The sequence below is a fragment of the Lolium perenne genome, chromosome 2 (assembly GCF_019359855.2).
Source record: "Lolium perenne isolate Kyuss_39 chromosome 2, Kyuss_2.0, whole genome shotgun sequence".
Classification (NCBI taxonomy): domain Eukaryota; kingdom Viridiplantae; phylum Streptophyta; class Magnoliopsida; order Poales; family Poaceae; genus Lolium; species Lolium perenne.
The window spans coordinates 262,077,469-262,148,614 of record NC_067245.2 but is presented as its reverse complement, the minus strand read 5'-3'; the positions used below and the strand labels follow the sequence as shown (position 1 = coordinate 262,148,614).

The 71,146-nt window shown below is 43.5% G+C and overlaps 5 protein-coding genes across 7 annotated transcripts; 3 read left to right on the top strand and 2 right to left on the bottom strand.

The window, feature by feature from the left end:
• The first annotated feature begins 2,628 nt into the window (after positions 1-2,628).
• Positions 2,629-4,878, top strand: LOC127335794 (uncharacterized). The gene is made up of 2 exons (XM_051362530.2): positions 2,629-2,831; positions 3,150-4,878. The coding sequence occupies exons 1-2, from the start codon at positions 2,721-2,723 to the stop codon at positions 4,620-4,622; spliced, it is 1,584 nt and encodes a 527-aa protein (XP_051218490.1). The 5' UTR covers positions 2,629-2,720; the 3' UTR covers positions 4,623-4,878.
• Positions 4,879-4,946: 68 nt separating this feature from the next.
• On the bottom strand, positions 4,947-8,756 carry LOC127335795 (glutamate dehydrogenase 2, mitochondrial). Its single transcript, XM_051362531.2, has 9 exons — positions 8,196-8,756; positions 7,993-8,106; positions 6,856-7,077; positions 6,683-6,757; positions 6,492-6,608; positions 6,055-6,305; positions 5,741-5,816; positions 5,536-5,622; positions 4,947-5,440 (listed from the first exon to the last, which is right to left on the bottom strand). Exons 1-9 carry the CDS (start codon positions 8,301-8,303, stop codon positions 5,255-5,257), a joined length of 1,236 nt encoding a protein of 411 aa, XP_051218491.1. The 5' UTR covers positions 8,304-8,756; the 3' UTR covers positions 4,947-5,254.
• Positions 8,757-39,444: 30,688 nt separating this feature from the next.
• On the top strand, positions 39,445-40,053 carry LOC139835797 (uncharacterized). Its single transcript, XM_071825666.1, has one exon. It carries the CDS (start codon positions 39,445-39,447, stop codon positions 40,051-40,053), a length of 609 nt encoding a protein of 202 aa, XP_071681767.1.
• Positions 40,054-40,331: 278 nt separating this feature from the next.
• On the bottom strand, positions 40,332-44,672 carry LOC127329336 (subtilisin-like protease SBT2.5). The gene is made up of 9 exons (XM_051355864.2): positions 44,584-44,672; positions 44,214-44,429; positions 43,986-44,136; positions 43,015-43,409; positions 42,830-42,925; positions 42,645-42,714; positions 42,281-42,563; positions 41,735-42,060; positions 40,332-41,530 (listed from the first exon to the last, which is right to left on the bottom strand). Exons 1-9 carry the CDS (start codon positions 44,670-44,672, stop codon positions 40,571-40,573), a joined length of 2,586 nt encoding a protein of 861 aa, XP_051211824.2. The 3' UTR covers positions 40,332-40,570.
• A 19,780-nt stretch (positions 44,673-64,452) lies between these two features.
• LOC127335793 (uncharacterized) lies at positions 64,453-69,511 on the top strand. 3 transcript variants are annotated; one of them, XM_051362527.2, is made up of 13 exons: positions 64,453-64,605; positions 64,712-65,008; positions 65,603-66,132; positions 66,214-66,303; positions 66,388-66,627; positions 66,789-67,010; positions 67,133-67,436; positions 67,518-67,840; positions 67,935-68,044; positions 68,159-68,253; positions 68,337-68,413; positions 68,909-69,004; positions 69,224-69,511. In XM_051362527.2, exons 2-12 carry the CDS (start codon positions 64,744-64,746, stop codon positions 69,002-69,004), a joined length of 2,352 nt encoding a protein of 783 aa, XP_051218487.1. In that variant the 5' UTR covers positions 64,453-64,605; positions 64,712-64,743; the 3' UTR covers positions 69,224-69,511. The 3 variants fall into 3 exon arrangements, with proteins under 3 accessions (XP_051218487.1, XP_051218488.1, XP_051218489.1); XM_051362528.2 differs by having other exon boundaries at positions 69,194-69,511; XM_051362529.2 differs by lacking the exon at positions 69,224-69,511 and adding an exon at positions 69,097-69,190.
• The last annotated feature ends 1,635 nt before the right edge of the window (positions 69,512-71,146 follow it).

Below are 71,146 nucleotides of genomic sequence, written 5' to 3'. Positions count from 1 at the left end.
TTATGTACCATTGCTCATATCTAGGGGGAGCTCCTTTATATCTCTCACATTGTTGTTTACATTATCTATTCCTTGCAAATACTTGTGTTGTCATCAAACACCAAAAAGGGGGAGATTGAAAGAACATTTCCCACCCTTTTGGGTTTTGTGTGTTTGACGTCAACACTATGTATATTTTTATGTGTGTTGATGTAGACAGGTACAAGCCATCAAAAATTATGTTGGATCGGTGTATTGGTTTTGCTGTTCTGAAGTTCTGCAGGTTTTACGTATCGGCGGAAGTTCCGGCCTAATCGCGGAAGTTCCGGCCTGACTTTCAGCGAAGCTTCTCGGCGACGTACGTGCTCGAGTTTTCTCTTCAGCACCGGAAGTTCCGGTGGAGTTGGCCGGAAGTTCCGGTCAGCGGAACTTCCGCCCAACTTCCGGGCAAGTTTCGGAATTCCGTGTTTGTGGCTCAGTATAGTCCAGTAAGGTTTTCGCAAGTTTCTGGAACTTGGCCGGAACTTCCGGCCACCGGAAGTTCCGCCCAAGTTCCGCCCCTTCTTTTGCTTTGCAGGAATTTTATCAAGGGCGGAAGTTCCGGCCAGAATGGCCGGTACTTCCGGTGGAAGCCGGAACTTCTGGCCATCCTGGCCGGAACTTCCGGTGTAAGTGGAATTCGTCCCCAACGGTCAGATCTGAAAGCTCCACCCATATAAATAGCTTTCTTCTCCAAAGGACAAGTTGCTCAATCATTGCAAGAAAAATCTGCCAAGCTTCACCACCATTAGAGCCACCTCAAGAACACAAGATTTGCAAGATCTCCTTCCTCCCCCAACCAAAGCTCTTGATCTTTGGGGATTCGAAGGAGAAGACACCGATCTACATCCTCACCGAAGCGTTCTTCATTTCCCCCTCTCTTGTTTGAGGGATCTCATGCTAGTGTTCCTATTTGGTTCCCTAGTTGATTTGTGTTGATGTATTGTTATTGATTGTTGTGTTGTAACAGATTTGGGAGCCTCCAATTTGGTTGTGGATGTGTGCCCCAAGAACCTTGTAAAGGCCCGGTTTCCGCCTCGAGGAAATCCCTTAGTGGAAGTGGGCTAGGCCTTCGTGGCGTTGCTCACCGGAGATCTGAGTGAAGCCTTCGTGGCTGTTGGTTTGGCTTTCGTAGCAACCACACCCCTCCAAACATAGACGTACCTTCTTGCAAAGGAAGGGAACTACGGGAATCATCTCCGTGTCATCGCGTGCTCCACTCTCGGTTACCTCTATCCTATTCTATCTCTATATTGCTTAGATATATCTTGCTTAGTTATTAGCCTTGTCATATAGGTAAATTCACTTAGTTGCATATCTAGAGAATTTACCTTTTGTGTCAAGCCTAAATTGAAAAAGAACTAAAAATTGGTTAGCACCTATTCACCCCCCCCCCCTCTAGGTGCGGCATACGATCCTTTCACCACCTGCATGTTTCCTACGTGGTGTGTGTGCCGGCACCCCCGTGATGACCTCTATAGGGGTCGACACGGGGTTGACGAAAAGAGTTTTGAACCCGAGCCAATGCCGATAACTTTTTGGAGCGCTGGTGGAAGCGTGTTTTCGAGGGATCCTCAAACGTTTAATTTTTTTGTCGCATTTCTTGGATGGTATGACAACTGAACTTATGGTGTGTGCTACTATAACCATGTAGAAACCTTAGAGCATCTCCGGCAGTGCACGGAAGTCGGACCGATTGAATCGGGTGCGCTGGCGTGGGTTGCCGCTTTCAAAGGCTAGTTTTTACTACTCCTACTTTTATTTTGTTAGATTTAACCATTTATTACACACAAATAAACTTTTCGGAGTTTGGACAGGCAGCTGAACGCCATAATCTGTCCGGCGCGGGGTTTCAGGTTTGTCGCTGGGATCCTACCGGTGTATTTTCAATGTCTACAGTAGAGCGCTGGTTCTTTCTGTAGACGAGATTAAGTGAGCGTAACACACCGTACGGACGGGCATGGCACATTACTGTGCTATAGATCCTTTGCTTCGAAGTGTGGCACCAAATTTTTTTTTTACGGTGCGACATCAAAATGTTAGGTGTATTAGTGTGTAATGTTCCCGACGCCAAAACTATGTACTGTATTTCTTTCGTTTCAGTTTAACAAGCATGTGCGTACTTGAAGATAAACTTTAATTATTAATTTAGTTAATAAAATATAATTTTCATGTCTATAAAATCTATATCATTAGATTCGTATGCAAAAAAGCTTCAATAATATAATTTTTGTAACATATATTTCATATTTTATTGACCAAAATAATGGTCATAGCAATTTTTTAAACTACATGCGCACCTGTTAAACTGAGACGGATGGAATACTTAACGTTTCATATTCTGAAGAAAATATCCATGATCATTATATATTTTTTAGTAAAGTTGGCATTTTACTACCAAAATATCTACACTCAAAACGGAGGCAGGACAAAATGAGGGAGAAAGAGAAGCACCAAATGACAGAGAACAAAAGCTTCGCTCTGTTGAACAAAGAAGGGCAATTTGGTCCAAACACGGAGTTGAGTCTTCCCCGGAAACAGAGCACCAGGCGCCTTCTTCCGCTTCTCCCCATCTTAAACCCGCCTCTCTTCTATCCCTCAAAAAAAAAAAAAAAAAAAAAACCGCCTCTCTTCTACATTTGCGCCCTCCCCCTTCCTCTCTTCCTTCGCCGCCCCCCACCCAATCCAACCACCTCTGCGCAATGCTGGCCCTCGCGCCGGTTGGAGAGTCTTCGTCCTCGACGCCGGCGGCGGAGGCCGCCGCACCCAAGCGTCGGGAGCAGCCCACGCCGGATCACCCACCGTATTCATGGGTACTTACTCCTCCTCCTCCTCCCCCCGGATTAATCGCCTTTTACGACGCTCTTACTACTCTACTTATTCCTCCCCACTTCTCTAGTCAATTCCATTCACCGCAAGATTTGCTCTGCTAATCTCCGCCCACCCGAACCCAAATCAGAAATCAAATCACCCAGTGACTGCTGCATCCGTCGCGAAGAGGAATCGCTCCCGTCGCGCTTGCTCAATCCAGATTACCTCGTCCTTTATCTTGGTTCCGATGGCAAAAATGGGGAATGGAGTTCGGATGCGCCGCGCGCTGACGTCGCGTCCTCGTTTTTGGTGCTCTGCAGATGATCGGCGAGGCGATCGCGGAGCTGGGCGAGGGCGGCGGCTCGGCGGAGGCCGCCATCTCGGGCTTCATCCGCGCCAGGCACCCCGGCGTCCCCGCCGCGCACGACAGGTTCCTCCGCCACTACCTCGCCAAGCACGTCGCCGAGGGCCTCTTCGTGCGCGCCGCCACCGGGCGGTACTCGCTCCCCCTCGACGACGACGAGCCCGAGCCCGTGCTCGAGCTCGCGGATGCCCCGCCGCCGCCGGCTGAGCCCAAGCGCGGACGGGGACGGCCGCGGAGGGATGGCTCGGCGCCGGCGCCGACGCCGACGCCGAAGCCGGCGGCTGCCAACGAGGGGAGGAGCCAGTCCCCGTCCGCGGCGCCCAAGCGCCGGGGCCGGCCTCCCAAGGATCGCGCGCAGGCGCCGGCCGCGGCGGTGGCGCCGGCCGCGGCTGTGGCGCCGGCCGCGGCGGTGGCGCCGAGTGCTGGGTCTCCAGCCACAGAGGGCAAGCGCGGCCGTGGTCGACCTCGGAAGGATGGCTCGACGCCAGCTGCCGGCAAGAAAGGGGGGAGGAAGCCGCCATCCACGACGACCAAGCGCGGCCGTGGACGGCCTCGCGTGCTGCCGCAGACCACCGCCGCCGACGTCTCCGGCGAAGCGCTCGCCACGGACAGCGCTGATGGTCCATCCACCACTGACAACAATGATGGGCAACAGCGGGAGCTGGCACTTGCGGTGGCCAACGACGGCTCTACCGCGCCGTCAGTAACGGGGGAGGATGACAGCGGTGACACTCCTGTGCCGGAGCGCAGCACCCAGCCTTGCGAATTGGCGCTCGTGGAAGGTTCTGCTCTGACGCTAGCCGCCGACAAGGAGGTTGGTACCCAAGCTCCATTAGAAGGCTCTGCTCCACCTCTAGTCGCTGACAAGGAGGATGGTACCCAAGCTCCATCAGAAGCCTCTCCTCCGGCACTAGTTGTGGTCAAGGAGGATGGTACCCAACCTGAAGGCTCTGCTCCGGGGCTAGGCACCAACAAGGAGCATGGTACCCAAGCTCCATTAGAAGGCTGCGAGCCGCCGCTAGTGGCCGACAAGGAGGATGGTACCCAAACTCCATTGAAAGGCTCTGCTCCGGCGCGAGTCGCCGACAAGGATGACTTTACCGAACCTCTGTTCACGAAGCACAAGCGCGGTCGCCGGACTTGCAGGTCAGCACCGGCGAAAGCCACCCACGCCCCTGCCTGGACATCAATTGCAGAAAACATGGCCGGTAGCAAGGCTCTATCTGCACCGCCCAAGAGCAATGACCGGCAGTGCAAACCCGCATCTGTGCAGATCAAGCCGAGGAAAATGCTTTTGCTGAATGCTGACCGACCAGTGCCGATCAAGCCTCAGAAAATGCTTTTGCTAAATGCTGACGAGGTACCAGATCACCCGGGTTTCTGCGTGCTCGCACTGCCTGCCCCGGTGCCGACTGCAACAAAGGCGTAGAAGCTCTTAAACTGGGCATGGCAGCTCATGAAGCCTCAAATAGACTCATCATATTTCGAAGATAGCTTGTGTTTACCAAAGTTTAGGGGCTGTTCGAATGAAGGATAGTTATTTTGGCAGCTTCAGTCTATTAAATTTTGAACTAAATGTCACCCTCTATCCACAGAGGCTAACTCTGAGACTGAATGCATATGAATCTCGTCAGATAATGTGGAAAAACATCTTTTGCGGATTTGTCCGATGTAACTTGCTGAAACTCTAGTCTGCCTGAATTTTTGGAAGTGTAGAATTACAGTCCGTTACATTTGGGCCCACAATTGAGAATTGGCCGATATAACATTTTTTATTAATATGCAGAAGCTTTTGTGACACGTTCAGCAACTCTTTAAGGTTTACAATCACCCGGAACTGGATCACCAGTATACCACAGTTAGCAACCCAAGGCAGAGACTTAACTACAAGAAAGAACAAACCCAACCCATCATCTCTGTCATGTACCCCGAAAATTATTTCAATTGAACTCCCATACCATCAACTTGTGATGAATTTATCAGATCAACAATGGTGTTTATAAGAACTACGATCCACCATGGTGTCAGACAAGAATTATTTGACGAGAAATCTGGATTTCCTCATGCCTCCCAGCCCCTCAAGAGTGTGGCACGCGCAACCCGGTTGACACCCAAGGTGAATGCTCCCATCCTAAGGTTGCAATCGTGTGTTTTGCACATTGCCTTGAGGTGCTGAAAAGCGCTGTTCATGTACTTGTGGAGCTCCATGTTCACCTTCTCTTCATCCCACATGAACCCTTGAATGTTCTGCACCATTAAAAGAGCATAAGGAAGATGCTGGCTGAAGCAAACGGAATAGTGTGGAATGAGGTGGCAAAGACCATCATCATATATTCAGTTACCTGAACCCACTCAAAATAGCTAACAATCACACCACCGGAATTAGCATAGATATCTGGTAAGACAATCACTCCCTTTTTGGTAAGAATCTGCAATACAGACAACAGCAGAGACATTCAGGAAACAAAATTGCAAATTTTCCATACTTTATATTTTTCAAGGATGACAAAGTTCTTGTAAATTATTTTAAGTTGTCCATGCTCTTACCTCATCAGCTTCTGGATCAGTCGGATGATTAGCAGCTTCAATTATAAATTTGGCCTTTACATCAGGTGCATTTTCCCTTCAGATAATAAATTATAGCAAATCATCAGTTACCTATCGAGTAATCTACCATATACATCTAGGAAGCAATCTAAAAAATAGGTTGCTCAAGAGCAACAAAGACTGAAAATTAGACTAAATGAACTGTATTACACAACAATTAACCAGCAGAAAAAGACTAACAAATATGTAATCAAAATGGGGAAACCATGATGTGCGTAACCACACCTAAACTGCACAAGGACAGTAGTTGTTACCTGCTAAGGACTCCACCTAAAGCGCATGGGATGAGAACATCACATTCATGCACTAGCAACTCTGCGGAATCTATGACTTCCGCACCATGAAAGTCTTTCATGTGACCACCCTCATTTCTGTGCTTCATCAGAGCAGGTATGTCTACCCCTGCCATGTTCCTGATTGAGCCTGTTACATCTCCAAGTGCAATTACCTTACCGCCTTTCTCATGGATGAGTTGCGCAGCCCATGAACCAACATTACCGAATCCCTGCAGGATTTCACAGATTAAATACGATGCAACATAGTAATGGTGGGTACACACATTACCATTATGTTTAAACAAACTTATTTTGCGATTTCAACTTCTGCATTATAGCATGGCACATGCCTAGCTTTTCACCATCTGAGAAATAGGTCACTAGATACATAGAGGTTAATGATTTATACCACTCACCTGAATAACAAAGGTTGATCCTGAAATGGACTTCCCGTATTCAGCCAGGAGAGCCTCAGTAGCATACATTACACCCCGTCCAGTAGCAGCATCCCTACCTAATGACCCACCAAGATCCTAACAAATAGATCAAATAATAAGTAAAGAGCTTATTTACAACAAAATGTTTGCTGTTATATTTGTATACTTACTATGGGCTTCCCAGTGACAACAGCTGGGGAGTGACCATGGAATTTCGAGTATTCATCAAAGATCCATGCCATAGTCTGTATGATAATTGGGAGGAAAATGGTATCAGATAGAGGTAAGTAGCAGAATCACCAGTGAATGCTAAACAAGGTGCTGAAATTACATAGTAGCATACCTGTGCGTTAGTTCCCATGTCTGGAGCCGGAATATCGGTATGAGTTCCAATAAGATCATGAATTTTCTGGGTAAATACACGCGTCAAACGCTCCAACTCGCTCCTACTCAGTTCATCAGGAGAGCACCCGATTCCTCCCTTTGCTCCACCATATGGTACCGCCGCAACGGCAGTCTTCCATGTCATCAGCTGGGCAAGCGCATTAACTTCATCTGGATCAACCTGTCAAGCAGATACAGTAGCAAGAGAAAACATGATAATCGGTACTAAATTGCAGCTGGCTTACTGCCCAGGCTTTTCAGAATTTACTGAGAAGCAGCAACACCTGGTGAAATCGATTTGTAAGTAAAATAGCCTCCACAAGCAAATTAAGTCAAACAACCGACTACACGTTAAGCTAAGTTGTTTGTTTCCATAACAGAATCAGCATTTCAGGATGTAAAAAAGATTGTCGGCTTGCAGGATGCCGCTAATAATATTGGATCCACAAACAACATAAATTACTAACGTACCGACAAGATTTGTCGGACGTTGTTTTGTTTTACGCTGTCTTTGTTATGGATAAAAAGTTTTTTTCTGCTGACAGTTACGCAATCAACGACCTAAAGATATGTCTGGTGTTTCAACAGTTTAACATAAGAAATGAGCTCGTAATTAAAAAAAATGGAGAAAGGCATACTCGCATAACTTGTTTTTGTAGATTAACACCATGTGCATCACAAACTGACTACCCGGTCAATCTACAGAATCACCTAATCGAACTTATACAAACGATAATGAAATGGTAAGTACTAGTAAAATAGAGAGCTGGACACAGCATACAACAATAACCAAATAATTCTGTGGTACTAGAGATCTACTACATCTCTGAAAAGAAAACAATGACATCATTGACCAGAAACAATACTAGCTGTCGAAACAAAAGAAAAGAAACGTGGCAAATAAACATTCACTCCAGCTATTTCAGTTTGTGTTATTTTAGACTTTAAAGATCTCAATCAGATGAGCTACTTACTTTCTATCATTTCAGCCTCTTATTAGGATCACAATCGCAATCGGTGCATCGATCAATTGACAGAATTAGCAAGCAAGACGATCTCATCATGAGAAGAATGGGGAAGAGGGTTGGCTGGTCACCTCCGGGTGGTAGCGGATGCCACCTTTCATGGGCCCGCGGGCGTTGTCATGCTGCACGCGGAATCCGACGAAGGAGGCGAGCGTGCCGTCGTCCTTGGGGATGGTGCATTCCACCTGCGAAGGAGCAAAGAAAGTCAAGCTCCAGGAGCATTGGGATGGAAGAAGAGGGGAGGAAGAAGATGTGACGAGCGCGGCCCACCCACCTTGATCTCGCGGAAGGGGATGAGCAGGCTCTTCTCGAGCTTGGAGTCGAGGCCAAGCAGCCTAGCGGCCTGCCGGAAGTTGCGGCTGGTCGCGGCGAGCGCGTTCATGGCGGCGGCACCCCAACAACCGCGACCGGGAAGGAGGAAGGAAGGGAAGGAGTCCGGGCGAAAATGAGAGGGGCCGACAGAAACGCGCGAGATCGCGGCCAAAAAGGGCAAGGGTGGGGGCGCGAAAAGGGGGGATTTTTTGTCCGGAGATCGAGGGGGCGCGCGCGAGCTCTGCTGGTCTCTGGTTCTTTGGAGCAAAAGGGTATTAATAGGGAGGCGGAGCAAGAAGAAGAAGAAGAAGAAGAAGAAGACAGATAAGATGGAGGAGAATGGGTTTGAGCACGCGGCGGCGGTGGCGTTGATCTGGAGATGAGTCAGACGCGGCGATTGGATCCAGCAGCACGTCTTGTTCCTATTATAGAGCGTAATTATGGGCTAATTGCACGTTTGATACAGCTGGGAAATGCTTAACACACAGAGAAGGAGGGCGAGTCAAAGAAGAGGAATGAATTTGCAGGGAGGGAGGGAGGGAGGGCCGATGCTTCCTCCCTCCGTCCATGGCGTCCCCCAAGTCTCCGTTTCTGTTCGCTCCAACTTTTATTTTTGGGGGTCTCCTTTCCCCCTTCTGTGTGGCCCACCTGTCAGGACACGTGCTTCTCCGATCTCCATGACCTTTTCTTATACCTGACTGAACTGAAACTGAAATGCTTTCCAAAACAAACAAACTGAAACGTTTGTGGTGTTTCCTTTCATGATTTTGGCTGCCAGTGCCTAATTTTGGACGCGAGTTCTACTACAGCTCGTAGACCAATTAGCGAGCCGTGCAGATTTCATGTGATGTTTGACATCTGTCAGCTGCCCGTTAGATCACGCCGCATGAAACTAGTGGCGAACTTGGCCTCGTCTGGCCCGGGAACGGCGGACGGACGGCGGGGAGAGACCCCAAGACGAGGGAAGCAGCGCCCATCTGAGCCGAGAAAGTATCCCGCCCCGCGAAAGCGCCTCCCCCAGGAAAGGCTGGCTCGCTTCAGAAACCATTTCCAGGAGTAGAAACTGGCGCGAGGATGGCGACGGACGCATCTGTCGAGACAGCGCCAGCACCGTGCTCCGGCTTCGGTTGCTTCTTCCTCAGTTGGTGGGGCAAATCACGTGCCAGCAGAAGCAGATCTCCCCTTCTACTGCGCGTGGCCGTGTTTTCATGGGACGGTGGAGACAGACCGATGGTTGCTTCTTGACTGTTGTAAGTTGTAACCCATATATATTAGCGATCAATTCAAACTCTTCCTAGTTGCATGACTTGTATACCAATATTGCAAAAAAAAAGAGGGTTTAGACAATTTCTGGTGTCAAATGCCAGCGCAAATTTGCTGTAGAGCCTACACTCGCTCAAAGATAGTATTTCTCGCGATAATCTGAACCTGTTTCCTAGCTGCACTCCACAACTCTTAATTCACACAATGCATTCCAACATCGAAGCAAATGGCACACCCACGTTCTCCGGTGATTCCGGGATGAACGGGCATGTCTTCTTTCGAATACAATTCACGGATCCGTGACCAAGCCCGAGACATGGAGTGACGGTGGGCGTGGACATCGCGTAAGACCACGGAGGACCCTATGTATGTCGGAGACGCCCCAATGATAACCTCCGTTTGGTTCTTCAGGGAGCAGATGGTGTGCCGCACTATTGTCTTATCTTGTCGCCGCCGCGGAGGAAGAAAGGAGCCATATTCACGACGAGATATGCGAGAGAGGAACGTCGTCGTGAGATCTAGTGAGGGTGTCATCACATCCAACAATGTTTTTTCTTGAGAAAGCAGCCCTAATCACTACTCAATATGGCGACGCAAGAAAGTTGTTGTCAGATCTAGCGAAGTTCTATTGTTGCATTCGATATTTGGTCATAGAAAGAACAACCTTAATTACAACCGCATGTGTCAAAACAAGAAAGCCGCCGCCAGAACATGTGAGGTTGGCTTTCACAACAGTTGTTCTTTCTTGTTTTTTGTATCTCATTAATGAAACATATGGTTTCACTGGGTGAAATAAGATATACAAGCGGTAATTTACATGAGAGGACTTTCTATCGGATACACGTGCCTCCTCTCTCGGTCGCTACCTTCATGTCACTTTCTATCCCTATAGGTATTTGTCTCAACTAGTCTAGCAACCAGCCTTTCACCTTTAGCGATAGAAGATCCTGTTTTCTTTTCCGATGCTTGATTTTTGTATTGACCCTCTCTGATCCATGATGTGTAAACTGTGACTTTTTTTATTTGTCCAAGAAAAAGTTGTGTGCATCTACCGATGCAGAGGCCGGGGCACTCCCCATTTCGAGAAAAAAAAACATCCTTTCGCCTCTTGTGCTCTTCTCCACTCTTCATGTTTATCTATCGCTCATCAAGTGGTCACATATATGATGGACTACATGCTTGTTCTTCTTAGATTTGTTGTACTAAACATCGTCATCCCGAATTTCGCAATATTTGTTCAATTTTCATGAAAGCTCATCTGTATGCAAGTTTTTTTTCAAGTTGTACTAGATATTTAGAAAGTTGGTCCATAGATTTTATATGTTCGGCTTGAAAAGGTGGCATGGGAGATTCCCCTCTCCCAGCAATCAAGACAAGCATTGAAACATTTGTAACCTTTCCCGACTTGCTGAAAATATGTTCTGAAAGTTGGTTATTTACATTTTGAAAATGAAAATCATTTTTGGAGGACTCTACAAATTTTACTACACACAATGCATTCAAAATATCGAAATAAGTAACCCTCCAACGGTCCTCCAGTAATTCCGGGCTGATCTGGCATTTATTTCTATACAACTCGAGAATCATGGAAGGGCCTAGGTATGTCAGAAACGCTACAACGATGACATTGATTTGGTTCTTCAAGGAGCAAATGGTGTGCCCCACTATTGTCTTATCTTGTCGTCGGGATGAAACGACCATAATCATGGCGAGATGTGCAAGTTAGGAATGTCACTGAGAGCTAGTGAGGTTTTGTTGTCGCATCCGACAATGTCTTTGTGGAGAGAGTAACCCTAATCACGACTCGATATGGTGACACTAGAAAGTTGCCGTGGGATCTAGTGAAGTTTTTTTGCCGCATCCGACAATGCCTTCATGGAAAAAAGTAACCCTAATCACAACTCAATATGGTGACGGAATAAACTTGTCGTGGGACCGAGAGAGGTTTTGTTGTCGCATTCGATATTTGGCCATAGTAGAAACAACTTTAATCACAACCAGATATCTCAATACAAGAAATTTGCCACGAGATCATGTGACATTTTCGTATCCCAATAGTTGTTTTATCATTTTTTTAATCCCCTTACCGTTGCTCAAAACAAAAGCGAAGCATATACTCTCATTGGGTGAAATACGATATGCAAGCATGATAACTTTTTTTTCGACAAAAAGAACATATTAATATCGAGAGATACCAATTATACACAGCATCTGCAATAACACAATACCCAAATGTAGTACATATGTACACACCAAAAAAAACTAAGCAATAAAAAGTTTCGCCACGGTATTCCAGCCCTAGCGGTATGTATGTGCACGACTGAATACCACCCGATCCAGCAAACTCCATGCAAAGAGGCATTGTTACATTCATCGGCGAAGCCTTCTGGAACTCATCACTCCGGCCAAATCCGGCCAAATGAAGAAGGACCGGCATCATCACTCTCTCTAGCATGCTCTCTCTCTCTCTCTATCTATCTCTCTTTGTCTCATTTTGTCCATGTATCATTAGTCATACCGACTCATTTTTCCTCTCCCGTTCGCTATCTTCATGTCACTTTCTCTCCTACGATTTTTTTTTGTCTATGTTATTCTAGACATCAACCTCATATCTCTTGGGCTCTTCGCCACTCTTCATATCTATCTATCCCTCGTCAAGTGGTCACATATATGATGGAGTGCGCGCTTGTTCTTCCTAGATTCATCGTACTAAACATAGTCATCCCGGATTTTGCGATCTTTGTTCAATTTTCGTGAAAGCTCATCTCCACTTAAGTTTTTTGCAAGTTGTACTCGATTTTTTTTAAAAATTGGTTCCAAGCTTTTTTATGTCCGTCTTGAAATATTTGGAAGCTTTCCTATCTTGTTTAAAATAGGTTCCTATATTTTGAAACTTGGTTCGTACTTTTCAAAAATAATTTCCGTGCACTTCTTTTCGAAGATTGGCAACACCAACAACATTAAGTACATGCTACCAGCAGGAATGATAACATTTGAATTATTTGTTGCACACATGGATATCCTTTTGATGCAAAATAGTGTTGATCTCTTTTCCGATCGCCGAGGCCATGGGTCGTCCTCGCGTTGTGCCTTTTCTTCCAGCGTTGTAGATCTTCAAACAATGCTCCACACTCCTGGCTAGTTTTCATGTGCAAGTTGACCCATACTCACAAACTTAAACATTATACATCCTCTTTTTGTGGCCCTCTAGCCCATCCCCGCTTCTTTTGTGTACACAGAAGCCCTCAAGTGGTGAAGTTCGAGGTTTGAGATTTTTGCACCTTCGGGCTCAAGATGGGACTCTGGGATGAATTGATATGGTTCGCCCCATGTCATTCTAGCGAGTCTTGCGAGCCAGGGAGGTGAGGTCGTTGGTCCAAACGAAGGCTAGTGATTTTTAATTTTGATGGTGCAACTGTTATTTTGACACAATGCAAGCCCGTGTGTTTTGCTGCAAACACATGGGTTACATGTTGCGGTGGCACTAGTTGTCAGCAACAGATGTTGCATCCATGTTGCAAATATTTTTTCGGGGTGATGAGAGTCTTGCCATGCTGCGTACATGCATTGATAATAAACGATGATACACCGGGGCAATGGAAATTTGTTGCATACAAATGGTTTTTTGTTGAGTGTGCTTGAAATGTCATGATCCTTTTGCATGTTTTTAACAGATAACAAGAGAAATACTCACTACAACAAAAAATGCATGTAGAGACGTTTAATTTATAGGCTAGAGACGCCTTATTTCATCTTTATGGAGTTGTAAAGACGCTACTAAGAAGTGTCGCAGAAACGTCTTCTTATGCACCGTCTCAAATGCCAACGAGACGCATCACGAGCGTCTCTAAATGAAAACAAGACGCTCTAAAAAACGTGTCTATAAAGCATCCCTAAAATAAAACGAGACGCTCTCAAAAGCGTGTAAATGCTAATAGAGACGTGTTGCAGATGCCTAGCACATTTTCGCGTACGAGGGTTGAGTCTGCTTCATTGCGTCCTTAAATGAATTTTTTTATTTATAAAATTCAATTTATTCAGCAGATCTTTGCAATCCACTATAACTGGTTTACATCATAGGACCGGTTAACATGACATCAGAAAAACTAAGTTGCAGCCATCACAAAACAAAAGGTTTTAAGCAAATACAGTGCACTGTGGAAAAATATCGATCATACTATTTAACGTGAATTGCACTTTGCAAGTGAAATGTACATATTTACAATATTTGCATAGGAGACTGAACAATTCCGAGAACTCTGTATGTAATTTCCTTCATAATGTGATTTAATCTACTAGATCTTCAAATCTTCACTCTCCAGTTTACTACTGCGGCAGACTTCCTTTGCTCTACGCTTGAAAAATCTTCACAAACAAATCCTGCAGAGGGACAATTACACACGAGCAAAAATCAATCTGTAAACTATTAACAAAGTGACATCAACTTTGATATATGATGTCAGATTAAATACCGTGAGTAGCGGAGCAAGAAAATATCCTAGAATTCCAATCCTATAGAAGACATATACCCATGTGTACTGGATGAGTCTAGCAAAACTTTCCTCTTTGCACATAAATCCAAAACAGCAAGCATCAGGTCTTGTGCATACCCCGGTACCATATTGAGAAAGGTAGGGGAATTTAAAATATTTCGAATAAAAAATTTACTTACTGCTGGTCGATGCAAGTAGCACAGTTTCCGCTATGAATACCAAGTGTTGGCTCGATTATCATCCTCTATGCAAAAAACTAATCTGTGACAAGAAGGAAAAATTTCTGAGATCTTGGAAGGGGATGCGGAAGATTTGCCTTACAAACACGAATAAAGGGACAGTGAGCACTGAATAGTTAATCGGATCTATAGGCATGAAACAATTATCATTCCAGCGCCCGGGAACTCACCAAATTAAACAGTGATCGAGTCTAGCGCTCTAATGGATCCTTGGAATCCTGTGTCATTGCATGGATCCTGGAAAAGACAAAGATTTAGCAATTCGTGAGAAAACTGTAGTGGAGAATTCGCTAGAGAGAGGCAAGGGATTGGATCTGCAGGCTTCGTGGCGGCGGCCTAGGTTTTTACACGGGTGAGAAATATAACAACTTCTCTGTGAAGAAAAGAAAACGTGGGTGATTGGTGACTAAGGGTTATTATCAGTAAGGCCTGTAGTTTAGGACGATTTACATAGCGTCTCAAAAAACGTCTCAACTCACGGCTTAACTACGGATCTAGGGACGAAAATAAAAGCGTCTAATAGACAACGTCTCTACATGACTCTTTTCTTGTAGTGACTACGACCACTTTCGTTGGAAAGAAAATATTATACCCACATAGACGAATGAAAAGGATCATTTTAAGTTAGAACGAATGAGAAAGGCGCGAAGGCAAACTTGTAGAGCTCTTTTTTTTTTTGGCGCGTTGATCTCATCATGTCGAGCTAACGCCTCGAGGTCGAGGATACGATGTCATGGCCGCGGTCCAATGGGGATCGGTCACGCCGGCCGGCGCAATGGGGATCCACTAGTAGAGAAACCCCCCTTTAGTACCGGTTCCAAAGGGCCTTTAGTACCGGTTTTGGAACCGGTACTAATTATTCGGTACTAAAGGCCTCCCACCTTTAGTACCGGTTCCTTACGAACCGGTACTAAAGGTGCCTCCACGTGGGCACGGAGGAACCCGTGGGGCTGGAGACCTTTGGTACCGGTTCGTAACACGAACCGGTATTAAAGCCTATTTTGTTTAATTTTTTTTATCCATTTTTTCCAATTATTTTTCACACCCTTTTTTTTCACCCCCTCTTTTTTTTTTATTTTTTTCAGAATTACTAGTATTTCCATTAGTCTCTAACTACACTTAATCTCTAGTCAAATTACTTACCCGTGGTCAAACTTCCCGGTCGGTCACCCATCCTCACACTACTCCCGCACTAGCACGCTTAACTTCCAAGTTCCATCCCATTCCACTTCCAAGTGCTTCGCGCGCATGTATGTGATAGTAGTATCATATCAATCATATTAACATGTTGGTCGATGTCACACTTTTTATCGTTTAAATTCCAAATAATTCTTTTAATAAACAAAAGTAATGATGTAATAATAATGTTGAATAAATATAAAATTAACTTTTTTAATTTTTATTATTTTTAATTATTTTTTAAAATTTTAAATTTTTTTGCAAAACCTAAAACTTGAAAAATTGAAAATCTTATAATTTGATAAAAGTAATAGTAATATGTTAGGACTCAAAAAAATTTATAATTATTATTTTAATTTTAAAAAAATTAAAAATATATAAAATTCTAAATTTCTGGAAAAAAACTAAAATCTTCCTGCTTTCATATTTTCATTTGGAATTTTGAGAATCTAAAAATTGGCTAACCGGGTAAACCCCGGTGAATTCGGATGTAACTTTTTCCTAGGATTTTTTTGATATATTATACGTTTTTTTCCGACGTCGTATGCAAAAGTTAATGCGGTTTTACCATTTTTCAAACTTTTTTTGCAAAAAAAGTCAATATTCGAATTTCTTAATTTCACCGAATAGTAGATTGCATAACATATGAGAATCTGAAAACATTTTATTTTTTTGAATTTTCTATCATTTTCATTTGTATTTTACAGAGCAAAAAAAGGCGATCCACGGGGGGGGGGGGGGGGTGGAGGTGCGTGGGAAGCCGAAAAACCTTTAGTACCGGTTAATTAAACCACCCGGTACTAAAGGGTAGACCTTTAGTACCGGTTCGTGTCACGAACCGGTACTAAAGGTTTTTGGCTGACGCTAACCCTTTAGTACCGGTTCGTGACACGAACCGGTACTAAAGGTCCATACGAACCGGTACTAAAGGCTTGGGCAATACAACCGGTACTAATGCCCCCTTTAGTACCGGTTCGTAAGGGATCCGGTATTTATGGTTTAGATGGATGAGAGGTTTTCTACTAGTGATCGTACAATGTGCACGCAGTGGCGTCAAGTCTCGGTACTTCTCAAGTCAGTCTCCTTAAACAAAATCACAAATTCTCCGTCAGCTCTTCACAAGAAGGAATGAAAAGGAGCGCCAGCACTGCTAACGTGCAGGTAATCTGCCACCTAATTTGAAGGTTCAGAACTTCAAATGGATCGGGACAGGTGCGGGCGGACTACGCGAGCGTTGACACTGCGCCGCGGAGCGCTGATGTGGAAGGGGATAAGCGCGGCCGGTTCGCCGCGTCGCATTGGCGTCATGTTGATCATCTCCGGCCGCCGCCTATCTAGATGGAATCAATTCTTTACATGCGGAGATGTGTGGATATTGTATATCACTGTCCTACGATTCTAGATCAGCATTACAACTTATGCCCACGCCATACTTATACCGGGTCTAGCTAATCGTGGTTGCAGGATAAAGATAAAAAATTATCTCATCAAGAGGTGGCGTCAATGGTTTCCTTTATAATTAGGGAGGAGAACGAGTAGTGTGACTTGATCATCATCCCAGAAAACGAGCAAGGATATTGTATACTACACTAAATATGAAATGATTTTCCAATGCTCCACTTAGAAGAAGAAATAAACACACACCAAATGGTGCAATCCAACTTGAACCGATATGATGGTGAAATATATAGGCCTATGTAGAGAAATGTTCTTCTCTACCGTGCATGCCCCACATTCTCTGTCCTTCCATATTTTTACTGATTTTGTGTATTTTCTCCCATTTCGCGCTATCCGATCTGGTTAAAAAACTTGAGAACCTTCCACAGCTTTTGAACCAAAGGATCAATTAACCTTTTGAATATTGAGTTCCTAGTGAAGAGGATTTCAAAATAAGACCGATATTGAGTATATTTTGACAATGTTTGAAAGTCAACTTTTGAAACTTGGCGAAACTTTTCTTCGAAATAAGTTGTCTCACTCTATTTCAAACTTGGTTCATCGGAGTTAGAAAATATTTGGCAACTGTCCTAGAGTTCAATTTGGAAACACAATTTTTCGTATCATGTTTTAATGAGTTTATAGTGCATCATCATGTTTGAAACGAGCCCTTTTTAGGCTTGTTTAAAAGACATCACCGGAAGAAATACACATATTTAAACATATTATTAACCTGATATATATTTTCGTAAATATGCTATTTCAAATCCCACACTAGAAATTAAATCAGTGTACTAAAGCATGAAAGGGGGTACTAGAGTGTGGGAGACTGCATGCAAAAGAGTAGAAAGATTCCATGAAGTGCAAATCTCAAAGCACTCATAGACATCTCAACGGCCCACTCATGCACGGGGAATTCGCCGCATTAGGCATATGTATAAATGTACGACAGAGTCAACTACAAATTGTTGACACCTTCACACAACATGGGAATCAATCATTGGCAGTAGTGTAGCATACTGACCAGCCCCGTCTCCAGGATTTGGGGGCCCTAGTGTGACTTACAAAATGTGATCCAAATTTTTTCAGACTTAACAACTAGTAAAACAAAATCATATATTTACTTTATTGTATTACTTCAGAATGTGCTATTTCATACAATGTTTGGAAATTCGTTCCAAAAGAATAAATATAGCAAAATAATTCAACATGGTTTTGTCATTTTCACTGTAGGAACATAAATGCTCACTCGACCATATGGACATATGGTGGTATACAATTTGTTGGAGATATGCCCAAGAGGCAATAATAAAATGGTTATTATAATATATCTTTGTGTTTATGATAATGTTTGCATACCATGCTATAATTGTATTAACCGAAACATTGATACATGTGTGTTATGTGAACAACTAAGAGTCCCTAGTAAGCCTCTTGTATAACTAGCTTGTTGATTAATAGATGATCATGGTTTCGTGATCATGAACATTGGATGTTATTAATAACAAGGTTATGTCATTATATGAATGATGTAATGGACACACCCAATTAAGCGTAGCATAAGATCACGTCATTAAGTTATTTGCTATAAGCTTTCGATACATAGTTACCTAGTCCTTATGACCATGAGATCATGTAAATCACTTATACCGGAAAGGTACTTTGATTACATCAAACGCCACTGCGTAAATGGGTGGTTATAAAGGTGGGATTAAGTATCCCGAAAGTATGAGTTGAGGCATATGGATCAACAGTGGGATTTGTCCATCCCGATGACGGATAGATATACTCTGGGCCCTCTCGGTGGAATGTCGTCTAATGTCTTGCAAGCATATGAATAAGTTCATAAGAGACCACATACCACGGTACGAGTAAAGAGTACTTGTCAGGAGACGAGGTTGAACAAGGTATAGAGTGATACCGATGATCAAACCTCGGACAAGTAAAATATCGCGTGACAAAGGGAATTGGTATCGTATGTGAATGGTTCATTCGATCACTAAGTCATCGTTGAATATGTGGGAGCCATTATGGATCTCCAGATCCCGCTATTGGTTATTGGTCGGAGAGAAGTCTCAACCATGTCTACATAGTTCACGAACCGTAGGGTGACACACTTAAGGTTTGATGTCGTTTAAGTAGATATGGAATATGGAATGGAGTTCGAAGTTTTGTTCGGAGTCTCGGATGGGATCCAGGACATCACGAGGAGTTCCGGAATGGTCCGGAGAATAAGATTCATATATAGGAAGTCACTTTCCAAGTTTGGAAATGATCCGGTGAATTTATGGAAGGTAGTTTCTAGAATTATCCGGAATAAATCACTATGGAAGGAGGAGTCCCGGAGGGACTCCACAAACCCTAACCAGCCAACCAAGTGGGAGGGTGGAGTCCATGGTGGACTCCACCTCCTTGGCCGGCCAAGAAAAGGGGGAAGGGGGAGAGTCCCTGTCCCTCTAGGTTTCGTCCATAAGGCAGTTTTTCTGTTGGGGTCTTATTCGAAGACTTTGGGCAAACCCTTGGGGCTCCACCTATATAATGAGGAGGAGAGGGAGGGGGCAGCCCATGGCTTGGCCGCACCACCCCTGCCCCCTTGAGGCCGGCGCCCATAGCCCCCTCTCTCCCCAAACCCTAGCCTCTCCTCCTCCACATACAAACTCCCGCAGCGCATAGGCGAAGCCCTGCCGGAGTTCTCCACCACCACCGCCACCACGCCGTCGTGCTGCCAGGATTCCGAGGAGGATCTACTACTTCCGCTGCCCGCTGGAACGGGGAGAAGGACGTCGTCATCAACACCGAACGTGTGACCGAGTACGGAGGTGCTGCCCGATTGTGGCACCGTCAAGATCTTCTACGCGCTTTTGAAAGCGGCAAGTGATCGTCTACCGCAGCAACGAGAGCCTACTCTCGTAGGCTTTGGAACTCTTCAAGGGTTAGTCTCGTTCATCCCCTCGTTGCTACCATCTTCTAGATTGCATCTTGGCTTGGATTGCGCTCTCGCGGTAGGAAATTTTTTGTTTTCTATGCTACGAATCCCTACAGTGGTATCAGAGCCGTGTCTATGCATAGATGGTTGCACGAGTAGAACACAATGGTTTTGTGGGCGTTGATGCTCTTGTTGTCTTTAGTTTGAGTACTTTGCATCTTTGTGGCATAGTGGGATGAAGCGGCCCGGACTAACTTTACATGACCGCGTTCATGAGACTTGTTTCTCGTTCGACATGCAACTTGTATTGCATAAGAGGCTTTGCGGGTGTCTGTCTCTCCTACTATAGTGAAGATTCAATTTACTCTTCTATTGATAACACTAGTATCACCGTTGTGGTTCATGTTCGTAGGTAGATTAGATCTTACTCGAAAACCCTAAACCACGTAAAATATGCAAACCAAATTAGAGACGTCTAACTTGTTTTTGCAGGGTTTGGTGATGTGATATGGCCATAATGTGATGATGAATATGTATGAGATGATCATTATTATATTGTGGCAACCGGCAGGAGCCTTATGGTTGTCTTTAAATTTCATGTTGAGTAGTATTTCAAAGTAGTTGTAATAGTTGCTACATGAGGTGAACAACCATGAAGACGGCGCCATGAACCTTGACGCTACGCCGACGATGATGGAGATCATGCCCGTTGATGATGGAGATCATGTCCGTGCTTTGAAGATGAAGATCAAAAGGCGCAAAGACAAAAAGGGCCATATCATATCACATATGAATTGCATGTGATGTTAATCCTTTATGCATCTTATTTTGCTTAGAACGCGACGGTAGCATTATAAGATGATCCCTCACATTAATATCAAGATAATAAAGTGTTCTCCCCTCGTATGCACCGTTGTACAGTTCGTCGTTTCGAAGCATCTCGTGATGATCGGATGTGATAGACTCAACGTTCACATACAACGGGTGTAAGCCATGTTGCACACGCGGAATACTTGGGTTTGCTTGACGAGCCTAGCATGTACAGACATGGCCTCGGGACAACGGAAACCGAAAGGTTGAACACGAGTCATATGGATGATATGATCAACATGTTGATGTTCACCATTGAAGCTACATCATCTCACGTGATGATCGATTTTGGTGTAGTGGATGTGGATCGTGTACCACTTAACAATTATGAGGGATGTTGTATTAAGTGGGAGTTCATTAGTAATTAGATTAAAACATGAACTAATTGTCATAAACATAGTCTGAGTAGTATTTTGAATTAATTTTGTAGTATTGGCATCCGTTTTCTACCATGCGCTAGTCTTGTAATTGAGATAGAAATACTGTTAAAATCTGACAAGGAACTTTACGGATTGGTACCGTATTGTTAAAGAATCAAGAATTGATTAAGTCCTATTGCAAACTTTTAGTAAACCTCACATTGTTGATTCAAAGAGCTATGTTTTCAATTAGTACCTAAAGTTATCTTATCTCTGTTCAAATCTGTTTGAAAAGTAAGGAGCTGAAAATTTAGTTTTCAGAAATAATCAAGGTATGAGATATATGTGATATCTAAGACCTTATTGCAAGATGATAGAATATAATCTAGTGAGACTACATAAACTCATAAGTTTTATGGGAATGTACGAAGGTTGAAGACGCAAGGCGTCCCAATCCTCCAACTATTGGGGCACTAACGATATTCGCATATCCATGAAGTAATCGTCCTTAGTATGCACCGTTGCTAAGACTCGTCGTTTCGAAGCATCACGTGATGATCGGGTGTTATAGATTCTACGTGTGCATACAACGGGTGCAAACCAGATTTGCACATGCGAATACTAAGGTTAAACTTTATGAGCCTAGCATGTACAGACATGGTCTCAGAAAGTCATCATGATACAATGGATAAAATTATGAGTGAAATTGTTCATCATATCACAAGGTTACTAATAGTGAATTCCGGAACACTTGTCATATGATGATCAACTTCAAAGTAAGAACCTCAAGGTTATTGGTATTTGACCAACAAACCTAGAAGTTATTGATGTTGAAGTGTTTTTCTGAATAATGAGGAAAGCTAAAAGAGAAACTACAAAAGATTATTGGCAGAAAGAAAGAAAAGACTAGAAAGTCTAGCTCAGGTGTATATAAATGATATACATGTTATGGATATATTCCTCGTTTAGTCACACAATGAAATTCTTGGGTATTTGTACCATATTGGTTGGTATGAAGTGTCATACAAAACAACGCAATACAAGAATACAATGGCCTAAGTGACTGACAAGTAATATGATAGGAATGCACGTCTCGAACAAAAATAAAGTGTTATTATGTTCGTCGTTGGCATTCTATCTAGCCATTAGATTTTATAATAAAGAACTTAATAATTGTTATTTTGCTCTGGTCAAATGAAAACAATGAGTTGTTTAAATTATGGCATTACTCCATGTACGATGGATAAGTTATTATAAATCTTAATGGTGAAACACACATACATAACACTGACGCTAAAATGCCATAAGGCAAATGATTTGAATTCCACTTATTTGTGGAACCGCCATTTAGGTCATGTTAGAAAAGAACGCATGAAGGAACTCCATGCAAATGGATTTTTGGAGTCATTTGATTTTTTGAATCGTTTGGCGCTTGCAAAATCTTTTCTAAAAGTAATGACTGAAATACCGTTCATAGGCCGAGAGTTGAACGGGCAACTAACTTAGTGAAAACATACATAATGATATATGTGGTTCACTGGGCATAGTTGTGTGCGGGAGATTCTTCTACTTCATGAAAAGTTTCAACAATGAATTGAGTATATATGTGGATATATTCAATAAGGAAGAAGTTTGAAACATTTGAATGGATTCAAATAAATTTCAGCATGAAGTGGAAATCATCGTAATAGAAAAATCAAATATCTATGATTGGATCATGGTGAAAATATTTGAATTACGAGTTTTAGCAAACATCTAAGAGAGTCATGAAATTGTTCTACAACTCACATGTCTTGGAGTATCATAATGATGATATAGTATCCGAGAGATGTATCCAAACCTTGTTGGATTAATGATGAGATAAAATATTATGACGCCATTATATTTTTGTAGATTATGCTTTAGTGACTACCGCTTTTACACTGAATAGAGCATCATCATGATCCATTGAAATGACACCATACAAGTTATGGTATGGGTATAAACCCTAATAGTCTTTTCTTTAAATTTTGGTCTAAGAGTTTAAAACCAAAATCGGATGAATGTCTTTCTTGGTTATCCCAGAGATTTAATTAGGAATTCTTCCCACGAGACAAAGACAAAAGTGTTTGTCAATGTTTCTTATTTCCGAGAAATTGTTTCTAGTGAAGTATTTGAGTGGGAGGACAATATAATTTGATAAGGTTTATGAACCTGAGCATAATGATCAGAGTAGCGCAGCATCAGAATGGTTTCGGAAGCGGCCACGACGATCATGGCTCCCATGACTACAAAGTGTTTTAGCCATGGAGATCGAAGTACATATTGAACCTTGTAGGTATGGTTTACTTTGTGATCAAATAAATGATTTGTGGACAAAGGATTGATTTTGAACAATGATAAACCAACTACAAACAAAGAAGTTATGATGGGCCCTGACTCCGTTAAAATGGCTATACGCCATGAAATCCAAGATAGATGAATACTTTTTGAAAGTAAATGGATCTATAGACTTGGATAAAATATCCTTGAAGAAGCTCGACTTGTCGAAAAATTGTTTACGACAAAGTTCAAAGAGTTGACTACGATAAGATTAGATCTTCCGTAGCAATGCTTATAGTCTATGTGGATTATTTTAGTAATCACTACATATTTCTTTTATGAGATATGCTAGTAGGATGGCAAAATACATTATTTATCAGAAGTATGTATGAAAGGTGTATACAAGATACAACCAAGAGTTTTGCTGGTCCGTGGAATACTAGATAGGTACACAAACTTCAATTGGATGAAGTAAGTATCGCGGAGTTGGAATCTTCACCAGATGAAATAGTCAAAGAGTTTTTTATTTCACCAGAAACGATGAAGAGGCTTGCATTTGCAAGAAATTAAGTGGGAGCGCTGAGACATATTTATAATACTTTATGTAGATGACATATAGTTGGTTATAAATGATGTAATTATATACTTGATTAAAAAGGTTTCATTGAGAAATTAACTTCAATGAAAGGATATGGACTGAAATAAATTTAGTGTCAAGATCTATGAAGATAGATTGAAACACATAATAAGTTTAAGTCAAAGTACATAGAATATTGAAGTAGTTCAATATAGAAATATTAAGAAAATGTTCTTGTCATGTGAAGTTTTAACAAGACTTGAGTGTATCTGACACCCAATGAGTAAAAACACATGAGTGATTATAGATCACGAATAATATGTACACAATCAGATGTCCTGTGCTATAAAGTGTTATGAGCATATACCAGAATGATTCATATGATGATCATTGGACGACAGTAAGAATATCCTTGAGTACTTTAGAAGAACTAAGGATATATATATAGTTTTGTATGAGGTAATGACAAACAAATCGCTGTAAAGTGTTGCACCGATATTAGTTTGATCACATTCAAATCTCAAATTAGGCTAAGTGTTGTTTAAAAGGTAGCACAATGAGATAGAAGTTGTCTATGCTAGATTTAGAAGAGTTCTAAATATTGTGACGGATTCTACAAAAGAAGGCAGAATATGTCATTGTTTTGACAATGACGTAGGATGTTAAGTCAAGAGGTTCTTTGAAAACTTGGTGTAGTTCCGACAGAGTCAGAACTTTGAAGCTATATTGTGTGTGACAATATTAGTGACATATTTCAGACCGCGGAATTAAGGTTCCACCAGAAGACCAAACTTATTTAATGCTGACTCATTTGGAAATGAGTGATGCGTTGAGACGCAAATGAATTACAAAAATACATACGTTTCTGAGCATGTTAGATCCGTTGACTAAAACCTCTCCTGTGAGCAAAACATGATAAAGCACCGGAAGGCCAAGGTGTTATATCTTTACAAATGTAAACTAGATTATTGACTCTAGTGCAAGTGGGAGACTGTTGGAGATATGCCCAAGAGGCAATAATAAAATAGTTATTATAATATATCTTTGTGTTTATGATAATGTTTGCATACCATGCTATAATTGTATTAACCGAAACATTGATACATGTGTGTTATGTGAACAACTAAGAGTCCCTAGTAAGCCTCTTGTATAACTAGCTTGTTGATTAATAGATGATCATGGTTTCGTGATCATGAACATTGGATGTTATTAATAACAAGGTTATGTCATTATATGAATGATGTAATAGACACACCCAATTAAGCGTAGCATAAGATCACGTCATTAAGTTATTTGCTATAAGCTTTCGATACATAGTTACCTAGTCCTTATGACCATGAGATCATGTAAATCACTTATACCGGAAAGGTACTTTGATTACATCAAACGCCACTGCGTAAATGGGTGGTTATAAAGGTGGGATTAAGTATCCCGAAAGTATGAGTTGAGGCATATGGATCAACAGTGGGATTTGTCCATCCCGATGACGGATAGATATACTCTGGGCCCTCTCGGTGGAATGCCGTCTAATGTATTGCAAGCATATGAATAAGTTCATAAGAGACCACATACCACGGTACGAGTAAAGAGTACTTGTCAGGAGACGAGGTTGAACAAGGTATAGAGTGATACCGATGATCAAACCTCGGACAAGTAAAATATCGCGTGACAAAGGGAATTGGTATCGTATGTGAATGGTTCATTCGATCACTAAGTCATCGTTGAATATGTGGGAGCCATTATGGATCTCCAGATCCCGCTATTGGTTATTGGTCGGAGAGAAGTCTCAACCATGTCTACATAGTTCACGAACCGTAGGGTGACACACTTAAGGTTTGATGTCGTTTAAGTAGATATGGAATATGGAATGGAGTTCGAAGTTTTGTTCGGAGTCTCGGATGGGATCCAGGACATCACGAGGAGTTCCGGAATGGTCCGGAGAATAAGATTCATATAGAGGAAGTCACTTTCCAAGTTTGGAAATGATCCGGTGAATTTATGGAAGGTAGTTTCTAGAATTATCCGGAATAAATCACTATGGAAGGAGGAGTCCCGGAGGGACTCCACAAACCCTAACCAGCCAACCAAGTGGGAGGGTGGAGTCCATGGTGGACTCCACCTCCTTGGCCGGCCAAGAAAAGGGGGAAGGGGGAGAGTCCCTGTCCCTCTAGGTTTCGTCCATAAGGCAGTTTTTCTGTTGGGGTCTTATTCGAAGACTTTGGGCAAACCCTTGGGGTTCCACCTATATAATGAGGAGGAGAGGGAGGGGGCAGCCCATGGCTTGGCCGCACCACCCCTGCCCCCTTGAGGCCGGCGCCCATAGCCCCCTCTCTCCCCAAACCCTAGCCTCTCCTCCTCCACATACAAACTCCCGCAGCGCATAGGCGAAGCCCTGCCGGAGTTCTCCACCACCACTGCCACCACGCCGTCGTGCTGCCAGGATTCCGAGGAGGATCTACTACTTTCGCTGCCCGCTGGAACGGGGAGAAGGGCGTCGTCATCAACACCGAACGTGTGACCGAGTACGGAGGTGCTGCCCGATTGTGGCACCGTCAAGATCTTCTACGCGCTTTTGAAAGCGGCAAGTGATCGTCTACCGCAGCAACGAGAGCCACTCTCGTAGGCTTTGGAACTCTTCAAGGGTTAGTCTCGTTCATCCCCTCGTTGCTACCATCTTCTAGATTGCATCTTGGCTTGGATTGCGTTCTCGCGGTAGGAAATTTTTTGTTTTCTATGCTACGAATCCCTACACAGTTGGTGGAGGTAGCTGAGCAGCCCACGACTTTGGGCTGGCTATATTCTGCCTCCTGTATCGACAACAGGAGTCAGGGACAACCTCTTCCTGGTGATACCTCCTCCCCTTCTCTCTCGAATCCTTCTCCTGTCCAATATTAAAATTCTGCTAGCTTACAGATTTGTACAACAAACCAATAGATGCATCTTGCAGAATTCAGCAGATGAAGCTTGATGTTGAAGAGATGGTGGACCTAATCAAGTCCCCAGGATAAGACATTGCAGGTCTTTGTCCTTCTAATTCCGATTTATACTATTCATATATGCTAGCGAAGTGTTGATTTAATTACTGTTTCTGCTGCTGCTGAACTTTCCAGGGTAGATTTTGAATTATTATTATTTTGTAATGGCAGAGTAAATAAAACGGCTGGAGGCTACTTAGTTGTTAGTGTTAAATGTTTATTTAACTAAAATTTCCATATTAATTATTTTCGTAACACCTATTTTCAGTAGGCAATTCGCACTTCTGATACATCTATAAAACGTTGTCTATCACCTTGGACTTCTTGGATCTACTTCATCTTTCAGTTTGGTTTTTCTGCTAAGGAAATCTCCCAAGAAATACATGGATGTAAGTCAAAACCTGAGGGAAACTACAACACCACCTGCATGCAGCATGAGTAAGCTTCAAAAGCATGTATTCTCATGCTAACATCACAAACCAAGTACATTGTGATCATTCACGTGTCAATGCTCATTACACACAAAAATGAGACACGACATTTACAAGTTAATCTTATGGAAACAAATACCGAGCATATATACATGTTTTCTTCAATCGTCATATGAGGAGTCTTATACTCCTCTTACTCCTTACACAATATTATGGTTGAATAAATTTTATATGGCATAGTATATATTGTGTTTTGTTGCAAACCTTTTTTCCTTCACAAAATCAACCGTCTTGCCATTCTTAGAGACCCGCAGCAAAGCGCGGGGTATCCACCTAGTTAATCAAATTAGGGCAGCATGAGGGCAGCAGGCCTGGAGCCCTGGACCTCCTAGTGAACTGCTCCTGGTCGGCTTCAGTTTTGAGTCATTGACGTGTAAGTCCTGCTTCTGGTGATCATAACCGGATCGGTAAGCTGCCAGGCTCGAAGAGCGAAGGGAGGAGGGGGCACGCCGGCAAGGACTGATACGTCTCCGACGTATCGATAATTTCTTATGTTCCATGCCACATTATTGATGATATCTACATGTTTTATGCACACTTTATGTCATATTCGTGCATTTTCTGGAACTAACCTATTAACAAGATGCCGAAGTGCCAGTTCCTGTTTTCTGCTGTTTTTGGTTTCAGGAATCCTAGTAACAAAATATTCTCGGAATCGGACGAAATCAACGCCCAGGTTCCTATTTTGCCCGGAAGCATCCAGAACACACGAGAACCGCCAGAGAGGGGGCACTGGGCCCCCAGACCATAGGCCGGCGCGGCCCAGGCCCTGGCCGCGCCGCCCTATAGTGTCGTCGCCCCTTCGACCTCCTGACGCCGCCTCTTCGCCTATATAAAGCCCCTGGACCTAAAACCTCGATACGAAAAAGCCACGGTACGAGAAACCTTCCAGAGCCGCCGCCATCGCGAAGCCAAGATCTGGGGGACAGGACTCTCTGTTCCGGCACGCCACCGGGACGGGGAAGTGCCCCCGGAAGGCTCTTCCATCGACACCACCGCCATCTCCATCAACGCTGCTGTCTCCCATGAGGAGGGAGTAGTTCTCCATCGAGGCTCGGGGCTGTACCGGTAGCTATGTGGTTCATCTCTCTCCTATGTACTTCAATACAATAATCTCATGAGCTGCCTTACATGATTGAGATTCATATGATGATGCTTGTAATCTAGATGTCGTTATGCTAGTCAAGTGAATTTTACTTATGTGATCTCCGGAGACTCCTTGTCCCACGTGTGTAAAGGTGACAGTGTGTGCACCGTGTGGGTCTCTTAGGCTATATTTCACAGAATACTTATTCACTGTTATGAATGGCATAGTGAAGTGCTTATTTATATCTCTTTATGATTGCAATGTGTTTGTATCACAATTTATCTATGTGCTACTCTAGTGATGTTATTAAAGTAGTTTTATTCCTCCTGCACGGTGTAATGGTGACAGTGTGTGCATCCGTGTTAGTACTTGGCGTATGCTATGATTATGATCTCTTGTAGATTATGAAGTTAACTATTGCTATGATAGTATTGATGTGATCTATGCCTCCTTTCTTAGCATGAAGGTGACAGTGTGCATGCTACGTTAGTACTTGGTTTAGTCGAATTGATCTATCTTACACTCTAAGGTTATTTAAATATGAACATTGAATTGTGGAGCTTGTTAACTCCGGCATTGAGGGTTCGTGTAATCCTACGCAATGTGTTCATCATCCAACAAGAGAGTGTAGAGTATGCATTTATCTATTCTGTTATGTGATCAAAGTTGAGAGTGTCCACTAGTGAAAGTATGATCCCTAGGCCTTGTTCCTAAATACTGCTATCGCTGCTTGTTTACTGTTTCACTGCGTTACTACTGCTGCGTTACTACTGCTTGTTTACTGTCCTGGGCAAAGCACTTTTCTGGTGCTGTTGCTACTTATTCATACCACCTGTATTTCACTATCTCTTGGCCGAACTAGTGCACCTATTTGGTGTGTTGGGGACACAAGAGACTTCTTGCTTTGTGGTTGCAGGGTTGCATGAGAGGGATATCTTTGACCTCTTCCTCCCTGAGTTCGATAAACCTTGGGTGATCCACTTAAGGGAAAACTTGCTGCTGTTCTACAAACCTCTGCTCTTGGAGGCCCAACACATCTACGGGGAAAAGGAGGGGGGCGTAGACATCAAGCTATTTTCTGGCGCCGTTGCCGGGGAACAAAAAGCTACAATACAGGGATTTCCTCCCTCGTCAACCACGCGCCAGTTGTAGGCAGTCAAGCTATTTTCTGGTGCCGTTGCCGGGTAGGAAAGGTAAAAGGTACTCACACTCCGGATCTCGGCTACCAAGCTATTTTCGCCGTTGTAAGTACTCGAAGCTATTTCCTTTAGATCCTGCGATTGCATCTTTTTGTTTCTTGTTTACACTAGTTTGGCATAATGGACAAGAATGAGCTTCTTATGCTATTTCCTGATTTAAAACATGGATTGTTTGATGCGAAAATTAAAAAACCTATGGAATCTTATTTGCATGCTGGTAGTAATATTAGTATGAACGCTTTGAACACCATTGTTGATAATGATATAGAAAGTTCTAAGCTTGGGGAAGCTGGTTTGCATGATATTTTTAGTCCCCCGGGCATGGAGGAGAAAATTTACTTTGATGATACTTTGCCTCCTATTTATGATGATTATAATGATAGTAGTCTTTTGTTACCACCTGTTATGGAGGATGAATTTGATTATGAATACAATATGCCTCCTATATTTGATGATGAGAATAATAATGATAGCTACTTTGTTGAATTTGCTCCCACTACAACTACTAAAATTGATTATGCTTATGTGGAGAGTAATAATTTTATGCATGAGACTCATGATAAGAATGCTTTATGTGATAGTTATATTGTTGAGTTTGCTCATGTTGCTACTGAAAGTTATTATGAGAGAGGAAAATATGGTTGTAGAAATTTTCATGTTACTAAAATGCCTCTCTATGTGCTGAAATTTTTGAAGCTACACTTGTTCTATCTTCCTATGCTTGTTACTTTGCTCCTCATGAACTTGTTTATTTACAAGATTCCTATGCATAGGAAGCATGTTAGACTTAAATATGTTTTGGATTTGCTTCTTGATGCTCTCTTTTGCTTCAAATACTATTTCTTGCGAGTGCATCACCAAAACTGTTGAGCCCATCTTAATGGCTATAAAGAAAGAACTTCTTGGGAGATAACCCATGTGTTATTTTGCTACAGTAATTTGTTTTATAATTGTGTCTTGGAAGTTGTTTACTACTGTAGCAACCTCTCCTTATCTTAGTTTTGTGTTTTGTTGTGCCAAGTAAAGTCGTTGATAGTAAGGTTCATATTAGATTTGGATTACTGCGCAGAAACAGATTTCTTTGCTGTCACGAATCTGGGCAAAATTCTCTGTAGGTAACTCAGAAAATTATGCCAATTTACGTGAGTGATCCTCAGATATGTACGCAACTTTCATTCAATTTGAGCATTTTCATTTGAGCAAGTCTGGTGCCCCAATAAAATTCGTCTTTACGGACTGTTCTGTTTTGACAGATTCTGCCTTTTATTTCGCATTGCCTCTTTTGCTATGTGGGATGGATCTCTTTGTTCCATTAACTTCTAGTAGCTTTGGGCAATGTCCAGAAGTGTTAAGAATGATTGTGTCACCTCTGAACATGTGAATTTTTATCATGCACTAACCCTCTAATGAGTTGTTTCGAGTTTGGTGTGAAGGAAGTTTTCAAGGGTCAAGAGAGGAGGATGATATACTATGATCAAGAAGAGTGAAAAGTCTAAGCTTGGGGATGCCCCGGTGGTTCACCCCTGCATATTCTAAGAAGACTCAAGCGTCTAAGCTTGGGGATGCCCAAGGCATCCCCTTCTTCATCGACAACATTATCAGGTTCCTCCCCTGAAACTATATTTTTATTCCATCACATCTTATGTGCTTTGCTTGGAGCGTCGGTTTGTTTTTGTTTTTGTTTTGTTTGAATAAAATGGATCCTAGCATTCACTGTGTGGGAGAGAGACACGCTCCGCTGGTTCATAGGAACACATGTGTTCTTAGCTTTTAATGTTCATGGCGAAGGTTGAATCTTCTTCGTTAAATTGTTATATGGTTGGAATTGGAAAATGATACATGTAGTAATTGCTATAATGTCTTGGGTAATGTGATACTTGGCAATTGTTGTGCTCATGTTTAAGCTCTTGCATCATATACTTTGCACCTATTAATGAAGAAATACATAGAGCATGCTAAAATTTGGTTTGCATATTTGGTCTCTCTAAGGTCTAGATAATTTCTAGTATTGAGTTTGAACAACAAGGAAGACGGTGTAGAGTCTTATAATGTTTTCAATATGTCTTTTATGTGAGCTTTGCTGCACCGCTTCATCCTTGTGTTTGTTTCAAATAGCCTTGCTAGCCTAAACCTTGTATCGAGAGGGAATACTTCTCATGCATCCAAAATACTTGAGCCAACCACTATGCCATTTGTGTCCACCATACCTACCTACTACATGGTATTTCTCCGCCATTCCAAAGTAAATTGCTTGAAGTGCTACCTTTAAATTTCTATCCTCTACCTTTGCAATATATAGCTCATGGGACAAATAGCTTAAAAACTATTGTGGTATTGAATATGTACTTATGCACTTTATCTCTTATTAAGTTGCTCGTTGTGCGATAACCATGTTCCTGGGGACGCCATCAACTACTCTTTGTTGAATATCATGTGAGTTGCTATGCATGTTCGTCTTGTCTGAAGTAAGGGCGATCTACCACCTTATGGTTAGAGCGTGCATATTGTTAGAGAAGAACATTGGGCCGCTAACTAAAGCCATGATCCATGGTGGAAGTTTCAGTTTTGGACATATATCCTCAATCTCATATGAGAAAATTAATTGTTGCTACATGCTTATGCATAAAATAGGAGTCCATTATCTGTTGTCTATGTTGTCCCGGTATGGATGTCTAAGTTGAGAATAATCAATAGCGAGAAATCCAATGCGAGCTTTCTCCTTAGACCTTTGTACAGGCGGCATAGAGGTACCCCTTTGTGACACTTGGTTAAAACATGTGCATTGCGATAATCCTGGTAGTCCAAGCTAATTAGGACAAGGTGCGGGCACTATTAGTATACTATGCATGAGGCTTGCAACTTGTAAGATATAATTTACATGATACATATGCTTTATTACTACCGTTGACAAAATTGTTTCTTGTTTTCAAAATCAAAGCTCTAGCACAAATATAGCAATCGATGCTTTCCTCTTTGAAGGACCATTCTTTTACTTTTATTGTTGAGTCAGTTCACCTACTTCTCTCCATCTCAAGAAGCAAACACTTGTGTGAACTGTGCATTGATTCCTACATATTTGCATATTGCACTTGTTATATTACTTTGCATTGACAATTATCCATGAGATATGCATGTTACAAGTTGAAAGCAACCGCTGAAACTTAATCTTCCATTGTGTTGCTTCAATGTCTCCACTATGAATTATTGCTTTATGAGTTAACTCTTATGCAAGACTTATTGATGCTTGTCTTGAAAGTACTATTCATGAAAAGTCTTTGCTTTATGATTCAGTTGTTTACTCATGTCATTACCATTGTCTTGGATTGCTGCATTCATTACATATGTTTACAATATGATCAAGTTTATGATGGCATGTCACTCCAGAAATTATCTTTGTTTATCGTTTACCTGCTCGGGACGAGCAGAAACTAAGCTTGGGGATGCTGATACGTCTCCGACGTATCGATAATTTCTTATGTTCCATGCCACATTATTGATGATATCTACATGTTTTATGCACACTTTATGTCATATTCGTGCATTTTCTGGAACTAACCTATTAACAAGATGCCGAAGTGCCGCTTCTGTTTTCTGCTGTTTTTGGTTTCAGAAATCCTAGTAACGAAATATTCTCGGAATCGGACGAAATCAACGCCCAGGTTCCTATTTTGCCCGGAAGCATCCAGAACACACGAGAACCGCCAGAGAGGGGGCACTGGGCCCCTAGACTATAGGCCGGCGCGGCCTAGGCCCTGGCCGTGCCGCCCTATAGTGTCATCGCCCCTTCGACCTCCTGACGCCGCCTCTTCGCCTATATAAAGCCCCTGGACCTAAAACCTCGATACGAAAAAGCCACGGTACGAGAAACCTTCCAGAGCCGCCGCCATCGCGAAGCCAAGATCCGGGGGACAGGACTCTCTGTTCCGGCACGCCGCCGGGACGGGGAAGTGCCCCCGGAAGGCTCCTCCATCGACACCACCGCCATCTCCATCAACGCTGCTGTCTCCCATGAGGAGGGAGTAGTTCTCCATCGAGGCTCGGGGCTGTACCGGTAGCTATGTGGTTCATCTCTCTCCTATGTACTTCAATACAATAATCTCATGAGCTGCCTTACATAATTGAGATTCATATGATGATGCTTGTAATCTAGATGTCGTTATGCTAGTCAAGTGAATTTTACTTATGTGATCTCCGGAGACTCCTTGTCCCACGTGTGTAAAGGTGACAGTGTGTGCACCGTGTGGGTCTCTTAGGCTATATTTCACAGAATACTTATTCACTGTTATGAATGGCATAGTGAAGTGCTTATTTATATCTCTTTATGATTGCAATGTGTTTGTATCACAATTTATCTATGTGCTACTCTAGTGATGTTATTAAAGTAGTTTTATTCCTCCTGCACGGTGTAATGGTGACAGTGTGTGCATCCGTGTTAGTACTTGGCGTATGCTATGATTATGATCTCTTGTAGATTATGAAGTTAACTATTGCTATGATAGTATTGATGTGATCTATGCCTCCTTTCTTAGCATGAAGGTGACAGTGTGCATGCTACGTTAGTACTTGGTTTAGTCGAATTGATCTATCTTACACTCTAAGGTTATTTAAATATGAACATTGAATTGTGGAGCTTGTTAACTCCGGCATTGAGGGTTCGTGTAATCCTACGCAATGTGTTCATCATCCAACAAGAGAGTGTAGAGTATGCATTTATCTATTCTGTTATGTGATCAAAGTTGAGAGTGTCCACTAGTGAAAGTATGATCCCTAGGCCTTGTTCCTAAATACTGCTATCGCTGCTTGTTTACTGTTTCACTGCGTTACTACTGCTGCGTTACTACTGCTTGTTTACTGTCCTGGGCAAAGCACTTTTCTGGTGCCGTTGCTACTTATTCATACCATCTGTATTTCACTATCTCTTCGCCGAACTAGTGCACCTATTTGGTGTGTTGGGGACACAAGAGACTTCTTGCTTTGTGGTTGCAGGGTTGCATGAGAGGGATATCTTTGACCTCTTCCTCCCTGAGTTCGATAAACCTTGGGTGATCCACTTAAGGGAAAACTTGTCATTGTTCTACAAACCTCTGCTCTTGGAGGCCCAACACTGTCTACAGGAAAAGGAGGGGGGCGTAGACATCAAGCTATTTTCTGGCGCCGTTGCCGGGGAACAAAAAGCTACAATACAGGGATTTCCTCCCTCGTCAACCACGCGCCAGTTGTAGGCAGTCAAGGACCAGCAGCGCCAGCAACGGCAAGGATCACACGTAGGCGCTGAGCGAAACATGATCGTCCAGGAAAACGATCAAACGAAACGGTCTCGGAGACGGGTGGATGGGAAACTGATCGACCGACGCCGCCTGCTTTTGTTCGGAACTGGTATTGAACTGCTCACTCGGGCCGTACGAGCGAACATCAGAGGAAAAAAAATGATGGGCTGTAGAAATTTGGGGGCCCCTGGGATTCGGGGCCCATGTTCGATCGAGCACTTTGATTATGCTCATCGACGGGCCTCATACTGACATACTGTAAGTCAGGGGGCGCACCCCCCCCGGCAGATTTAGCATATTTGTAAAGGAAAATTATCTGACAGAGCTTAGCGAGGTCCGCCACTGCGTGCCACACACGAAATATGGCTTTTGCTCCTCCATCCCCACCAACCTAACCAGCAGCACAGGAATATGCTGCCGGCAGCCATTGCGAAGATCGCCACCACCGCCTCCCTCTTGGCACGGTACGGAAAAATGTGTTGCCATCCGACAATGCTATGCGAGCTGTTAACATAGCGGTTGTAGTTTTCACAAGATTACAAATTTCTTGCTACCCCAACAATCCTTAGCGAGGTCCGCCACTGCGTGCCACACACGAAATATGGCTTTTGCTCCTCCATCCCCACCAACCTAACCAGCAGCACAGGAATATGCTGCCGGCAGCCATTGCGAAGATCGCCACCACCGCCTCCCTCTTGGCACGGTACGGAAAAATGTGTTGCCATCCGACAATGCTATGCGAGCTGTTAACATAGCGGTTGTAGTTTTCACAAGATCCAAGAGCAAAGCAACCAAGCCAGTTCGAGGAAGTGATTTCAAGAGATCGGAGGCAGGAACAAGAAGGGCAAAAGAGTGATTTCAAGAGATCGGGGCATGAACAAGAAGGGCAAAAGAAACCGTGAGAACCTCGTCCATGAAATTGATTAGCGCAGTCTTTGCTAAACCACTCGAAGTCATTTTTCATACTCTAGATACAACTTTCTTCTCTCTTTGGAGATTTTTTGGATGAACTTTAGGCTGGATCAAAGGATGATAAAACTTTCATAGGATGCAATTGGGTGGAACAAGATCTAGAAATGCCATTTCTGGTGCAAACTTTCATATATGGATTTCTTAGTAAGGAGCTCTCGATGATGGATGGATCTTACTTATGCACCTTCACGTCTGATCGATATGTAATTCTCAGGTCCGTCGTAACCCAATCTATATCTATATACCTAATAATAAATGGAGGATTGTTTCCTTGGTCCAACACTTTTTCGGACCGTTTTGCCCTCCCACCAAATCCCATAATACAAGAAATGCCATGTACGGCTTTGTTTTTATTCCTTAGGATCTCATCTCTCAGAACGATGCCGGCAAACGGCTCGCAGTGCTCCCTCCGCGTGGAGATCGGCGGTCTCCCAACTAGACGGACGCGATGACCGGAGAACGCCGAAGGCATGAGAAGGCGTGAGGCTGTAAACGCAGAGCAGTGTACAATGCGGGCGCGAACACGCAGACGGCCCCCAGCGTTGGCGACAGTGTGCTCGCGCGCCTGTTGCCGGCGGGACGCGCGGCGAGCTCCTTGGGCGCGGAGAGCGGTGGGCTCCCGGATAGACGGCCGCATGGAGGCGCTTGGGTCCGAGGATACATAAGCGGTGGCTGCTTCCTCGCCCAGATCCACGCGCTGCTGAGAGAAGTGGGGATGAGAAAAATCAGTCGCTTCCACACCGTTGTCGAGCGCTGCGGGGTCGAACAGCACAGTCCATGGGCATGTACGATCATTGCCGGCCGGCACAGTGGTGAAGCGCTGCCGTGGACGTGTATTGGGCGAGCGCCCCTGCTGGGCAATTGATTCGGGATTTTGAGGCGCCCATGTGGCGAGATCCTGGCCAGCGCGAGGCGGAGGGATGCGGGCCACGAGGAGAGGAGAGTGAGCTCAAGTTAAAGAAGGACCATGTGCTAGGCTTCTGCGTTGCCGGCGGCGGCGGTAAAGACGCTGGACGAGAAGCTCTTTGATCGCAATTGGCTATCTACATCATAACTCGTAAGCGATGCTCTCCGTTTGGTGTTTTTTTCCTCTTCATGGATTGGGCTGGAATGCTGATGAGTTGATGTCATCGTGGCCTACTGTGGTGCAGAGTTGGAAGATAATGATGTGGTTGTCTTTGTGTCCACATTAGACGGTGGTTAATTTAATTATACTTTGGTTGCATACTGAGTACTTCTACATATTGTACTGTAGGAAACTGAAGAAAATGTATGCTCGCACATAAGCAACTAAATTCATATTCAGTTATTCTGGAATTTTCTCCTTATTTATAAATATCTAAACAGAAGATGAATTGGTTAATATTGACCTATCCATAACCACTGAAATAATGCGTAGTCCTTAATTTTCAAGTGCGTATATGTGCACACAGCAGAGAAATAAAACGAATGGACCTGGTTTGCTTTTGTTAACCGGTACTGCTTTGTTGTGGTCTGATTGCTGTCCGGGAGGATTAACTTCATCGTTCTGCTTTTATCCATGTGTGATTGGTTTCTTCTACTGTAAATTACTTGAGTATTTTTTACATGCTAATAATGCATGAGATGGATATAATTAGATAACCGTGGACTGCATAATGTTTGGTCAAGACCTTTGAATGTGAATGTGTGCATTATGATTTTGGGGCCTAAACACATAAAGGGTTTGAATTGAGCATTTTTTGCAGATTGTTGCTCTTTCATAGCTCTCATTATTTCTTCTCGAAACAATCCACTTCCTATATCCACTGCAATCTTGTATACACATTAAGACTTTCATCTCACTTATATAGAAATATTATTTCAGTTACACCATTTTATTTGAAGAATTGTTGCACAAGGGTTTATTTGGTGTTGGAGTGACTATTTTACAAACGGTTGTCCAATACGAGTGCTACAACAAATATCTATGGACTTCTCCTTTTGACTCAATTGTCCTCCACTTACTCTTGCATCAGGAAACATGAGGACGAGAGAATCGATGGTGGTGGCACTTGACCTGAGGTGAAGATAATTCCATCGATTCAATCAGTCCTTTCCAAATCTAATTTGCATCGATAAATAAATCCAAATTCCAGCAGTAGATGAATAATTGCAAATTTTTGTGTGTACGAGATTAGAATAACTTCAAAATAACTGACATAATATTTTATTTTTCTTGATCATAAAAATATATGAAAAAGAAAGGAGGTAGAAAATTTTCGGGATTCATTCAAGGAGTACGAGGATAATGGCGAGGCGGAGCTCTTAGACTCATTGTATAGCGCAACCCCGACGATGGGTAGGATGCAACCACATCGAAGGCCGGAAGAGCACGACGAGCCTAACATGGGTATGGTTTGAAACCATGTTTGATCCAATCGCATAATACACACGGTAATAAAAGAACCCGGAGCAACGCATGGGTTTTTTCCTAGTATTTTTTAAAACTTGAAAACTTTTGTCGAGACAAAGTAGGAATACTTGTTGCTTGGCTATATATTCATTGGTAGGATAGTTAGGAGGGTGGTACTTGTACCTCCTATCAAGATCAAACTCCATTTGATTACTTCATCTTGAAGCTCCGTCACTCCAAATGTCTACTATTTACAATATATAAAAATGTGTTTACGATTCATAGTCAAATTTGACCTTGTCTCACAATCTATAAATTCAATTGTCATTGTAGATGCATCTTCTATAGATTGTCATCTAAATAAAAAAAATCATAACTTATAGACTATACATCTGTTCATAAATAGTGCTTTCTCTGTTTCATAATTTTTGTCGCATACTTAGATGTATATAGTAACAAAATATATCTAGATACATCTAAATTTATGGCAAGAATTATGGATCGGATGGAGGAAGAGGAAAACCGAAAAGTGTCGTTGGCTTCCGGATCTTTATATTAAAAATAAAAAATCATTTTTATAAGTTTCTTAAAAATCTGAAAAAACAATTATGTGCCACGATTTTTTTTTTGCACACGTAAATGACAAAATCTCACAAACTTGATATCTAAAACTATGTATACTCAGATTCATATTTTTGTTATTTTTGTGTAGCTCATAATATAACATACTCTGTATTTGAAATTGATATTTTACACGTTTATAGGGTATTCCGTAGTTTATTAGACGTTCTTTTAAAAAAGCTCGTAAATACTCCCTCTGATTCATAGTATTTGCCACTAGTATGGATGGATGGATGGATGATTTCTTGGCCTGGCAACATGAGAAGGATGGGGTTTTCTCAGTCCGTAGTGCATATCGGTTGGGACTTCGTTTGTGTCAAAAAGCTTGGCCTACTACAGCCAGTAGCTCAGCGCCATTGGGCGATCGACCAATCTGGAAGAAAATATGGAGGTGTAATATTTCAGAGAAAGTTTCGCATCTTTGCTTGGAAAGCTTTGTCCAATGCGCTAGCTACGGAGGACAATAAACAAAGGCGACATATACCTGTTGATGGAGCATGTCGTGTTTGTGGTTATGAGAGAGAGAGGACTCCTACCATGCCCTCATCCACTTTCCTCACGCTGCAGCATTGTGGGACGCCATGGGGGAGATATGGTCTATTCCAAAGATTGTTGAAAGAGGAGATAATTGGCTTCAAACTTGGCTCATACCAATGTCAATACAGACCTGTGGCCGTGTTCTCATGATTGCATGGCGAGTATGGCATGCACGGAATGAGGTTACACATGACAAGGACCTACCTAATGTGGAAGTCTCCAAGAGGTTTATTTATAGTTATATGAACTCCTTAGAAAATATTCGTAAAGTAAGTCCAAAGGATATTATCAAAGGGAAACAAGCTCTAGGAGAGCAACGGTTTGAGAAGTCTTCAGCAGTGCCAACTACACAAGAAATATGGAATAAACCCCCACTTGGTATTCTAAAGCTCAATGTGGATGGGGCTTATATCACTCAGACGGGTGCAGGAGGCGCTGGTATGATTTTACGTGATAGCAAGGGATTGATTATTTTCTCAGCCTGCAGATCTCTTGTGTTTTGTTCATCGGCGCTAGAGGCTGAACTACAAGCGTGCTTGGAAGGGCTCAAGTTTGCTCTTAACCTCAGCCATGACAAGATCCTAGTGGAGACGGATAGTTTGGAGCTGGTGCGACATGCAAGACTAGAGATGGTTCTTGTGTGGGTCATCTAGTTGGAGATCTTCGTCTACTCTTGGCGTCAAAGCGTGTTATTTCCATTAGCAAGATTCATAGGAAAGAAAATGACGCAAGTCATCAGTTAGCTATAGAGTTGGGATGGTAGAGAATAGAACTCAAGTTTGGTTAGGTTCGGCTCCGGAAGTTATTTTGGATCAGATCATTCGGGATTGTAATGCCACTCACATTTAATTAATACAATCTCGTTTCCCCGCAAAAAAAACTAAAATATATTTAAATACAATTATATTAGTGGCAACTAATATTAATCGGAGAGAGTGTATTTTTCAATCTTTTTTACATAACGGAATCGCTGTAGCTCGGGAAGCAGAAAACTCCACTCCACGAAAGTACCTGAAGTTTCTCTTCTCTGATACTTCAGTATACAGTATTCTTTCTCGGTTCCTCAAGTATACAGTGCACGTGTGAACGACCGTCATACAGTTCGGACTATTCCGTACACATACCCATACGTAAGTAGTACGTACGTATACATCCGGTACACATGCGTGTTCATGGACTCAGCACGGCGGCGGGGTAGACGGCGAGGGGGATCCTGACGCTGTGCTTCTTGTCGCCCCTGAGCACCACCTCGCCGAAGCTGAAGGCGTTCCCGGGCGCGGTGGTGTTGAGCACGATCCTCAGCACCGCGGCCTCGCCGGGGGCGATGGTGAACTCGTCGGGCGACACGCGCACCGCCACGCCGTCGGGCGCTCGCACGTACGCCATGTACGTCTCGTTCTCGCCGCCCACGCTGTACACCCTCCGCTCCACCCGCCTCGACCCCACTAGGCTCGCCACCGTCACGCTCGGCGTGTTCAGGTCCGTGCACCACCGCGCCCGCGTCGACGGGCAGGACGCCCCCACGGCCCGCCGCACCGCGGCATCGTCCACGCCGGGCACCGCGCACAGGAACTGCAGGTACTCCCTGTACGTGACGTCGAGCACCAGTCCCGGGTCCAGCGCGCGGGCCACGTTGATGGCGCCAGCCCCCATGTCGAACGGGGTCGCCGCCACCATGGCGCCCACGTCCCGCCGCGCCATTAGCGGCCTCCCGGACCGGTCCGTCACGTCGGCCGTCGTCATGATCGCCGACATGATCATGGCGGGGCTCCACCTGGGGTGCCGCTGCTTGATCAACGCCACCACCCCGGCGACGTGAGGGGTGGACATGCTCGTGCCGGACAGTATGGCGAAGTTCTCGCCCTGGATCTCCGGCAGCGCGTTGCTCGTCGGGCTCCACGCTCCCCAGATGTGGTGGCCCGGCGCCATGACGTTCGGTTTCAGAACGTCCGCCAGCTCCATTGCCGCGTTCTCGATGTTGGGTCCCCTCGACGAGTAGTCGGCGACCTCGGGCCGCTCCCCGCTGTAGCTCGCACGCCGTCCCTCCAGAATCCGGACGGTCGCTCCGAACGTGATGACGCCTCCGTCGTTGTCTCGAGCCGTGTTGTTGCCATAGTACTCCATCAGGTTCTGCACCGAAGACATTCAGAGTTACTGGAAAGTGAAAGCACGATCTTTTGTACAGTAGTAGTAGTATGAATTAAAACAAAATACACTACCGTATACTAATTTTGCAAACCACTAGGTGCCGCAACTGAATTGGGAGTCAGAAACTTCTCATTCTCGAAAGGAATTAGCGAACTATTTGATCCACAAATATGTGCCTGCACTCACCATCATGTCCACTCCGTTCAGAACCATAGCCGAGGGTAGCGTTGTAGGGAATATGGGCTGGTAGTCATAGTCGATGTCACCCGTATAACGATCAGTGATGACCACTCCGGCAGCTCCGATTTTCTGAATCGTATCGATCATGCCGGCGAAGGTGTCCAACTGATAGTAGTTTGATGACACGATCATGCAAATAATCACCTTCCCTTGAACAAGAGATCTTATGAAGACCTTTGGATCTTGGCAACCGTTAGACCCGTCAGTCGTATTGGCGATGCTCACATCGTCAGCCAATGCTAGTGGGTACATTGTTTCGCCTGGTGTTGGTGCTGGACAGAAAATAAAAGCAAGTTAGTGGAAACAAAATTAAGCATAATCAAGGGAACATCTGAAACAGATACATACTATGATACTAGTAACTGTAAAATGCACTGCATAAGCTAGGGCAGATAACTTATTCTGTGCAACATTATTAACAAATTAAATTTGATACCACAAGAACAGAAAAAATCTAGAATTAGTCTGCAGAGTTAGGTTGGAATGAATTACGGGAAAGGCCGCCGCAAGAGAGGGCCAGCCCACTTCCAGTGATGATTGATTTGTTATACTTCCTGTCTGTTGTCGAAGCCGCGACACTTGTTATCCATGGGCTGAATGAAACTACTGAGCTGACATCAGGGCCTCCGTTGCCAGCTGCCTGAATAACTGAGACTCCAGCCTTGGTGGCAAGGAGCAGCTGTGTCTCAAGCAAGTTGAGGAAAGATGCAGGACCAGATGAAACCGAAGTAGGTGCCATGGAAAGACTTATAACATCAACACCATCTTCTACGGCCTACAAACAAGTTACAGGTACAGGGAGTTTAGCATACTAATTAAATGTAGAAGCTTTCTGCAAACAATATGATCGGCGAACCTGGTCGACTGCAGCTATCACATCTGACATGTATCCACCAAAAGGATATGCAGCTTTGTAGATTGCAAGCCTGCAATTGCAATCAGAAAAGGAGACACAAGGTAAGATTTACATAAGAACTGTTTGATTTTCCTCTTTGATTTACTTCCGTCGTCTGAATAATAGGACATGGATTGATGTCTCACCGAGCTCCCGGAGCCATGCCGCTTGCATATCCAAAGTTGTAACCTCTAGAAATCACTGATGTATGGAAATTTCCAGCTGCGGTCGACGCCGTGTGGCTGTGCAGACATTCTTAGGATTACTAGGTAGCTCTTCTGAGATTTTAAAAAAAACTTGAAATCGTAGGTAGAAGCTAAACAGCACGCACCTGCCATGGCCATCAGGGTCATAAGGTGATGCGTAGTGAAGTGTAGCATTGAATTCTCCAGTTGCTTGACCAGCACGTGCGAACCATCTAGCTCCCACTATCTTACCATTGCATGATTCCGGAGGGAATCTATCACCAGATCGGCACATTCCTTTGAAATTGGGCGGTGGTGACTTTGCTTGGTCTGAGAAGCTACCAAAGCTTGGGTTTTTGGGGTCAATGCCAGTATCAATCATGGCAATGACTATTCCATCACCAGAATTCTCAGCACCACCAAGTTGTGGCCATACCCCACTGGCTCCAATGTATTTTGGAGTATATGTGGTCATCTTGGCCATTTTGATGTCTTCTTGAATTAGTCTAACTCCTTTTGCTCCACTAAGAATTCTAGCTGCCTGTTGCACAGATAACAAAAAAAAAGAGAATTAACCAGTTTTTAACCTCAATAGAGACAACTGAACTATTCCTATTACGAAATTCAGATAAGCAGAAAGTATAACTTGCAAACAGATAAACCTAATAAGTTTCAAGAAAATCGGTTTAAGAAATAAGGATTGCTGTGATTATCTTTGACAGCTATATGAATTCGATTCTCCGTTGACCATCTCCATGCAACCCTTATGTATTCATCTTTGAAGGAACACAGAATGATAGAAAAATGGAGCAGCTTAACGACTGCTAATTGCTGATAAAACAAATAGGAGCAGATTCTCTGGCTTTTCTGCTAAATGACTCCTGATAATTTAGACGATAAGAAAACGTCCTTGAATTTTTCCTACTATTTTATCTTACTGCAAATACTGAATTTCCTTGTTGTATGTACACTTAAAGGATATTTCTAGTCCTGGAAATACTACTAAGGCAGGGAAGAGAATAATGGTTTGTTCAGCATGTTCTATCTAATTCGATATTGGCTGTAAGTGCAGGAAAAACCATGCATGTCGTGCACTCTACAAACTAGAGAAGTGTACCTTTTCAGATTTTGCATGCACAGCAAAACCATTAAGCAGGTGAGTATAACTGTATAGTTTCTTGTAAGACCCTGTAGGGAGAAATGATTCCAGGAAGACATCATGCTTTGATGTTGCCATTTCTTTGTACTTCTGAGCTTCCACGCCTCTCCTGGATGTAAATTACATCAATATGTGTTATTTGGAAAAGAGAACAGGTAAAAAAATTCAGGCATGGAGAGCACCTACATTTCATTCTTCCGGCTTGCCTTGTATGAAACAACTGGGTCATCCTCCATCACCACCATGTAAACCTTGGCAAATACACCGCAGTTTAAGCTCAGGAAAGTAAGAACAGAACAGAACACTAGAGATGGCTTAGGAAACGCCATGGCCACGGTGTGACTGCACAACTGAGCGAAGCTTTCCAAAACTTCTATGCTTGAACCGGTGTGCTTATATTGTCTGAAAGAATGTTAGGTGGGGATTAGAGGAATTAAAAAGGGACATGCACCTGGTGCGTCAAGAAATGCCTTGCACATAACTAGGCCATCAAAAGAACGCGGTAAGTAGTTCCCAACCTCCATGAGGCCTAGCAGAACTGTACTTATTCTGTAACAGTCCGCAGTTATCATTTGTAAAGTCACTCTGACGCTTGGTGAAAATATGTACATCTGCAAACAGCGAAGGAATTGATGAATCGGCCATTCCTTCAGCTATGTCCGATTCAGTCTTTCTTGATACCAAATTTGAATATGGTATACTCGAGTTCTGATTCTGGAGCAATAAAATTGCAACGCCAAGAAAATAAAATAAAAACATTTCCCCCCTTTGCGTGACAAGAAGAACCGGCCCAGATTGTTGGGCTAGGCAGCTCATGTCCTCATGCCACCCATCAAACCCAAATCACACAAAGATCCCTGTGAGTTCCTTTGCTGCGATAAATCTTGACGTAAGGATATATCTCCTAAAATTGTTTTATTTCTGTTTTAATCAAATAAGCTCTGACACATAATAATCCTTGTCTTCCTCTGCGAAGTGACTTTCTTGTTCTTTCTGAGTCAAAAGAGGCTTTAAAAAAAATATTTTCTAGACCAAGCTTAGAATAATTTATTTCACACATGCACATCTTTCACACTAGTATGAACCACCGTCCATGGCACTTTGATAGAGCAGTGTAGTGCATGGTCTTTTATATTTTTTACCTTAATGAAATTCATGTTATTTATTACTTTATGTGATGATTGCATACTGTTATTTACTTTCCAATGAGACATTTTACTTATAGTAGCAATGATCATGCTGAAGTTTGTATATATTGGCAATAAACTCCAAAGTTCATATGTTTTGTCATCTTTATGCTCGAGCATGAGTATAGATTAAGCTTGGGGATGTTGATACATAGAAATGTATGTATGAAATTCTGAAATTCTCTTTAGCCCATTCATATATGGCAAGGGGTGGGGCTAAAGTTTAGTCCCACATTGCTAATTGAGAGAGATGTGGAGTGGTTTATAAGGGATATTGTTCTAGTCCTTGTAAGTGAGTGAGAAGAGAGAGAGAGCGCCCTCGCGCATTCTTCCTTCTCCTCCGTCGCCCGCCTCGTCACGACGCACCGTGGTCTTTTTGCTTTTCTGGAATTTAATATCGTGTGACGTTGACGAGCTCGTCGGAAACCTCAACATGGGAGACAACACTGACGATGTTGCTTCTGCCGCAAACGATGTTGTTGTTCAAGTTGCAACGTATGTGACTTTCCTCTCTCTCTCTCTCTCTCTCTCTCTCTCACTCACTCTCTCTCTCTCTCAAATCTTACTAGAATTTCTAGTTCTACTGTTTGGACTAGATGCGTAATAGATTTGTCTTGTTTAGATTTTATTTATTCATCTACTCTGTTAGTATGCATGATTAGTTTTGTTACTGCTAATGCAACCATGTTATGTCATTTACTTGTTTGGATTAAATCATATGGTAATTTGCTTATATATTCATCAATCCAAAAATCTGACTATAGGCATACATATTCAAGTGGCGTTGCCGCTGCTAGAAGGCCTCCTCTATTTGGTGGTTCACACTTAAGAGATGGCACACGAGAGCGTTCTCTGGTTTCGAAACCTGAACTGTTATAGCGCCACTCTTGGCAAACCTGAGGGTGAGCTTTCTGTAGCTTAGAAGAAAGCTTACGAGAAAGTCGATGCCATGTTTAAGGAGACTCTTTTTAGTATTCTTGCAGACAACGTTGTTGATCCATACATGACATTTGATCATAGCAAGGATGCGTGGGATGCACTCGAGGCCAAATTTGGGGTCTCAGACGCTGGCAACTAGCACTGAGTTGTATGTCATTGAATAATACTATGACTACAAGTTGATGGTGAGTGCTCCGTTGTTGAGCAAGCTCATGAGATACAATCGTTTGCCGAAAACTTGAGCAGTTTAAATGTACCTTTCCGGAAATTTATAGTTCATTATGTTAAATTCTCATATTTTTGCATCATATCATGAGTGACCACCATGTATTTTAATGAATTCGATGATTTTCATGAAGTCCCCCTTATTTGGGTTATAACTCTGCAAAATAGGAAAACCTCTCTCTATCTACGAACTCATGTTTGGAACCATATGAACATCTATGTAATTTCCATGTGGTGAATGATGCAATTTGGTATGTGCCTGATATATTTGTATATGCATATAATCACCCCTTTTATGTATGCAAGTTATGATTAAACTATTAAACTAGTATGCTAGGATGCGAGAGGGGGAATATGTGTGTTAGATGGAGTAAACTTGTAGTAGCAATTAGATAACGATAGGAATTTGAGAAATAGTATGTTTTCTTTACCTTTCTATGCTTTTCTCACTAGGGGTAAATGAATGGATGTACTACTATCATCTAGTGACATAAAAGATGAACTTGTTAGCTTAATGTAGTATATTTGATATTTAACGGCATGTCAACATGCATAAAGCAAACTTAATGTCTACGAAGGTTCCTTACCAGGGTAACAGAGGGATGTATTGCATCACCTCTATATTAGGACGTGATGCCCATATAAAAAAATTGTACCACCATGTTTAGAAAGAGATGTCAAGTGAATAAGTGAACTTTGGTCCACTTTTTAGCATAAGAAACACTATTTACTTTCATCTACTCGCATTTTTATTTGTTGCGCTAAAATATTCCGAAAATACAAAAATAGTATTTGCATTGTAACTTGTTGTTTTTATATTGTTTTCATCATTACTACTCTAGTTAACTATTCTGGCATCATTGTCGCCCGGATTCCTTGCAACTTTAAACCATAATGGAGATAGCTGAATAATATGGATTTGCAAGTTTTTGCCATTGTTGGTTGGTCCTGAAACGGTCACAGGTATGTGTCAGGTTGAGGTGATGATGCCATGTGGGCATTTTTCTTATTTTCATCCGCTTTTATTGCAGAAATGGAAACAAGATCATATATCCTTCTTTTTCTATAACAACGATGTAAACCAAAAGAATGGAAAGTAGGTGCAAGTTTTTCTCTTCTTAGTCAGAAATGTTGCTTTATGGTGGAACAGAAGTGACCGAATGTGAAGCGAAATCTAACGTATTTCAAATGATTAAAAATAAATAAATGGAACCATGTGTCGTTGCCTAATCGACGGTACCTCGGAGGAGGGATCCTCACGAGGGGGAGAAGAAGTAGGGGCCATAGGGCGGAGTGCACACGGGACGGTGGTACGCGAGTTACCCAGCTTCGGAACACCTGCACGATGACAGGGCCTACTGCTGCTTGTCTGGAATTATCTGGGCGCTTTCGCGTTGTTACAATTAGTTGTGGTTGTTCTGAACGTGCACGTGAACGTGAACGTGAACGTGAACGTGAACGTGCCTCTAGGGCTCCCAGGATCCGGCTTATAAAGGCGCACGGATCTAGGGTTTACATGGAGAGTCCTAGCCGGATTACAGGTCGCCTAACTACGGTACAAGGTCTTGCCATGTACGTCAAGGATCTGCCTTCCTCCCTACGTCGTACTGGATCCGGGTTCCACATGGGCCTCCATGGATCCGGGTTACTCCTGGGCCTCCATGGATCCGGGTTCCACATGGACCTTCATGGATCCGACTTCCTCCGATGGTCGGCTGGGATCCGGCTTCCCTATCCTGGGCTGGACTTCATCCTTTAGGATCAACAGCAACTGGGCCGCCCGACGGGCCACACGCCACATCGCCATCTATGGGCCACCCGGGCTTGCCGGATCTAGGCACTGTCGATGGTACACCCATGAAGTATACCCACAACAAGAGCCCCGAGTTCTCCGAGTTTCACCTGCTGTTTCCGCCTCACTAGTCCATCATGGTCTCCGGCAATATTGGTAACGCGGAGAAACTTGAAGAGCTCTAACTTCATATTTTCTTCTTTCCCAACTTTCAGTCGGAAAAAACCCTCATCCTGCGGGACTTCATCCATCGACAGTACATAACATGTCTCCGGGTTACTCCCCTGCTTGCGGACAAGAATTTGCTTATCTTCACGCCGTTACCCGGAACCTTAAAAGATTCAAACGGTTCCGCCTATCTTGGCGCCATTTTCGCGTGATTTGAGCGGTTAGTTGAGGTGCGGATCCGACTACCAAAAATTAGGTGCGGATCCGGCTACCAAAAATTAGTTGCAGATCCGGCTACCAAATATATAGGTGCGGATCCGGCTACCAAAATATAATTGCGGATCCGGCTACCAAATATATAGGTGCGGATCCGGCTAGTTAGCCCCCGAGCGTTGAGCCGGCTTGCTCCAAGGAGACTCGATGCTCGTAAACTTACCCCCAAGCGTCAAGGTGGAAATTTTCCGGCTTGTTACTCAGAGAACTTCATCGATGTAGCCCCCGAGCGCCAAGGTGAATTTTCTTGAAAATCCGGCTTGGTGCTCTTAGAGTAGCTTTATCTTTATATGTGACTTAGGAATAGCATAAATCCCAAGCATCTAGGCGGAAATTTTCAGCACTGATACCGAAAAGAAACACACTTTTCACCTAAGATCAAACCGCAGCCCCCGAGGGTTGGTTCCAGCTAAGCATAGCGGAATCAAGACTCAAGTCGTTTCTCCACTCGTGCACGCCATGGATCCGCCTAACCTTCTCTCATTGGATCCGGCTAGCTTCACCTGGGGCTTCGCGCGATGCTAGATCTGCTTGAAAACACCTTAAATCGAGGACTGTTGTACGTCCAAGTGTCATGTACCTGATACATAAACATAAAAACATATTTGCATTAAATTGTTTCTTTGATCATGTTCAACGAACAAATGTAAGGCGGAACAAAAACGGCCTTTGAACAAATGTTTTAAAGCTGAAACTATGCAGCAGTTGAACAACATAAAACTGTCAAGGCGGAAACAACTCGACTATCTTGAACAGTTAATGTAATTTATATGTTTTAAGCAAGTGCTGGTTTATCCGTTCTTCTGGTTTATATGCTTGACTTTTCGCAAGACGGCAAACTTTAAACACGGTAACATCTCGCCGAGGCGATAGCGCTTAATAGCGAAACAATCAAGAACCTCAGAAACAGAGGCCGGCTTTAAGTACCGAGATGTCACTACTAAGGAATCCACACATAAAACAACAAAAAACGTGTAGGCCAGAAAACTCAAGCTAACGCCCGAAGGCGGAAATTTTGCAGCGTACTGGAGCCTTAAGCGGCAAAAACAGTACAAAGTTTTTCACGAGCGCAAGGCAAATCGTGGGAAAGATATGACCAACAGCGAAAGCGGTAAAAGACTCAGGATATGAGTGAACCAATCTTAATCTCATGATCATAAAATATTAAAATATTAAATATAAATAGGCACTTAGCTGTTTGGAGCGGAGTCAACGTCGGTCGTGGTGGTTTTTCTTCAGCGTTCCGTCGAGCCGGTGCGAGATTGATTGTCGCAGTGGTGCAGATCCACCTACCAAAATTTAGGTGTGGATCCGACTTCCAAAAATTTAGGTGCGGATCCACATACCAAAATTTTGGTATGGATCCGGCTACAAAAATATAGGTGCGGATCCGACTACCAAAATAGGTATGGATCCGACTACCAAAAATTGAGGTGCGGATCCGGCTACCCAAAAATTGAGGTGCGGATCCGGTTACCCAAAAATATAGGTGCGGATCCGAGTACCAAAAACGTAGGCGCGGATCCGGCAACCAAAAACATAGGTGCGGATCCGTCTACCAAAAACGTAGGCGCGGATCCGGCTACCGAAACCAGAATTTGAAATTTTCAGATCTAAGGCGGAGTCTTCCTTAGGAAGGTCCAGCAACTCAGATCGAATCTTTGCAGCTGCGTCCTGCTCGGCGGCGGTCGTAGCTACAGTACTTACCAGTGCGTTTCCGTCGAAATCAACGGTCTCGCAGATGAAGATGTGGAACCCGCCCGGTTCCGGCCTCCAAACGCCGCAGGCCCCACGGTGGGCGCCAACTGTCGTTGCCTAATCGACGGTACCTCGGAGGAGGGATCCTCACGAGGGGGAGAAGAAGTAGGGGCCATAGGGCGGAGTGCACACGGGACGGTGGTACGCGAGTTACCCAGCTTCGGAACACCTGCACGATGACAGGGCCTACTGCTGCTTGTCTGGAATTATCTGGGCGCTTTCGCGTTGTTACAATTAGTTGTGGTTGTTCTGAACGTGCACGTGAACGTGAACGTGAACGTGCCTCTAGGGCTCCCAGGATCCGGCTTATAAAGGCGCACGGATCTAGGGTTTACATGGAGAGTCCTAGCCAGATTACAGGTCGCCTAACTACGGTACAAGGTCTTGCCGTGTACGTCAAGGATCTGCCTTCCTCCCTACGTCGTACTGGATCCGGGTTCCACATGGGCCTCCATGGATCCGGGTTACTCCTGGGCCTCCATGGATCCGGGTTCCACATGGACCTTCATGGATCCGACTTCCTCCGATGGTCGGCTGGGATCCGGCTTCCCTATCCTGGGCTGGACTTCATCCTTTAGGATCAACAGCAACTGGGCCGCCCGACGGGCCACACGCCACATCGCCATCTATGGGCCACCCGGGCTTGCCGGATCTAGGCACTGTCGATGGTACACCCATGAAGTATACCCACAACACCATGCTTGTTTCTAGGGTTGCAACCATGTATTCATTTATTTATTCTGGATATATTGCAGCACACATGCATTTTATTAATGATTTATTTTATGCAGTTTTTACCTGTTATATGAATTATTTTTGTTTAGTCTGTTCGGACTGTGAATTGATAGTTACAATAAATTTAACATATATAAATTGGTACAATATTTTTTTATTTAGATACTCCATCGAAAAAATACATATTTTTAGAAAGCTCTTCAACTATTTTTTTGATAGCATCATACTCTTTATTAAGTAATAATAGAGGTTACATCGTTTATGAGAAGAGGTATGATAGATACAGGGGGATTCTCAAACAAAACCTGCTGCATTTGTCCCCGTGCCAACCTAGCTAATTCATGAGCTACAGAATTTGCTTCACGCTAATCATGTTCAAAATGGATCTTCACAAACTCAGTCGCCAGATGGTAACAGTCATCAAGGATTGCCGCTGCAATTCCACTAGAATAGCCTCCATTATTCATTGCTTGGATCACGTCCATGTTATCAGAACAGCAAAACGACTTTGTTGCATCCTAAAGATTGAGCCAGGATTAGGCCTTGCTTCAGAGCATGAATTTCCGCTGACATGCTGTCATGGACAAACTCAATCCTGCTATTGCTTGCAGCGACAAAGTTTCCTTTGTTGTCTCGGATTACCGCACCCGTAGTTCCTCGAAGATCATCCGCGTCGAAAGAAGCATCAACATTGAGCTTAACAAAACTCTGAATGGGTTTGGACCAGCCTTTTGTTTTCCGCTTAGCCTTGGGTGAGTTTGCCGTGGTGAAATTGGAGTAAATTTCTCCAATCGCCATCGCCGTACCCACGGGCTCTTTCACCTTCTCACCATGTGTGATCTGCCTTCTCTCCCACCACAAGTACCAGCAGGTAATTGCCACCAGTTCTGGTGCCTGTGTCTGCCCCAAGATCGTTGTTGTTTGATTTTCAACACATAGCAGGTGCTCCAGAACAGCTTGTCCTGCATGGTCTATACTAGAAGCCCTCTCAATCATAGCATCCAAGCCAAGATTTTCCCATATCAGCTTTGCCCGATGGCACTGAAAGAGCATATGTTTAGTGTCCTCCATACCAACCTCACAGATCGGACATTGACCACTAATCTTTATGTGCCTATTTGCTAGTACCACTCGACATGGTATTATTTCCTGCATTAGTCGCCAAATGAAAATCTTCACTTTGGACGGAACCCCAGACTCCAGATTTTATCCCACATTGGATGCGGGTTTATACTTCCAGCTCCACCACCTCGCTGTAATTTATTTCTATACTTACTCTCCCACTCTGTATGATAGGCTGACTGAACTGAGAAATTCCCTGTTTTGGTTCGGCTCCAACCTATGAAATCCTCCATATCATGTGACGGCAGTGGGATTGCCATAATTCTATGTGGATCCACATCCAGAAACGTTTGGCCCACCAAATCAGCATCCCATGAATTTGTGATTGGGTCAATTAGCTCAATTACCCGTGTACAAACATTCTGCCCCTTTGGTGTAAGGACCTTACGTGAGTAGTTTCCAGGGATCCATTCATCTTCCCAGATGTTTATCTGATCTCCCGTTCCAACTCTCCATATGTGTCCTTTCTTGAAAGTTTGAATACCATACCATATACTCTGCCAAGTGAAGGAGCTACCTTTCTTTAGAGCTGCATTCAGGAGATCCCCCGAGGGAAAATATTTGGCTCTCAGAACTCTTGCACACAGGGATTCTGGTTCAGCCAGAAGTCTCCACACTTGTTTTGCTAATAGTGCTAGATTAAAACATTCCATATCTCGAAAACCCATGTCTCCCTGCATCTTGGGTATACACAATTTCCACCATGCCAACCAATGCATCCTCTTACGATCAGCTCCATCACCCCACCAAAAATTTGACATCGCCGTAGTGATTCCTTTACAAATCTGTTTTGGAATCATAAAAACCGACATCGCATAAGATGGTATTGCTTGCGCTATCGCTTTGAGAAGCACTTCTTTTCCACCATAAGATAATATCTTTTCCTTCCACCCATTTATTCGCTGGCAAACACGGTCTACCAAAAATTGGAAAGAATCTGAGCGATCCACTCCAACCATTGCCGGTAGCCCCAAGTATTTGTCAGTAAGAGCTTCGGTCATGATGTCTAGCTTCATGCATATGGCCTCTCGATCATTGATGTCTACGCGCGCTTCTATTCCTGTAGACAGTGTTGGGCCTCCAAGAGCAGAGGTTTGTAGAACAGCAGCAAGTTTCCCTTAAGTGGATCACCCAAGGTTTATCGAACTCAGGGAGGAAGAGGTCAAAGATATCCCTCTCAAGCAACCCTGCAATCACAATACAAGAAGTCTCTTGTGTCCCCAACACACCTAATACACTTGTCAGATGTATAGGTGCACTAGTTCGGCGAAGAGATAGTGAAATACAAGTGGTATGAATGAATATGAGCAGTAGTAACGACACCAGAAAATAGCTTGTCAAGGCGTGCGATTGATGGTGGTAATATTGCAGAAAGTAAAGATGCAGTAGAACAGTAAATAAGCGATGATTGCAGTATTTGGAAACAAGGCCTAGGGATCATACTTTCACTAGTGGACACTCTCAACATTGATCACATAATAAAACCACTCTACACTCTCTTGTTGGATGATGAACACCATTAATTGTGTAGGGCTACAAGAGAACCTCAATGCCGGAGTTAACAAGCTCCACAACATTCGATGTTCATATTTAAATAACCTTAGAGTGCATGATAGACCAACGTAGTTATACCAAGTACTAACATAGCATGCACACCGTCACCATCATACTATGAAAGGAGGAATAGATCACATCAATACCATCATAGTAATAGTTAACTTCATAATCTACAAGAGATCACAATCATAAACTACGCCAAGTACTACATGATGCACACACTATCACCATTACATCATGGAGGAGGAATAGAGTACTTTAATAACATCACTAGAGTAGCACATAGATTAATAGTGATACAAAGCTCATCATATGAATCTCAATCATGTAAGGCAGCTCATGAGATCATTGTATTGAAGTACATGGGAGAGAGATTAACCACATAGCTACCGGTACAGCCCTTAGCCTCGATGGAGAACTACTCCCTCCTCATGGGAGACAGCAGCGTTGATGGAGATGGCGGTGGTGTCGATGGAGATGCCTTCCGGAGGCACTTCCCCGTCCCGGCGGCGTGCCGGAACAGAGACTCCTGTCCCCCAGATCTTGGCTTCGCGATGGCGGCGGCTCTGGAAGGTTTCTCGTACCGTGGCTTATTCCCCCGAAGTTTTTAGGTCAGGAAGGCTTTTATAGGCGGAGAGTCGGAGTCGGAGGGGCCACGGGGCCTCCTCACACTAGGGGGGGCGCGCCCCCCCTTGGGCCGCGCCGCCACCATGTGTGGTGGCCCTGGGCCTCTCCTCCGGCCCCTCTCTGGCTCTCTGGAAGCTTCCTTGAATTATAAGATACTGGGCGTTGATTTCGTCCAATTCCGAGAATATTTCCTTAGTAGGATTTCTGAAACCAAAAACAGCAGAAAACAGGAACTGGCACTTCGGCATCTTGTCAATAGGTTAGTTCCGGAAAATGCATAATAATGACATAAAGTGTGTATAAAACATGTGTGTATCATCATAAAAGTAGCATGGAATATAAGAAATTATAGATACGTTGGAGACGTATCAGCATCACCAAGCTTAGTTCCTACTCGTCCTCGAGTAGGTAAACGATAACAAAGATAATTTCTGAAGTGACATGCTATCATAATCTTGATCAATACTATTGTAAGCACATGTAATGAATGCAGCGATTCGAAGCAATGGTAAAAGTAATGAGTAAACAACTGAATCATATAGCAAAGACTTTTCATGAATAGTACTTTCAAGACAAGTATCAATAAGTCTTGCATAAGAGTTAACTCATAAAGCAATAGATTCAAAGTAGAAAGCATTGAAGCAACACAAAGGAAGATATAAGTTTCAGCGGTTGCTTTCAACTTGTAACAGGTATATCTCATGGATAGTTGTCAATATAAAGTAATATAACAAGTGCAATAGGTAAACATGTAAAAATCAATGCACATAGTTGACACAAGTGTTTGCTTCTAAGATAGAAAGAAGTAGGTAAACTGACTCAACATAAAAGTAAAAGAATGACCCTTCACAGAGGGAACATGGTTTGCTATATTTGTGCTAGAGCTTTTATTTTGAAAACAAGAAACAATTTTGTCAACGGTAGTAATAAAGCATATGTGTTATGTATAATATATCTTATAAGTTGCAAGCCTCATGCATAGATTACCAATAGTGCCCGCATCTCGTCCTAATTAGCTTGGATTTACATGGATTATCATTGCATAACATATGTTTTAACCAAGTGTCACAAAGGGGTACCTCTATGCCGCCTGTACAAAGGTCTAAGGAGAAAGTTCGCATTGGATTTCTCGCTTTTGATTATTCTCAACTTAGACATCCATACCGGGACAACATAGACAACAGATAATGGACTCCTCTTTAATGCATAAGCATTCAACAACAGATAATATTCTCATAAGAGATTGAAGTTTGTTGTCCAAACTGAAACTTCCACCATGGATCATGGCTTTAGTTAGCGGCCCAATGTTCTTCTCTAACAATACGCATACTCAAACCATTTGATCATGATAAATCACCCTTACTTTAGACAAGACGAACATGCATAGCAACTCACATGATATTCAACAAAGTGAAATAGTTGATGGCGTCCCCAGGAACATGGTTATCGCTCAACAAGCAACTTATTAAGAAATAGAACACATAAGTACATATTCAATACCACAATTGTTTTTAAGCTATTTGTCCCATGAGCTATATATTGCAAAGACAAAGAATGGAATTTTAAAGGTAGCACTCAAGCAATTTACTTTGAAATGGCAGAAAATACCATGTAGTAGGTAGGTATGGTGGACACAAATGGCATAGTTTTTGGCTCAAGGATTTTGGATGCACGAGAAGTATCCCCTCTCGATACAAGGCTTAGGCTAGCAAGGTTATTTGAAGCAAACACAAGTATGAACCGGTACAACAAAACTTACATAAGAACATATTGCAAGCATTATAAGACTCTACACTGTCTTCCTTGTTGTTCAAACCCTCACCAGAAAATATCTAGACTTAGAGAGACCAATTATGCAAACCAAATTTTAACAAGCTCTACAGTATTTCTTCACTAATAGGTGCAAAGTACATGATGCAAGAGCTTAAATATGAGCACAACAATTACCAAGTATCACATTATTCAAGACATTCTACCAATTACCACATGTAGCATTTCCCGTTTCCAACCATATAACAATTTAACGAAGCAGTTCAACCTTCGCCATGAATATTATGAGTAAAGCTAAGGACGTATTTGTCCATATGCAACAACGGAGCGTGTCTCTCTCCCACACAATGAATGCTAGGATCCAATTTTATTCAAAACAAAACAAAAATAAGAACATAAAGACGCTCCAAGTAAAGCACATAAGATGTGATGGAATAAAAATATAGTTTCACTAGAGGAACCTGATAATGTTGTCGATGAAGAAGGGATGCCTTGGGCATCCCCAAGCTTAGATGCTTGAGTCTTCTTGAAATATGCAGGGATGAACCACGGGGGCATCCCAAGCTTAGAGCTTTCACTCTCATTGATCATATTGTATCATCCTCCTCTCTTGATCTTTGAAAACTTCCTCCACACCAAACTCGAAACAAACTCATTAGAGGGTTAGTGCATAATCAAAAATTCACATGTTCAGAGGTGACATAATCATTCTTAACACTTCTGGACATTGCACAAAGCTACTGAAAGTTAATGGAACAAAGAAATCCATCAAACATAGCAAAACAGGCAATGCGAAATAAAAGGCAGAATCTGTCAAAACAGAACAGTCCGTAAAGACGAATTTTTCTGGGGCACTTAACTTGCTCAGATGAAAATGCTAAAATTGAATGAAAGTTGCGTACATGTCTGAGGATCACGCACGTAAATTGGCATATTTTTCTGAGTTACCTACAGACGGGGCGACTCAAATTCGTGACAGCAAGAAATCTGTTTCTGCGCAGCAATCCAAATCTAGTATCAACTCTACTATCAAAGACTTTACTTGGCACAACAATGCAATAAACTAAAGATAAGGAGAGGTTTCTACAGTAGTAACAACTTCCAAGACTCAAATATAAAACAAAATTGTTGTAGTAAAATAAAAACATGGGTTATCTCCCAAGAAGTGCTTTCTTTATAGCCATTAAGATGGGCTCAGCAATTTTAATGATGCACTCGCAAGAAATAAGAGTTGAAGCAAAAGAGAGCATCAAAAAGCAAATTCAAAACAAATTTAAGCCTAACCCACTTCCTATGAAAAGGAATCTTGTAAATAAACAAGTTATGTAGGCATAATGCAATAAGCATGAAAAAGTAACACAAGCGAAACTTCAAGATTCTCAACATAAGAGGGGAAACTTAATATTATTAAGATGCATATAACCATGTTTCCCTCTCTCATAATAACTTTCAGTGGCATCATGAACAAACTCAACAATGTAACTATCACATGAAACATTCTTATCATGAGCTACATGCATAAAAGTATCATTACTCTCCACATAAGCATAATCAATTTTATTAGTAATAGTGGGAGAAAATTCAACAAAGTAGCTATCATTATTATTCTCATCAAGTGTAGGAGGCATAGTATAATCATAATAAAATTTATCCTCCATAGTAGGCGGCACCAAAAGACCACTATCATTATAATCATCATAAATAGGAGGCAAAGTATCATCAAAAAAAAATTTCTCCTCAATGCTTGGGGGACTAAAAATATCATGCTCATCAAAACCAGCTTCCCCAAGCTTAGAATTTTCCATATCATTAGCAACAATGGTGTTCAAAGCGTTCATACTAATATCATTGCTACTAGCATGCAAAATAGGTTTTTTAATTTTCGCATCAAACAATCCATGTCTTAACTCAGGAAATAGATTAAAAAGCTCATAGTTGGTTTCCATTATACCTCACTAGTGTAAACAAGAAACAAAAAGATGCAATTGCAGAATCTAAAGGAAATAGCTTCAAGCACTTACAACGGCACCAGAAAATAACTTAGTTACCTGGGACCAAAGTGTGAGTGCCTTTTACCTTTCCTCCCCGGCAACGGCGCCAGAAAAGTGCTTGATGTCTACGCGCGCTTCTATTCCTGTAGACAGTGTTGGGCCTCCAAGAGCAGAGGTTTGTAGAACAGCAACAAGTTTCCCTTAAGTGGATCACCCAAGGTTTATCGAACTCAGGGAGGAAGAGGTCAAAGATATCCCTCTCAAGCAACCCTGCAATCACAATACAAGAAGTCTCTTGTGTCCCCAACATACCTAATACACTTGTCAGATGTATAGGTGCACTAGTTCGGCGAAGAGATGGTGAAATACAAGTGGTATGAATGAATATGAGCAGTAGTAACGACACCAGAAAATAGCTTGCTGGTGTGCAGTTGATGGTGGTAATATTGCAGAAAGTAAAGATGCAGTAGAACAGTAAATAAGCGATGATTGCAGTATTTGGAAACAAGGCCTAGGGATCATACTTTCACTAGTGGACACTCTCAACATTGATCACATAATAAAACCACTCTACACTCTCTTGTTGGATGATGAACACCATTAATTGTGTAGGGCTACAAGAGCACCTCAATGCCGGAGTTAACAAGCTCCACAACATTCGATGTTCATATTTAAATAACCTTAGAGTGCATGATAGACCAACGCAATTATACCAAGTACTAACATAGCATGCACACCGTCACCATCATACTATGAAAGGAGGAATAGATCACATCAATACCATCATAGTAATAGTTAACTTCATAATCTACAAGAGATCACAATCATAAACTACGCCAAGTACTACATGATGCACACACTGTCACCATTACATCATGGAGGAGGAATAGAGTACTTTAATAACATCACTAGAGTAGCACATAGATTAATAGTGATACAAAGCTCATCATATGAATCTCAATCATGTAAGGCAGCTCATGAGATCATTGTATTGAAGTACATGGGAGAGAGATTAACCACATAGCTACCGGTACAGCCCTTAGCCTCGATGGAGAACTACTCCCTCCTCATGGTAGACAGCAGCGTTGATGGAGATGGCGGTGGTGTCGATGGAGATGCCTTCCGGGGGCACTTCCCCGTCCCGGCGGCGTGCCGGAACAGAGACTCCTGTCCCCCAGATCTTGGCTTCGCGATGGCGGCGGCTCTGGAAGGTTTCTCGTACCGTGGCTTATTCCCCCGAAGTTTTTAGGTCAGGAAGGCTTTTATAGGCGGAGAGTCGGAGTCGGAGGGGCCACGGGGCCTCCTCACACTAGGGGGCGCCCCCCCCCTTGGGCCGCGCCGCCACCATGTGTGGTGGCCCTGGGCCTCTCCTCCGGCCCCTCTCTGGCTCTCTGGAAGCTTCCTTGAATTATAAGATACTGGGCGTTGATTTCGTCCAATTCCGAGAATATTTCCTTACTAGGATTTATGAAACCAAAAACAGCAGAAAACAGGAACTGGCACTTCGGCATCTTGTCAATAGGTTAGTTCCGGAAAATGCATAATAATGACATAAAGTGTGTATAAAACATGTGTGTATCATCATAAAAATAGCATGGAACATAAGAAATTATAGATACGTTGGAGACGTATCAATCATCCACTAAAGTATTTGGGCTGAAAAAAATAGTTGATTTAGTCGTACTAACCAATTGTCCAGAAGCTCGACAGTAGGTTTCCAAACTGCGCTTAAGGCAGTCCGCGTTCGCCTCATCTGCTTGCATCAAAATAAGGGAGTCATCAGCGGATATAAGGTTTGATATTGTTGGCGCCTCCCTGCACACTTTAACACCAATCAATTGCTCCTCCTCTCCAGATTTTGCCAAGAGTCCCGTGAGCCCTTCCGCACATAATAGGAATAGATATGGGGAGAGGGGGTCACCTTGGCGTAGTCCTCGGCTCGGGGAGAAAATGTCACTCTCCTCTGAATTCACACGTACCCTGTAGCGTACAATATTCACACATGTCATGATCCTCTTGACCCAAGACGGATCAAAACCAAGCTTCAACATTATCTTCTCGAGGAAATTCCAGTCAACCCGATCATAGGCTTTGTGCATGTCCAATTTTACTACACAGAAGCCCCTCTTTCCTTGTCTCCTTTTCTTTATCGCATGGAAGCACTCATATGCTACCAAAATGTTGTCTGTAATAAGACGTCCCGGAACAAAGGCACTCTGGGTCGGGCTTATGATCTCAGGTAATAGCCCTTTTAGCCTCGAAGTGAACATCTTAGATATGACTTTATAGACCACGTTGCGAAGACTAATAGGTCTTAGTTGAGTCACTTTTTCTGGCACTTTAATCTTTGGGACTAAAACTATTGTTGTGTCATTCCAACCGTCGGGGATAGACATTGAATTCACGGCTGAGAGAACTTCATGGACAAGGTCATCTCCAAGCAGATGCCAAAAACGCTTGTAAAATATTGCATGTAACCCATCAGGTCCTGGGGCTTTCAAGTCCCCAATATCAAACAAAGCTTTCTTCACCTCTTCTGGGCTAAACAGCGCCAATAGGGCTTCATTCATGGCAGGGGTAACCCTCGGGTGGACTGCGTCGATCACTTCCTGCACTTGGTCCGTGTCCTCCGCTGTGAAGAGTTGAGAGAAGTTGTCCACAACGTGCGATTTCAGTTGTTCTCCCTCTTTCCAAACTCCGGTATCATCCAGCAGTCGTCTCAGCTGATTCCTCTTCTTTCGGGCAATAGCTGCATTATGAAAAAAGGAGGTATTACGATCGCCATGCAAGAGCCAATTCGCTCGTCCGCGCTGCAGCCAATGAATCTCCTCTTGCTCTAGCAAGTTTTCAATTAGGACTTGAATTTCCTTCTGCCTTCCCCTTGACTCTGGCGACATCATACCTTTTTTTAGTTGTTCAAGCTCTTTCTTGAGTTTCTCAATGCGTTTCTTTGGCCCCTTAAGTTCTTTACGATCCCACTCATGGAGACTCATATGAACCGCCTTTGTACGCGCCGCTAGGGTTAGAAAGCTCTTCAACTAGACATGTAAAGAGTCAAATTTTAGATTCCGTTGGACTTGCTCTAAAGAGAAAAGCTGTTGGTTGGCCGTTCCCCGTTGGAGGAGAGAATGGAGAAAAACAAACTTGGGCTAGAGTTGCACGGGCCAAACGATTTTGAGGTAAAATTTGGTTACCGATGTTTCCCGTCGAAATGCTTGGCCAATGAGTGGAGCCTTTAGTGCTAAAGGGGACCAATTTATAGTGGTGTGGGGTGCTAAAGGCGGAAGAACGTTTTTAAAAAGATCAGCCGGTAGCGACGCACAAAAGTATATTCTTGGTAAATAAACCAAGGCATAGAGTATATAAGTAACTTAAAAGAGAGGGAGCACAGACCATATCATTCTATTTAGAGTTTTTTTAAGTTTTGGTATCAATCTGGTACACGTAAAAAGGAAATCTTTTTGAGTAAGACTAGCCACAATGGAAATATCATAGGTAGTATCATGCATGGCATGTAGGAAAAAATCTTATGTAGCACATCAATTAATGAGAAAAGATGGGAGATTAAGACTAGTCCCAATGGGAGTATCATAAGGCTGGCCATAGTGCAAAGTATCATATAGTGGTATCATCCATATGATACCAGTCTATGATACTACCCCTATAGTGGTTAGTATCATCTAGTAGCATCATAATATCATGATATTTAATTATTTGTAGAATCTCAATGCAATTGTGTGTATATAATGTATTTGACATTAAATTGTCTAGTTTCACGTGCTATGATACAGTATCATAATATGATATCACTAGCATATCTCTCCTCATTGATTATCGCGCCACATCAGATTTTTTCCAAGGAGGCATGCATGATACTTCTTATGATACTAGCACTATGGTCAGCCTAAGTAGTATCATGCATGCCATGTTGCCAAAAATCTGATGTATCACATCAATTAATGAGGTGAGAGATGAGAGTAGTACCATAATATGATACCGTATCATGACACATAAACCTAGAAAACTTCATTACAAATATATCATGTACACACATTTGCATTGAGATTCTACAAAACATTAAATATGGCATAAGTATGATAGCATATTATGATACTATGCATTGTGGAGGTGATATCACAAACTAGTATCATGTACATGATACTAGTATATGATACTTCCCATTTTGACTTGTCTAATACCATATGTAGATACCGTATCATAGCACGTAAAACTAAAAAATTTAGTGGCTAAGACTAGCCATAGTGCTAGTATCAGAAGAAGTATCATGCATGCCACCTTAGCAAAAATCTGATGTGACACTATAATTAATGAGAAGAGATATGCTAGTAGTAATTTAATATTATCAAATGCATGTTATACACACAATTGTACTGAGGTTCTACAAATAATTAAATATCATGAGATTATGATACTACTAGATGATACTAACCACTATAGGGGTAGTATCATAGATTGGTATCATATGGATGATACCACTATATGATAGTAGTTTGTACTATGGCCAGTCTAACACATCATGTACACATATTTGTATTGAGATTCTACAAAACATTAAATATGTTGAAGTATTATACATTGTAGGTGTTGTATCATAAATTAGTATTATATGTATAATACTAGTCTATGATTTTTTTCATTGTGACTAGTCAAAGTTAGAGAGTGATAGTGAGGTGAGAATCCCCCTGTTTCGTCCTACCACTCCCGCGAGCGCAGGGCGGAACCCTAGCTCTCCCCAACCTCCAGCCCCTCCTCCCCCCGTCCCTCCCTCGCCGCCGCCAGAGGGCGTCGCCGGGCAAAGCCCCGTGGCGGCGGCGGCGGGGCATCTCTCTCCCCGCGTGGCTGTGGTGGCGCGGCCGGCGCGATCGGGGCGGCGCCGTGCTCGTCGTCTGGCGCGGCGGCGCGGTGGCCGACCACGGCGTGGTGACGACGCTTCTCCGGCGGGGTGGCGGCGTGGCTTCTGGCTGGCTGGCGTGGCCCTGCGACGGCGTGCCCGTGGCCATGGGTGGCGGCGGCGGGCCCAGATCTGGGCCAGCAGGCCTAGGTCTGGGCCTCATCTGGGCTCCCTCGGGTGGGCGGCCCCGATGCGTCTGGTCGACGAGCGGCGAGGGCGATGGTTTCGTCTCCCCCGATGTCCTGCAGCGTGCATCGTGGTGGGTGCCTCGGTCCGGCGCCCTCGACTCCTCGGGTTCTGCGGTGGCGGCGGGTGGCGTCTGCGGCGTGGTTCTACGGTTCACGTCGGTTTTCCGAGGTAGTAGCTGCGGGCCTTGGCTCTTGCTCACCTTTTCCCCACCTCCCGGACGAAAGTCCAAAATCTCGCTGATTGGGCGGCGGCGACGCGCTTCTGCGCCGTGACCTTCTTGGAGGCGCCGTCTGGGGAGGTTTGGGTAGGGTGGCGGAGCTGAAGGTTGCAGCTTTGGGCAATGTCGGTCCTTGAGCAGCTGCGGTGATCTCTAGCCCGTATACGTGTGTCGACGGCAGTCTGCCCCGTCCCTGCAGCTGCTCCCGGCGGATTTCTCGTTGCTGGTGGGGTGTCCAAGTGCTCGGCAGTGTGGCCGGTCTGGTGTGTTTTTCGTCAAGGTAGTCTTCTCCAGGGTGGCGCCGGGTCGGGAGCCCAACACCTCTGCAGCTCTTGGGTGAGCTTCTCTCATGTCCGATGGTTCGACGCCTTCGAGCCAGGCGAGAGGGCAGGGGCCCTCTTCGTCATGAGAACAGGTTGGTGCTTCTGGTGGTCGGAGTCCTGGCTGTTCTCCTCGGATTCAAGACCGCAATTCTGTGCCTCGCCGTGCCTCCGGCTGGTGTCCTTGGTGCCAAACAGCGGCGGTCTGCACTTCTGCAAGCTTCCTCGCGCTTAGTGCAGTGTTGTAATTCGTTCTGTGTGTACCCTTGTATCCTTTTTGCCGTGGTGTGTCTGGTGTGGTGCCTTGTTGTATCTCCTGGTAGGTTGATGGCTTTGTTAATTCAAAGCGGGTCTTTCGAGCCTTCTGTTAAAAAAAAAAGTTAGAGAGTGACATGTGAAGTTTGAGACAATCAGTGAATACCCACTCGCAGCAGTCTCGTGCATCGAGAGAGCATCGAATTTCGTCGATACCGACTTACCGGAGGCAAATAAAAGGATGACCACCCGAAAAGACCCTGCAATTACCTAGAGGAAGCGGTCAACGCGCGAGCACGCTGCACGCTGAATCCCCGATGGCTAATCCGTAATTCCATCCAACTCCGGCGCCCAGGTTTGCAGCATACCGACTCGACCCGGGCAACCAACGAATACGATACCTAGGCCGCGGTCCGTCTCGTCCCTCTCCATCCATCTAGCGCTTTCTCTCTCTCCGCGACCCGAAGGCCGCAGCTCCCGTCTCCAGCCAGCGCTAGGGTTTCGGTTCCCCGCACCGATCTTCCGCGAGGGAGGGCACGAGGTACGCGCTCACCATGGATTCCGACTTCCCCACCGCCCACCCCCGCGGCCAATTTGACCCCTGCTTCCGCTAAATCTGGGTGCTACTCTCTGCGTTGATTTTGCAGCTGGTGTTTCTGGTTCTGACCTGACCTGGGAGATGCCGCCCAAGTCGGCCAGGAGGGGCGGCGCCGCGGCGGCCAGGAAGGGGCCGGCGGCGAGGGGCAGGGCGGCCAAGGCGCAGCCGGCCGCGGAGGAGGCCGCGCCGGCCGTGGAGGAGGTCAAGCCCGCCGCGGAGGAGGCCCCCAAGGTCGAGGAGCAGAAGCGGCAGCCGTCGCCGCCGCCGCCGCAGCCGCAGCAGCAGCAGCAGCCGGCTGCTGAGGAGAAGGCTAAGCCGGACGCCGTGGAGAACGGCGCAGCCCATGGTATTACGCTCGTGCCTCTGTTTTGGTGTAGTAGGGCGTAGACTTTTCTCTCTGATCTGTTGTGCTATACTGCTATGCCATGTCTGCGTTTTGCTCATTTGTATGGTGACGGTGATGCGATACTCTCCCCTTTATTTGGCCTAGCATGAACGCCGTGTAGTATTCCCTCAGTCTCAAATTAATAGACTCAGTTTTGTCCAGCGTATCGACAAAGTAATTTGGGACAGAGCGAGTTTCTTTTATCATACGCATGGTAAGCATGGGTTCAGAGGAGCACACTTGCTGTTGGTGGTGTATTAGATCGATTGGTTCTGTTAATACTATTCCATCATTTAGTCCTTCTTTTAGTTCAGTAGAATTCGATGCCCGAACTTAGCCATTTTGTTTTACAACCGCCTTTGTGGATTTTGCCTTGTTTATGGAAGGGGGCAGTGAACATTAACCACCCCCTTAGCTAACCGGAAAAGAAAATATCTTTGTCGTGACCCGTGGCTTAATATCTTTATTTCCTACAAATGTGCCAAGATACTTCAAAAATTGGCTTATTTAAATGGAATTTGAGGTCTATGTATCTTATGCTTACTTAATTTTTAGATGACGCAACCGTGAAAGAAACATATGAAGAAGAGGACAAAGGCGAGCGGCTGGAGTTTGAGGATGAGCAAGAATATGAAGAGGAGGCTGTTGTAGACTATGATGAGAAGGATTCAGAGCAGTACGAGGAGCAGTATGAAGACGGCGATGAAGGGCTGGAGTACACCGAAGACGTGGTTGAAGAGGAGACAGATATGGTGGAGGAGGAATTGGATGATGGCGGGGATGATGGGGAGGGCGAGGAATATGAGAATGCCGACGAGGAACAAAATGTGGACGTGGAGGATGACGACCATCATGAAATGGTGAAAGCACATCGTAAGCGCAAGGAGTTTGAAGTGTTTGTCGGTGGGCTAGATAAAGATGCAACAGAGAGCGACCTCAGGAAAGTTTTTAGTGAAGTTGGCGAAATCACTGAAGTTCGTCTGATGATGAACCCTGTTACGAAGAAGAACAAAGGCTTTGCGTTCCTGCGATTTGCTACTGTGGACCAAGCAAAGCGTGCTGTCTCAGATCTCAAGAACCCGCTGGTTGGTCTTACGGCAATCATACAATGTTTATGGTGTATTTATTTTGTTACAAGTAACTTAACCGTTTCTGAAATTCTCTAGGTACGAGGTAAACAATGTGGTGTTGCTCCTAGTCATGACAATGATACACTTTTTGTGGGCAATATCTGCAAAACATGGACAAAAGAACATGTATGATGTTTAAACTCCCTTTTTTTTCTCTATGCCTTTTTTCTGCTTCTTGGTCGAAGAAATAACTAATCTTGGAACTCACAGTTGAAGGATAAACTGAAGACCTATGAGGTTGAGAATTTTGACGACTTAATATTGGCTGAGGATAGCAATAACCCAGGGATGAATCGTGGGTACGCTTTACTTGAGTTTTCTACTCGCCCTGAAGCTATGGATGCTTTCAGGCGATTGCAGAAGAGGGATGTAGTCTTTGGAGTTGATCGCAGTGCAAAGGTTTCCTTTGCCGATTCCTACCCTGAAGTTGATGATGAAATGATGTCACAGGTAAGCACCTGTTTTCGGCAGTATTCGAGGCGGCTTTGTTAGTGAAAACATTTTGAGTTTTGTGGCTATCCAGTCATTCACTCTGGAAGCTGTGTTAGTTTCTTGGTCTGTGCCAAACATGTTTAAAGCTATTGAATCCTCATTTTGGTTTTATGATTCAGGTCAGAGCTGTATTTCTTGATGGTCTTCCCCCCTCATGGGATGAAGATCGTGTTAAGAAGTACCTTAAAAAGTATGGAGCTATTGAGAAAGTTGAACTTGCCAGAAACATGCCTGCAGCCAAAAGAAAAGATTTTGGGTTTGTTACTTTTGATACGCACGATAATGCTGTTGCATGCGTTGATGGGATTACTAATTCTGAGATTGGTGAAGGTGATAACAAGGTCCGTTTTCCAACTGAGTTTGCCATACCTTCTTAACCAATTTTACCACCTACTCAGTCTGTTGTGCAATGGAGAAATTTGATCACGCAATCCCTTCTCAAGACAATTCTTTCGTGGTTCAGGCAAAAGTGAGAGCCAGATTGTCAAGGCCAATGCAGAGACCTACTAGGATGAAGCATGGATTAAGAGGAAATTTCAGGATTGGGCAGAGTGCTCCTCGTGGTGGCCGTTTTCCATACACTCGCCCTCCTCCACGCCGGCCTCTGCCACGTCTTGTACGACCTGATGTTAGTCGCTTACCTCCCATCAGGAACCGTCCACTGAAGAGGCCAGTAGATATCAGAGATAGACGCCCTGTAATGTCAATTCCAGAGAGAGTGAGGCGTTTGCCTCCTCCAGAGAGATCCTATGATAGAAGGCCCCCAGGTGAGCAGATGGTACCTATTTTTCTTGTAGTGCAATCAACTGTAGCTGCATCACGTTCTCTCATACTTCATGTGTGTACAGCTCCTGTTTACCCAAAGAGAAGTCCAAGGAGAGAATATGGAAGGCGTGATGATCTTCCTCCGCCAAGAAGCAGAGCTACCTTTGCTGACTACGCTCCAAGAGTTCCAGTAGATAGGCGCCACTCATACAGGGACGACTATTCATCCCGTGGATCAGCTTATTCAGACCTAGGTCCTCGTAGCGCTCCCCGTCTTTCCGACCGGCGAGCATATGCTGATGACGATTATGTAGAGAAGATTGATCGGCCTTTGCCACCCTATAGGGAGGGGCGTGGCCGTGATTATGATACTATTTCTGGTTCAAAACGCTCATACGCTGAGATGGTAAGGATAGTTTATTTGTCTATATTTTGCATTGTTGGCATGCACTTGCAGATTATTCCTCAATCAACCTAATTATTATTGTTAATGATGCAAGGATGATGTGCCTCCTCGGTATCATGACATTAGTGTTCGCTCGTCCAAGGCACGCTTAGACTATGATGTTGGTGGCAGCAGTGCTCGGTATGCAGATGCATATACTGAGAGGTTGGTGTACATTTAGTACTACTTGCAGTCTCTTCGCTTAACATTTTTTTATTTAGATAATGTCTTGGTATTTGATTTTTAATCTCGAGTTCTTTCACATTCTCATTCTTGAAGGCTTGGGCGCTCACATGCGGGATACAGTAGCAGCAGACCTGTTGCTGGTCATGACACAGTGTATAGCAGCAGCCGCCATGGCATGAGTTATGGAGGTATACTCTTGAAGGCCATACTATTTGTCACAAGAACTTTGATCATGGTGCTTATAACTTTGTTTTGTATCTCATCTCTGCAGGTTCTGCAAACACTGGTGATGCTGGTGGAATGTACTCGTCAACTTATAGTGCTGACTACATGCCTCGTGGATCTGATGTAAGTTATCTTGAAAATGTCCAATGCATTTAGTATCTATTTCTCTCTCCAATTCAAATACTGGCTGTACAATCAGTATTAGTGAAACTTTTGTAGGTTTGACCATCTATAAGAAAGAATTACTTGAATCGACAATCAAGTTGATACTGCCATATCGAATATATATAAAATAACATTCATAATGCATAACTTCTTTATGTGAAGCGACCTCGTTTCATTGAAAATTGGTGATCAAGTTGTCACCTTGTCTACCATGTGAAGTCCAAAATGACCAGCAGTACCGTTTTGTGATACTGCCATATCGAATATATATAAAATAACATTCATAATGCATAACTTCTTTATGTGAAGCGACCTCGTTTCATTGAAAATTGGTGATCAAGTTGTCACCTTGTCTACCATGTGAAGTCCAAAATGACCAGCAGTACCGTTTTTTAAGTCCCCCCCCCCCCCCTCCACCACTCCCAATTTATTCAAGTTTCTGTGTTTCGGCAGGTTGGCGGGAGTTCATATTCGTCGCATTACTCTGGTCGTAATGCAGGTAGCGGCAGTGGCTACTTCGGTAGCAGTGGTTCTAGTTCGTATTACTAGGTAAAAACTTAATCAGTTCCAACTCCCCTTTAGTTTAATTGCAATTATACATAGATTTTGTTCACCATTTGTTATCGTCATCATCACCATAGTTGCGCCAATTGCTCACTTCGGAGATGGAAAATGTTTGCCTTAAATCAAACACGGAACACCCTCCGTGATCAACCATGAATTGATTTAATGATACAGATTTGGCATCCGATCGTCTTTGTGGAACAGATTTAGCACCATAGGAGGTTGGTGCAGACCCTGGATTGTATGGAGCTCCTTAACTTAAGGCCTACGGATCCGGACAAGTGGCAAGTGTGGGCAATCAAATAAGGCATGCCTGAAGGAGCCAGAAACATCGAGTTGGTTGAAGCAGTAATCCTGTGGATGTTCTGGCATGTTTATTTAATGTAAGGCTTTGCGTTAGTTGGTCAAGAGTTGTGAACAAATAGCCAGCTGTGGTGTGTTTACTTCCAGTGTTTCTATAACATTGTTGAGAGATATGGATTGTTTGAATAAGTAGTCTTTTTGAGGTTGTTTCCTACAACACAAGGTGTTTTGGAGATTCCACCTTGTGACGTTCCACCGGCCGAAGATCAGACTTGCAAATGAAGCCTTAGAAGTGAGGGCTTCGTGTAAGGCTGTTACTTCTGAAACCTTTGGTTCACACCACACTGCATCTGTTCTCTAGTGGATCAAACCTGTTGCCTGAGACCCAAAGATGACTGATCAGATTGAAATTTTGGACTAGTTATTTGTTAAACCGTGCAGCAGATAAAATTGGATTTGCTGGTCGCAAGATTCTGGGAGAAACCTTTTGGCTTCCCCACAGGTTTAAGATAACAGAACCTGCAGCTACATGACTGGATGGCCTTGCAATGCTGGTCATTTAGCAGCATAGAGTACATGGCACCAGGTAAATCTAACAAGCATTATCAACAATGAGTGCCATGGTTTTCTCACCGTTTATGAATTATCATCTTGAACTATTGCATGGAGCACGGATTAATATACATCCTTTGAGCCAAATGTCCAGTGGATGCCTGAAGAACATTACGGGAAGCATGATGCAATAACTAACTAAGATGCAGGAAAATCTGGTCTCCCTAAGTACTGTTCTTCCTATGGTCTAGTTTTTAAAAATGCGGATTTAATATAGGTTACGTATGGCTCACAGTACATTTAGGGTCACTGCATTAGGCTGTTAGGGGGGGGGGGGGGGGGGGGGTAGTTTATAAGAAACGTAGGCTGTTGATATCTTTTGGGAGTAGCTGATGCCATGTACCAGTTCTTCAAATGTACAGGCTGCATAGAGCTGCAATAAACCTGATCAACTTTAGTAATACTCATCCTTCTCTGCACTGTAACAATGAGGTGCTGTAATCACCTGCATCAACTGGGATGGTTGAACAAGTGACATTAACAATTAAATCTGGATGTCAGAGTTAAGCATTCTTGGTTTGGATACTCCTGGAAAGAGGGCTTGGTATGCAGTCTTGGCCGATGCAGCATTGAGATAGCTTTGTCAGTCTTCAGAAACAAAACATTATTTCCTACTGAGCTCTTGGTCAGCTATCATCCAGTGTTCAATTTTTGTTGAAATAGGATTCCTTGACTGAAATCAACAACAATTATGTTCTCAGATCTTATTAAGCTGCATAGGTTACCAATAGTGCATGTAAAGTTTAGGCTATTCAGCAAACTGGGGGAGGGTACCATTGTATTTGAAGGTGGAGGAAAGGGAAGGAACCATCACCAGCTAGCTTTGTTGATCTGGTGTATATGATGAAAATGGAGGAGGGTGAGAGGGTGGTTGATTTTGTGGACAAAGGTCGTGACTACTAATTTCAAGATTTGCATATCAAAGCATTTTTCTTTGTTATGGCAATGGCGAACACTTGGTTTAAGTTTTGCATTGTGGCTTCTGGAGTTCAGAATTTCTCTCAGTTGTTGGGAATGAACATTAAATTGTAAATTGGAACATTACAGTTAGGCCAACTGTTTTTAGGACAAAAATACAGTAACTTTTTTAGGGCAAAATACAATATAGCTTGAGAAGTTGAGATCATAAAGAGCAAAATGTTTGTCACGATCTAAAATCAGTTAATGATTATCATTTTGTACGCTATCTAATCTTCGAAATCCCATATTTGC

What these genes read in the sequence shown, in the direction of transcription:
- LOC127335794 (XM_051362530.2), top strand. Translation starts at nt 2,721, where the DNA reads ATGCTGGCCCTCGCGCCGGTTGGAGAGTCTTCGTCCTCGACGCCGGCG. An exon ending in ATCACCCACCGTATTCATGG is followed by an intron (nt 2,832 to 3,149) that starts GTACTTACTCCT and finishes GGTGCTCTGCAG; the next exon opens with ATGATCGGCGAGGCGATCGC.
- LOC127335795 (XM_051362531.2), bottom strand. Translation starts at nt 8,303, where the DNA reads ATGAACGCGCTCGCCGCGACCAGCCGCAACTTCCGGCAGGCCGCTAGG. An exon ending in TTAGGTGGAGTCCTTAGCAG is followed by an intron (nt 5,817 to 6,054) that starts GTAACAACTACT and finishes TATTATCTGAAG; the next exon opens with GGAAAATGCACCTGATGTAA. An exon ending in CTGATCCAGAAGCTGATGAG is followed by an intron (nt 5,623 to 5,740) that starts GTAAGAGCATGG and finishes TCTGTATTGCAG; the next exon opens with ATTCTTACCAAAAAGGGAGT.
- LOC139835797 (XM_071825666.1), top strand. Translation starts at nt 39,445, where the DNA reads ATGGGGGAGATATGGTCTATTCCAAAGATTGTTGAAAGAGGAGATAAT.
- LOC127329336 (XM_051355864.2), bottom strand. Translation starts at nt 44,672, where the DNA reads ATGGCCGATTCATCAATTCCTTCGCTGTTTGCAGATGTACATATTTTC. An exon ending in GCAAGCCGGAAGAATGAAAT is followed by an intron (nt 44,137 to 44,213) that starts GTAGGTGCTCTC and finishes ATTTACATCCAG; the next exon opens with GAGAGGCGTGGAAGCTCAGA. An exon ending in TGAACGGAGTGGACATGATG is followed by an intron (nt 41,531 to 41,734) that starts GTGAGTGCAGGC and finishes TCTTCGGTGCAG; the next exon opens with AACCTGATGGAGTACTATGG.
- LOC127335793 (XM_051362527.2), top strand. Translation starts at nt 64,744, where the DNA reads ATGCCGCCCAAGTCGGCCAGGAGGGGCGGCGCCGCGGCGGCCAGGAAG. An exon ending in CTATGATAGAAGGCCCCCAG is followed by an intron (nt 67,437 to 67,517) that starts GTGAGCAGATGG and finishes ATGTGTGTACAG; the next exon opens with CTCCTGTTTACCCAAAGAGA. An exon ending in AACGCTCATACGCTGAGATG is followed by an intron (nt 67,841 to 67,934) that starts GTAAGGATAGTT and finishes TAATGATGCAAG; the next exon opens with GATGATGTGCCTCCTCGGTA.